The following is a 70,788-nucleotide window of genomic DNA, read 5'->3' as shown; positions in this document are numbered from 1 at the left end:
AAAAAACGGGGATGGTTCGTTTGAAAATCTTCGATCCTGCTATTGTGGCATTAATGAGCAAAAGTGATTGGAAAAATCTATTTTATACTACTTCTTAAATTTGAATTTAGGAACAACAACTGTAGATACATGGAGAGATGCGATGGAAATATGGGAATAGGAATGTCAGTGGGGGAAGGGGGTGAGAGGGAGAGGTTGTCCTGGTCCACAGGGGTTTGAGAGACACAAAGAGCTGCGACTCCCAGAGGACCCAACTCCATCAGCACACCCTGTTTTTATTACTGGCCTGATTAAACTCCCCGCCAGCCTGTAATGTGGCTATAATATATGATCTCTCTCTCTCTCTCTCGATCTCTCTCGATCTTTCTCCTCCCCACTGACACACACACAAGCTTCTCACAGGTATTCTTAGATGCATATATGGACACACCCTTGTGGTTTGTCACATGACTGGCTCCCATGGTAACAAAGACAAAGACTAATTAGCATACTTGATAGAGTGCTGTTTATTTGTCTCATATATACATGAAATGAAAAAAAGAATGTATTTGAGTTTGGTGTACTTGTCACTATTTAAGCTGAAAACGAGGAATTTGTTTCACCATATTTATGTACAAGCTGCAATATTCGTGACATTGTGGTGCTACTACCTTAATGGATATTGATAATAAAGTATAAGTGTTCCACTTTTTTAAAGACTTGTGTAGGTTTGTTGTTTAGTATATCTCAAAAAGGTAGTGTTTAGTTAGCTGATGTAAACATTATAGTTGTTTTTTTTCTCCCCGAACTGTGATATTTCATAAAACACACCCAGGATTGAGAGAGCGAGAGAGTTTTTCATACTCACACATACTCCCAGAGCGGCCTTTGATATAAAAGGGTTTTCATGTTACTGTGCCAATAAATGCCTGGAGTGTTGACTGTGCTGTGTAAAAGGTTAGTGTAGACTTAAAGGTTAGAATACTGCCACATCTGTGGTATGTCTGTGGGAGTCTAGACGGGAGAACTCAATCCTCTCTCAGATGAGGTGATTTCTTGCCTTTCCTTCCCCGTGCTGTGTAATGGCTGTGCAGTGAATGTATGAAACAAACATTTAGGGATGGGTCCGATCCAGTATCGGTATCGGCTCCGATATGGCCGAAATCTGCGTATCGGATATCGGACAGACAGCTCCGATATTAAAAAAACTTTACTTTACTATGAAAGAGCGAACGAGCCGTGTGAGCATGTGCCGATGTTCGGTGGAGGGAGGGAGGACACCACTTTCTAATTAGACATACAGTACAGTTTGTTAGCCAGTGAGCTAACCAAAGCTAACCCAAGTCAAGGAAGTGGAGAGGCTTCTGCACTGTGACAAATTCTATTCTACTTTGTAAAATACAGCCAGAGAGAGGAAGAATGTTCAGACAAACACTCTCCACCACATATTCTAGTGGGGCAGAAGTAATTATTGAGAAGGATTATTTTTGTGTGACTCTATAATTTATATTTTCATTAAAATATTGCATAATCTGCCTTAAGATGAACCTATATTAATTTGTGCATAATTTTTGCTCCGTTAAATTAGAATTGCTTAAGCCTTCCAAGCCTTACACATAACATCACCACCGACAAAAAAAATCATAATAATTATGATATCGTATCGGTATCGGCCGATATCCAAAACCCATATATCAGAATCGGATCGGAATTAAAAATAGTGGATCGGTGCATCACTACAAACATTATAGTAAAAGATTGCACAGTATGTGTGATCAGTACTGCTCATCTTGGAAAATAACAGTTGCACGAACAGCAGCTCTGTAAATTCTGTCTTTTCTTGTTGTCTAGACTTGCAATATTGTTTTATTTGGCCATCTATCATGGACTGGTGCTTTCTTCAGTCAGTTGGTGTGTACTGCTCTTTTCCTCTGCTCAGTGAGATGTGCAGCCGGTCTAATCAGAGACCAGAGTATTGATTTCCAGGCACACAGAAAAAAAGCTTGCTTGCCATGCAATACAAAGGTACTGAAGACGCCTAATCAACACCTATTGATTATTTTATGCTGACCGCTTCCCTTTGTCATGCAGTTTTCTGTGCAGCATGCCTGGTATGAAATATGCTGTGTGTGTGTGTGTGTGTGTGTGTGTGCGTGTGTGTGTGCGTGTGTGTGTGTGCGTGCGTGTGGGTGTGTGGTCTGTCACTGTGGAGATAAAATGCTGTCCTGGAACATTTGTCTTAACACAGAAATAAATTGTGAATAAATGAGTAACAGTGAGGCTGCATTTGATCAGATAATCAACACAGACAAACTCAATCATGTTGCTATCATAGAGCCATATTCATACACAAGTGCACACACACACACACACACACACGAGCAAGAACACCTGCTCATTCGCATGCATGCACACAATCACACATTGATGTGAAAGCAATTGGCTGCAGCAGAGGAGTGGCCAACTCCCAGAGTTGGTTGCTAATGGCTACAGGATCCAGGGGAGTGGGGAGAGATGTCGATAATGACAATGTCACTCCCAGCCAACCAGCTCTCAGATATGGGACAGGACACACACACTTACTAAAACACATGCAAGTCTATTGGTGCATTTATAGTACACACAGGCTCACACACAAGTGCACACACACACCTAGATGCTGAAATGGAAGAGCAATTTTCTTCCAGCCAGGTGGCAGTGTGTTATTATAGCTGTCAAAAAGCGATTTTGCTCCAGAGGGCCATTTTGGCTCCAGGTCCAATGTTCAAAAAAAGGGTTGTCTTTCCTATTTACCCTGCAGGTACTATAATCAGCATATGCCTGAATATTCATCTACATTTCAAGGTCAAATTGCACTCTCTTTTCATGTTTTCTATTGAGTGAGCAAATGATATTTTCTTGTCTTTTATTTGGTTTTATTGTCTTAATGTGGAGAGTCTGCCCCTTGCATTAAGTCTGCCCTGGTCCTTCAGTGTGTTACGGGTGCTTAAGATGTGAGACATTTCATTTCCTTTTTACATCAATCAGCAGTATTCCATGTTTCTAAGGTGCACAACGAATCAGTTGGCAATAGCATCAGTCTGTTATTTCTTTGCTTTGTTTTCTAATCACAATTTAAATTTTCCACTTGAGATGCAAGCCCCTAATTATGTCGTACAGTTCATCTCGTATTATTGCGATTTATTATTTAAAAAAATGTAATCATTCAGTTTTGCCCAGAGAGCCCCTCTGTCTTACGACATGCTATATGTTTCCAGTGTAACGGCAGGCCAACGTAGCAGGCCAGGATTACAATGGAGCTGATGTAGATGATGTAAGGTCATGCAAAACCTACCGGACAGATACCAAATCAAAATGAGTGCTTGTGTTTACAAAGGCTTTAATAATAAATGCCAGTTGTCACCAAGTGAACTGCGCATGAATAGAGGAATGAAGTGAGACAACAAGTATTTATTATGAAATTGTAATACATATTGAAAGCCTCAACAGATAAAATAACTGTAGATGATGATTACCCACAATATAATATGTTCTTTTTGAAAATAACTGTATTCTTGCAACCCCTCCTTCTGACAGTACATTGCGGCTGCAAACAGGACCCTGGTGTCTTCCTCTGTGGCTTCTCACAGTACAGACTTGGCCCTGTTATTTTCCGAATGAATGCGGTGAGTCTAGAATGCTGGCCTTATTCCTTCCACTTGGTTGCATATGGATCAACTCTACAAGCTTGGTGAAGAGGAAAGATAGGGAGGGAGAGAGGAGAGAGTGGAGATTGACATATGTCCTGCCTCAAAAAAGAGCTGAGGAAAAAGAGTTGAAGAGACAACCAGAAGACAGTGCAACAGATTTGAGGGTCCAATCCTCCCTTCCCTCTCCAGCAGTGCAGTGAAATGAGACATCTGCAGTCAAGCATTTCTGAGGCGATATCTTTTCTCTACGGACGAGATGATGATTAATATCAATCATGTTTGCGCTGAGAGCAGAACATAAACCTTATTGTTATGTTAATGAGCCGTGACCATGTAAACCAGCCCTGACTAATGGGGTTAAGCTGTTAGTTGGCGATCCTGAGAAAAGAATGGGAAACGCTGCACTGTATCCTAAACCTATAGTCTAGTAGATTGTTGATAAATAAAACTGAAACTTTTTACAGAAATCAGAAGAAATGGTCTATTGTTATTTGTTTGAAATCAAGCAGGGATGAACCAAATGTAATGTGATCTTTTCAAAAAAACAGGGCAAATGATATGACCCACCAAACTGTGTTTCCAGTAATAGGATATTGAACATTTGCTTCCAATTTTTAGTTACAATATAAAACTCTATACTATACTGATTGGAGTCATCTCATCTCACAGGCTCCACTTTTGAAACACCTCCATGAAATCAGACCTTATCTTAGATTAGATTTGCTTCAATTAATGTTTCATGAGGGATCTGTGCAGTACGTGAGCGTGCATACGGAGACGGTGATACTTATCCACATCCTTTATTGGAATGTTGTCTCAAGATTAAAGCCTGCATTATCCCAGCCATGGCAGACTGTATAGAAACGTGATATTGGCAATATTAGAAAGTTAACATTCAAATGGCTTTTAATGAGGGATGCTACTCAAAACAAAATAAAAAATTCCAAAAGACTGTGAGGCTTGGACCTGAACATTTACAATACGCTTCATTTTAATAAATAATATCCCCTTAGCGGACCTTACTGACGGACACATTTTTCTTTGAATATTCTGGATCTCAAAGGGTTTAAGATGTCTGGCAAAGTTTTCAGAGACGTGACAGAAGTTAAAAGGTTTAGGCGAACATTTCAACCGATCAGATGGATTCCAGCAGCTTATAATTCACACTGTTATCGCTTTGCCTTTTCCCTACGCTCTCTATCTACCTGTAGAGAGACTATATCCTGATCTTCAAGGCCCTGTGTGGTGCTGGGGAGAGAGAGAGAGAGAGACGTCTGGGCCAAACTTTCCCTCGCTCTGACTGTCAGAGATAACACTTTATAGCAGCAGCTTTGTAAAATAAGAAGAGGCTGGGGAGAAAGTAGGGGGGGGGAGTATACTGCCCTCTGAAGAATAAAGAGCAGGAGTAATTAACTTTCCCATCAGCCCCCTGGTCAATAATACTGCTTCCTGTGGTGTTCTTGTTTGTCTGATTTAAAGGATCTGCGGCCTACTTCTTCTTCTCTCTGTCCAATTCCACTTCATATAACTTACTCCCTCTCGTCTCTTATTCCAATTGACCCCCCCCCCCCCCCATGTGCTTTCAACCGTGCCCATTTAGCCATCCAATGAACTCCAAATCACCACAATGCTTTTTGTATCTGTGGTGTGCTGCTCCAATTGTGTGTGTCTGTCGCTGTTCTGTGGAACTGTTGTGTATACATACTTGTGGGTTTATAAAGGATACGGGAACTATCGGGGCTTAATGCAGCATGCTAAGAAAAGGCACTGCTAACTGACAGAGACTCATTCATAAGCAGTTCTGTATATTACATAGGCCTACACACATCTGCAATCACTGTCTCTGTTTACTTTTTGTTCTGCCTTAAAGGAGATATGGTCAAAACAAAAAAGCCTGTGTTACAACAAACTTGACCCACTAAATGTGGTGCTCAGAAACTCTGAAACTTTGCTTATTAGTATACCAAACTATGTACCCTTCTGTCCGCCGTCCCAACGTCAATGTCTTGTTTGGGGACTCGCTTAGATAATTGATAGGACTACAGCGAAAGATTTTCTTTGTCTTTTCACCCACTTAGTAATGTAGTTACTTTAATTTACTGTAGACAAAAGCCATTTCTCCTCTGTATAGAAACAATTAAACCATCTCTTGATCCTGTTTTGTTAGAGGTTCCAATTCGATGACATTTGACACACACACACACACACACACACACACACACACACACACACACAGATGGTGGGCTCCAAAAGAGACCGCAAGATATTTCTATTTTGCATTTGTGCAGGTGTCCAACCCCAGAGTGAAACAGCCACCCATACTTAAATACAGTAAATACAGTAGGCCTACATAAGACTTTTTTTTAATCCAGAAATGACAAGTGTTTTTTTGTTGAAAAATGCCACAAATTTGCTTACATTTGACTGCAGACCAGAAAACAGTGTAGGTGAAAATTGATTGAGATTTTCAATGTGTTCTCAGAATTTTGGACCTTACTGTATTTCCATTTACTGCCTTATGATGTTATATGTTATGTTGTCCTAATAACACCACCATCATCTCAATAATTTACTTGTTCTTGTCATTAGGTTGCCAATCCAAAATGGCTTCTAACTGTATAGAATTTGCTCTTATTTTGAATTTAACTTAAAACAAATAGCTAATGTTAATGCCCACTTGTTTACATTCAAAAAACCAATATGTGTATTGTGCAGTAATTCAGTCTTTAAAATATTTAACTGATAAAACCTCCACAGAGAGAATATGTTTTTATTATTTTAAACACTTTTAGAATTGTCGTGCTACAGCTATGTTTCCTCCATTTCATTTATATTCTGAATTTTTGGGGGGAATTGTGTGTTTTTTTGTCTGGTCCCCAGGATCATCTCACACCCCATCTGTCCTCTTGCTTATGCTCTTTCTCTTTCATGAAGCATGGCTTGGCTGCTGGTAATATACCCATCACATGTACCTCACACTCTTTCCCTCTCTCTCTATCTCCCTCTCTCCCTCTCTCTCTCACACACACACACTCACACACACACACACACACACACACACACACACACACACACACACACACCAAACACACACACACACATACCACACACAGATACATACATACAAAAGACACGAGATATTAACACTTCTCACAATGTGTTACATATGTGATTCTCTCCAGCATATCCTTGTAATACATGTTTTTCAGAGCTGCTTAGCTTGCAGTCTGGCAGTATAAATAGTACAGTTAGTAGTTCCTTATCCTGCCTCTGGTCCTCCCTGGCTGACAGTCTAGCCCAGTGAGTGTGCATTCTTAATGTTCCCTTGGCCTCGATGAGAGAGATGATTGGTAGAATTAATTGTGGCTTGAGGGGCCGAATGGGAATAACTGGAGAAAGAAAAGGCGATGGAGGGCGAGAGGGGGGTATATCTGGCAGGTTTATTGTTGTGTTTCCTTCCTATACAGCCTGACACTAGAGGATGTTGAAGCTGTTTTTATGCACTCACCCTTTTTGTATCTCTAAATTAATATAAGCCCAGAGTTAGAGAGCCAACTCTATTTTCTTTTATAGCTCAGTTTGTCCTTTTCTTCTTTTGTGATTTACACCTGTGTGCTTGGAGGGAGGAGATAAGAGAGGCTAATACAGCGACAATCATAATGTAATGGTCTCCTCAGCTCGCCTGATACAAATGCTATCCTAACGTGGTTTATGTCCCGTAGTGAGGTGTCATTAAATGAGATAAATAGAGCTTAGGAAAGGGGACATACAATTTGTGCATGTCTCTCTGTGAGTGTGTGGCCTGTTTTCCACATGTGTGTGAGCCTGGTTGTTTTAGAGGATTGTGAAAAGATTAGGTGCTGATGTGTCCTCTCTTCAGGCTTCACTGTAGCCTAAAATGCCAGATGATATCTGAGGAAGATAAAGCCATTTCTCTTATTCTTCTCAGTTGCTTTTCTCCTAGCGTGTCCTTCCCAACTTAACATCAATACATTTTATAACAGGTGTTGGAACAGAACAGTAATAGAGTAAAAGTGGATGATAACGTAAAAAAAAAAAGGAATTCTCTGAATTTTTGGCTTATCATTCAAAAAAATCAAAAGCAGTTCTGAGTCTGGGCAAGGAAGGATGTAATTCAGAATGACATACGTGCATTTGTGTTGGCTGTTGTGCTCTTTCGCTGTAAGCAAATGCAAGGGTATCCATGAAGGATTATTGTGCAGGTTTTTATGGGGTCGCGTCATAGGATGCCTGCATGGGAATATAAGAAGTTGGGGGTGGGGTTTGGTGTGTGTGAGGGGTTTCAGGGTTTAGAGTGGTAGGGTCCTGGGGAAGCTGTCTCATCATTTATTTATACAATCTACAGAAGACGGGGTTAGCGGAGAGAGGGGGGCTGTCTTCTACAAGCTGCCATGGGAATTCTCTAGGTCAAGAGTTGTTTTTCTAGCTACCAGCACAATTCTTTGTCTGAGAAAGTAAAGCCATTGAATCAACAACACTCTACTGCACTGGCTCTACTCTTCTCATAGCATGTTGTCCACAAACATGTGTCATTATCTTGGATACATAGCTTCATTGTACCCTTGATACACACTGCTGTTGAGAAGACTGCAGACACTCCAGTGATTTAATAGCTGATTCTAAAACACATACTTAGGTTTAAAAAAATAAAAACTGATTTAAGGATGAGTTCACACAGAATTAAACATTTTCAAATGCCATTTCCAAACACTTCTTCTTTTTTTAAATCATAATTTTATATTATTGCAATATACATTGTTTTTCAATTATTTGTGCATTTTTTTTGGACAAATGATCAGATATAATGTACACTTTATTGTTACTAAATGTCCTCACAAATACTGTAAACAGAAGTTAATTTAGGTCTCAAAAGAAGGCAAAGGGAATAGTGTATATTGGTCATACTTCAAGTTTCAGTGCTGATATACTACCAGAATCAGACACACAAAGAGCATACTGTATATCACCACATACAGACAGAACCATAACTCCCTGCTGAGGAGCTCCCTTGTCTATTTGGCTTGGCCTAACCCCAAGGAAATTATTTAGAGTGGCGTCTGATATCTGTGTAGAAAGTCAGCAATATGAATGATTGTTATAAATCAAATGTGCACACCAAAGCTTGTCTCTTCTCTCACTCTGTTGAAGCTCTCATACTCCATGAAGTCCAAACTTTTGTCTACCTTCTTCAGATCCCTTTGGTGAACACTGTTGGACTCTGCAAAGTCATCTCTCTATTATCATCCACCCAGTCGTGTGATAATGAGAAGCCATACTGTGTAGCCGAAAGAGAACCTGTCAGATTTACATCACTGGCTCCACGCACTCAATTAAAGATACAGTAGATGCCATAATAGTTCTTTTTAATTAGGTTTCACTGCATTTACATGGTTTTGAAGATCATCTTAGAAGACATCTAAAGTGTAATTATGAGATGTTAATGATGCTCATTCGTGCTATTGCTGGTTGAAGGTGTAAAGTGTACGACAGGTTGACAGGAAATAGATGACAAAATTGTTTCGGCAGCTGCAGAGACACGAGCAGAGAGTCTGTTGGTGAATCCCCAGTAAAACACAGCTGTGAGAATGAACTGGCTCTCACTGTGGCCTTTGTTCTCACACATCACACACTTCACACATGCAGGAACCAAAATGGATGTACTGATGTGTGGAAATACACATACAGTACACATCTCCACTGAAGTGTTCAGTAGTGCATAAGGTCTGCAGGAAACAAAGGGACGGGGGTGCAAAGTCATTTCATAACCCCTACTTTACCTGCAAAGTGCCTCCACATCTATACTTTCATCCAACCATCTAAGTGTTAGTCGGTATCCAGGCGACAAAAAAGCTAATTTGACAACATATATACACATGTATTCTTCCTAAAGATATTTGTACTTCTAATTTACTGCCTGACAATATATACTGTAATTACCGTTTATAAAACAGAAATGTTACCTGAAATAACGTACATTTCTTTTTTTTACATCGTCCTGTTTTTCAACAGTTAAACTGCTACAAGGAACTTTTAAAATATTTCTGAAAAAGTCCAATTTTTCCTCTCATGATCATAACATGTAACAGCAAACAAGACCATCAGTGCAAAGAATGCTATTTTAATATAGTTTTTTTTAATGCTTTTGTCATGGGTACGCTCATCGAGGAACTACAGCTGGCGTAGTAAAACACTACCGCTTTTGTCCATATTAACAAAATCTGAAAGTTCCTCGGAGTACCTTTTAAATGAAACGCAAGTTTCTTTTGAAGCCACTGCACAATATAAACCAGACATATACTGTGTTTTTCCTAACTGCTGCTAGTCTTTGCTTTACTCATGCCGCGTATCTATCCTTCACTGCTCTTTCATACAAACTGTGTTCATTAGCCGCCTAGCCGCCTAACCTTTTACGTTGAATTACAGTACAGCTCAGATGGCTGTTTGCCTTCAGGTCTGACAGGAGGAAGCATGTCGAGTTGAGGCCATTAGTTATTCTGTCAAGGCACACTGACTGGCCATGTTCTCAGTCATTTAGCTAATCGCTAGCCAGCTCATCAGTCAGCAGTTCTTCGGCATGCATCCCTCTACCAAGACAGTCCTCCATCCATCCATCCATTCATCCATCTAACCATCTTTCTGCTGGTCACTCCGTAGGCCTGTCAGCTGGCGGGTGCTGAGGTGGCTGAGCTCTGCTTACTGTTGTAAGGCTGAAAGAGTTGTGACCGCAGCTAAACTGTGCAATTGGGTAGAAGTGTGTGGCAGATTGGAGACCATCTGCCCCCCCACCCTCTATCTCTCTCTCCTTTATTGTATATCTACATTTCTTTCACTTACTCAATCAAGAGCTTCATCATTTCCTCCTCCTTACGTCTCCCTTCTTAATTCTTGCAAGAGCAAGTGACCTAGTAACAATGTCTTACATCTTTCTGACATTTCAACTGTCCTCTACTCTGTACGTCTGTACTCACTAATGAATACGAGAGATACGTTTTCTGGTTCTGTATCTTGATCTTTTTAAAAAAGTCACTGTTGATACTAAGTGGAAGTTTGTTCTAGTTTGCAAACTATAATGCGGTCCCATTGTTCGTTCACCATTACCATAATGACCCTGTTATGGTAGTTTAATGAGCACTACTTTGATACACTCATAGAATTTGTCTAACAAATAGTGAAGGGTATTTTGCAGCAGTTCTGCTGTAAGAAATGTTTCTCTTTTATGCTCCTTAGTATTTGTCCTTCTAAACTATACTTTACCCTATACAGTTTTTGTCTGCAGAACTCAGTTTAATCAACTTGTGATTGATTATCCTGTGTGGAGGCAGTTTCTCATTTATTTCCCTTGTGAAGCTATTAGACTTTAAAGCTGCTGTCGAACATTTTCTTCACCTTTTCATCACAGGCTTATACAGTACATCCCTGCTGCAACTGTGTGTGTGTGTGTGTGTGTGTGTGTGTGTGTGTGTGTGTGTGTGTGTGTGTGTGTGTGTGTGTGTGAATAGAGCTGCTGCCTGGGGCAACTATTCCTTAATACTGTGTTGAATAGAAAGCCTGTCCATCCACCAGTTCCTGCCTAGGCTCACTTTATTTATCTCAAATGTTATCCAGCTAAATCTCAATTTATTCTGAACATCTTCATTTGACATTTAGGTAGTTGTGACACAGCAGGTCTGAGTGATGAGAAGGTCAACTGTTCCCGGAAAGAAAATGTTTTGCAAACTGCAGATGCACATTGTTTGACAAAATAGGAATGATCTAGTTGGAAACAACCAGAAGGTTGACGTGTTTTCTCATTGCTTTGGCATCATTTTAGTTAAAGATCCAAACCAGTAAAAGAGCCACTGTCACAAACTGTGTAGTGTATACTGTATGTGATTAGTACACAGAGATTCATCGTGTGTGTGTGTGTGTGTGTGTGTGTGTGTGTGTGTGTGTGTGTGTGTGTGTGTGTGTGTGTGTGTGTGTGTGTGTGTGTGTGTGTGTGTGTGTGTGTGTGTGTGTGTGTGTGTTAGCGCGTAGTATGGGTAGTATGGGCTTGGTAACTGGCCCATGGCCACAAACTCTGCCAGGTGTCAGGTAGCCTGCTGTGAATGAGGCTGAGGATTATTTGAGACAGAGCATCAATGCTGATTGGATTGTCTGGTCCTGAAAAAGATGTGCTGGGTTTTGGGAGGCTGGTGAGAGGCAGAAGAAGCCGGTGATCGAATTGTAAAACTGAATGAAAATCTGTTTGCCTTTGAGCAGACAAACCTACGTTTTTGTCTCCTCCTACTTCACTCACACACCATGACTCTTTTATCTAACCGCTTTGGTCCTCCAGTATGTGTATTTTTCACCACATTGTTTCCAACCTTTAGATAAAGTTTTAACATGGCCTCACCTTTCTCTGCTTCTCACAGGAATATAAACTGGGTTTTGACATTGTTTATCAGTTATAAGGCGTGAGTGCGTGCAACTGTATAAATGCGAATCGGGCAAAAAGTCAAGATTATAAAAGTGCAGCAGCGCTTCATATATTGTCATCTTTGTGTCCACCAGCTAGCAGCTGATAACCTTTTTTTTCTCCTCTTCCTCTTTTTCTTTTTCCAGTCACAGATGAAGACACAGTGAAGAGATACTACGCCAAGTTTGAAGAAAGGTTTTTCCAGACCTGCGAAAAGGAGCTCCTGAAAATCAACACATTCTATTCAGGTATTAATTTACTTAAGTTAAAATAAGATGGCTGATGCTGAGTATATCAATTTCAAACAGCGTTTGAATATCATGATATTAACACTGTCATCAGCTATCGTCTCCTCTCCTCATTTTAAATGTTAAAGTTGTTTACTCTGTATAAGCTGCCTATTTCAGTGCCAAACAACACTGCATCTAATCTTGATCATTGGATTGAAGTTGCTAGTGCTTGTCATGTTAAGGGCGAGCAGGCCAGCCTGTGTGTATTTCAGGGAGCATGGGGAAATGTGTGCCATGTAACATGAGATGAGAGCCATAATATATTCTGGTACGAGAGAGTTGCCTTCTGGTTTTGAACTCCGGCTCAGGGGGAAGTGGGTGGTAACCTAAAGACAGACAGTGCCTCCTCTAGAGGTTGTTTGTGAAAATATGGGTCAGCTGAGAGCCAAGGTTGACTGGCAAGATTGTTCCAGCTCATCATAATGATGGGAAACAATAACAGATGGATAAAATAAATCATTGCACATCTTGTTAACAGGAGATTCATTTTGATAAAATTTGTGTTATTTTTACTCTGACAACAGTATGTGTTATTATTACTGACATATGCGGTTACTGTACTGCTGTAGATGTCATATTATCCCGTTTTTGGGCTACTATTTACTGAATATCCCCCTATTTAGCATGAATAAGCAGCATAGAAAAAACTGAATATTTGAGTTATATCTAGTTCAAAATGGGTATATTGCCTTTTTTTGTGTTCTCTAATGTACAGTATTTGTCAGCAATAACACATTCTTATATTTTCTATTATGACAAGTCAGCTGTCTTTTCTATATTGCCTTTCTTTATCTTTTAAATTGTTAATAAATGTGTTTCTGCCTGAAACTAGATGGTTTGCTAATAGGGTCTAAAAGCATATAATGTGTTAATGTCTTTATGACTAACAATAGAATGAGAAAAAGAACAAAATAGACTGTGACATGTTGATATCAGAGTCACATCAGTATTACAGTGAGTGAGCCACGGTCTCCTCAGCAGGCCTGAGGTGTGAGGTTGATTACATGTTGTCTATGAAAACATCAACTTCTCCTTCCTGCACCCAGGAGGGAGAAGTGGATAGATGAAGATAAATCATGTGCTGACTTTACATAAGACACTTGCCCCCACATAGCTCTTTCTTCCTGTATCTCTGAAAGGGGTCCTTGACCTCTCAAAGCCGTTCTGCTGCATTGCACTGAAACCCAGCCAGTTGGACCACTCTTTCATCCTGATAGGTTAAAAACAGACCAGAAAAGGGATTGTTTTCAATATCATTTTACCCGACTTGTCCCTAAAAAGTTGAGGAACAACAACAGGTTTGTATATTTCTCCACCAAAAAATAAAAAAATAAACTTCCCTGTGGAAACATGAACCACCAACACCTGTCTTTTTAAGCTTCATTAGCCCCAAACAGAGGAACTGTCCAGCCATGTCCTCTGTTGTGAGGTGCCACTGCAATCGCAGCCCTCAAACCTAATTTAAACCTACTTGTGGCTGGCTGTCAGGGCGGTGACTTTCTCACGCCTCTTGCTGTTGTCATGTGTTCATCCAAGCATTGTTATGACACAAGTCGGATTACTGTGAGTTTAGATGTCAAAGGAGAGCTGTGCCATTCCCGTGTGTGTGTGTGTGTGTGTGTGTGTGTGTGTGTGTGTGTGTGTGTGTGTGTGTGTGTGTGTGTGTGTGTGTGTGTGTGTGTGTGTGTGTGTGTGTGTGTGTGTGTGTGTGTGTGTGTGTGTGTGTGTGTGTGTGTGCGTGTGCGTGGGGTGTGTGTTCAGGCGTCAGCGTAAAGGACACCAGTGAGTCCTCCACCTTTCTCAGTTTAAGCTTCAAACCAAATCAGATTTGTTATTTTATCAGACTGTTATCACATACAGTTCTCTTCTTATTGTAAATTGAGGTATGTTCATTTAATTCTTTCCACACCAGCTGGAAGAAAACATTTCTTAAAGTTTCTTTAAGTTTCTTAAAAAAAGGAATAAAACACTAAACTAGTATTACCCTGAACAAATCTAGGCATCGATGACCAGTCAAAAGCCACTGTGCATCAGTGGGATGAGAGAGGGTGTGCATTAAATCATCTGGCCATGTTACAAATTTGATTTCAGTAGAATACACGTACTAATTGTCATTGTCCGTATGACTGTGAGGTTGGTGGCTGGTGGTAAGTCCATTGACAAATTAAATCAATTGAAATTTAAATGACCGGCAAGTCTTTTTTTTTCTATGTTTAGCTGATCCTTCATAAGAATAGAATGAAGGGGAGAATGGGTGAAGGAAAAATGTAAGGGACAAGATAAGACATGGGCTTCATTGTTTAGTGTCTGAACTTGGTATGATTTCTGAAAGGATAAATATAAAAAAAGAAAAAAAAGAAAGGCTGGAGGATATAGGGGAAAATCTGTGTAAGAAATATAGGTAAAAGTGCAGGAGAAGTTAATGAAATGCATGATAATGCCCAGGCCCTATGTGATTTCCTCCCCCCCCCTCTCTCTCTGTCTCTTCCTCTCTGAGTATATTAACCTATCTCTGACCCAGATAATGGTTCCTCCCTCTGCATCATTCACATTTCAGCTCAGCCTAATAGTCTCCACGCTCCTGCTTCCGGGAACAGACAGCAGGAGAGCAGAGGACACAGGGTGTAGAAAACGATATAAACAGTATACTGTGTGTATATATATATATATATATATATATATATATATATATATATATATATATATATATATATATATATATATATATATATATCACTGGTGTCAAGCTGACAGTACTATTTAATTAAATCGAATTTATTATTTTATTTAGTCACAATAAATAGTGGAACAGGACTAAACATGAAATCACGTGTGGATGCGTGCATTACAAAATGCATAAATGCTGTGCAGTATAAGCAGTAAGCCGTACAAACACCGAATATCCCTTTTTTAAATAATTGTCTTGTCTTCCCACCTGTAGAAAAGCTTGCGGAGGCCCAGAGGCGTTCTGCCACTCTGCAGAATGAGCTGCAGTCTTCACTGGATGCTCAGCGTGAGAGCAACGCTCCGCCCGGCCTGCGCAAACGCAAGACCGTGTTCCACCTGTCGCAGGAGGAGCGCTGCAAACACCACAACATCAAGGACCTGAAGCTAGCCTTCAGCGAGTTCTACCTCAGCATCATCCTGCTCCAGAACTACCAGGTCTCAGCAACATGGGTCTTTTTGCTTAGTTTCCAGACATTTAGTTATTTCAATCTGTTTGTCTCTTATGGAAATGTAACAGTTGTTCCCTTGTTGCTATCCACAGAACCTGAACTTCACTGGTTTCCGTAAAATCCTGAAGAAACATGACAAGATCCTGGATACTCCTCGCGGGGCCGACTGGCGTGTGGCTCACGTGGAGGTGGCACCTTTCTACACCTGCAAGAAGATCACACAGCTTATCACTGAGACAGAGGTGCCTGCTCCCATATACACAAACACACACATTATAATGATAATAATAATAATATTAATAATTGATAGGATTTATATAGTGCTTTTTTGGTGGTCACTCAAAGACGCACAAATGACATACAAGACATGACAAGACATACATACCCATGAATCAAAAAAGATACATCTAATCATGGTTGTTGTTTGTTTGTTTGTTGTTTGTTTGCCTGTATAGACCCTGGTCATCTCAGAGCTGGAGGGAGGAGATCGTCAGAAGGCCATGAAGAGGTTGAGAGTTCCTCCACTGGGGGCAGCTCAGGTCTGAAGAACAGCTGCTTACTCTGGAAATCACTTAGTGAAAATGAACCCAATGTGTGCCTCTCAAACCGTTGGACTTATAACCTTTCGAACCTCCTATTCAGTTTGTGTCATTTGAATTATTTAAATGTAGGCAGTAAGGCTGCAAACTTAACAAAATAACAAAACAAAATAACAATAGGTGTACACAAATATTTTTTGTCGTCAAACCCTCCCCCCCCAAAAAAAAAATAATAAAAAACATTCTGAGAATATCCCATGAAAGAGTAATCTCTGCAGTTCTGTACTGTAGGGGGTTAAGTTGGTGGTGAACAAAGATTCAAATAAAAAGATGAGAGGTTTGTTATGAGAGAAGTAGGGAGATGGAAGAAGATGGGAAGAGACAAAGAATGAGAAACCATGAGAGCCTCCATTATTGATTTCATAAGTGCCTTTCCTTTGTTGAACAGACAGGATATCTTTCAGAAACAATCCAGGCTAGTGGCACTTTAGCCCCCATATGTTATACCTACTGTTTTGACTGCATTAATTACTGTCATGTCGGACTTGAATTGTGCTATGTGACTATTGATCTCTCCATTTCCCTTGCAGGCCTGTGTATGATAAACATATACACGCATACACAAAAAGGAATCACAGTGCTGTTATATACATACAAACATTTAGTTGTGGTCCCATAAATCTTTGTTTCATTTAGAATTTTGAAAATGATTGGAATCTATTTGCATATTCAGTGTCTGTGAACTTGTCGATATATACATGGGTTAGGTGTCTCATTACTTAATAGTACTGACATAATTATTGTGCTGCGACAGTTGTTTGCTAATGTTTTCTGTGTTTTGTTTTTTTCAGCCTGCTTTGGCCTGGACTACTTTTCGAGTTGGCCTCTTCTGCGGCTTCTTTATCATTCTCGCCATCTGTTTCATTATCACTGGTAAGTCACACTCAAAAAAAAAATTCATATCCTGTTGAGCCGCGCACAATTTGTAATGTGTCACTGCAGGACAAGCCGTAGTTCCAGTAGATTGTTTGAGATACAAAGCTAGGGGACAGGATTTTAATTTTTATTTTTTATATTGTCGCCTTCCCTTTTTAGATTTGTTATCAGGCATACAGTCAAAGGTGTTTTTATTTTACAGGTTCTGTGTTCTTCCGCCTGGAGAACGTGTGGCCGCTGGTGCGAATCTATCGGGGCGGCTTCCTACTGATCCAGTTCCTATTCCTGTTGGGCATCAACACTTACGGATGGAGACAGGCCGGAGTCAACCATGTCCTCATCTTCGAGATCAATCCCCGAAACAACCTCTCACACCAACACCTGTTTGAGGTCCGAATGGGGGAAACAAGGAGCAAACATTTAGTTCTGTTCCGTTACTGAATGACTGTGTGTGTGTGTGTGTGTGTGTGTGTGTGTGTGTGTGTGTGTGTGTGTGTGTGTGTGTGTGTGTGTGTGTGTGTGTGTGTGTGTGTGTGTGTGTGTGTGTGTGTGTGTGTGTGTGTGTGTGTGTGTGTGTGTGTGTGTGTGTGTCTATGTGTGTCTCTGTGTGTCTGTGTGTGTGTGTAATTATTCAGAAGACCTTTTTAATTAGGATGATTTGTACAAAATGTCTTTCTTTATAATGGCTGTCTCTCTCTCCTCTGTGTGTTTGCAGGTGGCCGGTTTCCTGGGTGCGTTGTGGTGCCTCAGCATCCTCTCCTGTTTCTACTCAGAGTACACCCACATCCCCATGCAGATCAACCCGCTCATCCTCTATGGCTTCATGCTTCTCTTCCTCATCAACCCCTTCAAGACCTGCTACTACAAATCACGTTTCTGGCTCCTCAAGCTGCTGGTCAGTCCATTTATTAGCTGCTGCTACTGTAGTTTGAAAGAATTACAGCGATGCCATCTGAACTTTGGTGCCACTCATCATACTCACTCTAAATATGTGTCTGACCGCGGGTGTGCTTTAAAAGAATAAAGTAGATAAATGAGCTCAAAGTCGGGGTTCATGGATAGACAAAGACAAATGTTGGCAGCTGTGAGCCAGCAGTATGTAATTATGTTAGGGGACTGCCCTAACAATTTGAGGTACCTGCTCAGAATGTAGGTTCATTTAATATACTATGATCAGACAACGTGTTTTCTCAGAAACCTTAACCAAAATCATATTTGCAAACTCCTTGTGGTTTTAACAGCATCTCATAAAAAATGTGTACTGAGAAATCACTGAAACAAGGTCTATGAAATAAACAAAAAACAGTTAAAAACTGATTTAACAGCTGTTGATTTTAGTAATGTGCTCCAGTCTGGACACAATTTAAATATTGTGTGTGTGTGTGCGTGCGTGTGTGCGTGTGCGTGTGTGCGTGCGTTTATCAGACACAATGAATGCGTGTTCAATTCAGATATCTATCTCAAGTCCCATGTTTACAAAATCCTCCTATGTAACTCAGTTCTTTGTCTAAGCCGAGCTGCAGAGGGAGAGGGGGTGTGTGTGTGTGTGTGTAGATGGGGGTGTATTGAGACAGGGAGCAGTGGGTTGAGGGATAATAGAATGCAGCCTCGTCCCAGGGGAGGTGGAGGGGTTGTGACTGTGCAATCATTACAGGCATATATCTATCAGTATGCTGATGCCCTGAGCTCCTCTGTCCCTCCTCCTCTTCTTCCTCTTCCTCCTCCTCCTCCTCCTCCTCCTCCTCCTCCTCCATCCATCCTGGCTTCGTAATCAGCCTAGGTCTGGATTGGTCCTGAGCAATCATAGCCAAAGATAACACAAAACAAAAGAATTAGAGCCGTTGTTAGACATGCAGCCTCTTGGAAAAAGAAATTAGTGATTAAGGGTGTTTCAGGAGAAACTGTAGTTTTATTACAACAACCTGTTACAGTTTTTTTCTATCAGTGCTATAACATGTACTCATACCAGGTGTGCTAATTTAATCTGACAACAAACACCAGACAAAGAACAAAGATTTCATCATTGGACAAACTGCAGTGGTAGCACCTGGATAACAAGTGTTTGCTCAAGAAATGAAAATCTAACAACATCCCTGCATTAGGCTTAGCCTTAGCCTCCTCACAGATAGAGCGATGTGGGCAAGATGGCCACTCGATCAATACAGACCTTGATTGACAGGTTTAAGAGATATATGTAATGAGCTGATATGTGTAAAAAAGAAGAATCAATATTCCTTGACATTTGCTTAAGAGAGAGAGGTAGTGTGTATGTGTAAGGTTTGCATCTGAAAGAGAGGCATACATACAGTTGCTGTTGAATGTCAGATGTGGCCTGGGGGGGAGCTAAATGGAAAGAGTCGAGGAGGGTTGTATCATTTTACAAAGCGTGGTCAATAACCGAGCTGCTGCCAAAAGTCATATCCCAAATAACATGCCCATAAAGGCCAAAGCACGCCACAAAACACTGCTAGGTTGTGTCACGTGTTTGTATTACACCTGGGAGTAGTCGTACACATATAAATAAATGCACACAGACACAAAACGCGACTTGTTAGAGTGTCCTGTGGCATTCTGATAAGGTAGTGTGAAAGCTCTATCCCTTTGTGGCTTACGGATTATTAATAGAGGTTGTTTGCACCCTGCTTTGCACTTTTCTTCTGTGGTACCGTGACAATTGCACGCTGATTTATTGTTGGACTAATTCAGTCCCAGTGTAGAAAACCGTACACACAATTAGAATTCAGTGGAACATCTGAGCTTGTTAGTTGTAGCAGCGAGGTTAGCCAAGGTGTTCAAACACAAAATATTTTTATAAATGCGTAACGCATATGTTTTTTCATACAAGCTTTCATACAGTCTTAAAATAAGAGCTTCATTTTAAATAATTAATTTTTTTTTTTCAACTCACTATCCTCCCCTGTCTGTTTGGCAGTTCCGCGTGTTCACAGCCCCATTTCACCGGGTGGAGTTTGCAGACTTCTGGCTGGCTGATCAGCTCAACTCTCTGGTGTTTGTTCTGATGGATCTGGAGTATCTCATCTGCTTCTATGTCTTTGAGCTGCAGTGGAGCAACAGAGAGGGCCTCCTGCCCAATGCTAAGGGTGAGACAAGATGCATTTTCAGAATGTCTTTATCTTAAATCTAAAAAAATGTATCGGATGCCAAACAAATACAGGAGCAATCGTTGGCAATTAAATGTCTCCGTTCAACAATGCAACATACAAATAAGAAGATAGAACACACAAGAGAATCTAAGACACCAGACAGACTCATAGGGAATGATACATAAATCTAATTATTCTGAATGATCACAGTGTCAACCATCATATCATAATATCGAGATAAAGAGAAAACATTTTTACTTGTAAATGAAGTTATAAATGTGAATGTTGACATTGTGCCAGACAGTTTAGCTGATGTGAATTAGGTTTTAATTGCTGTCCTTCCCAACTAGCAATGACACTATGGCCTCCGCCAATTAACATGGGTAATGGAACGGAAATGTTTGGCTGCACAGAGGTTGACGTGTGACTCTCATAATGATGAGAGCTTCTTTTGTTGGCTGGTGAAAAGGAAGAGAACAAGAGATTATAGCCTAATCATGCACCATTTTTCTACTCTTTCAGACCCTGGTGACTTTGTATGCCACAGCTACTCATACGGCCTGCGTGCCATCATCCAGTGTCTGCCCGCCTGGTTTCGATTCATCCAATGCCTGAGGCGTTACCGTGACACCAAGAGGGCCTTCCCTCACCTGGTGAATGCTGGGAAATATTCTACCACCTTCTTTGTTGTCACCTTCGCTGCACTCTACGCCACACACAGAGGTAGGACACACAGCACAGACAAATATCTTCACCCAGATATCTATTTTATATGTTGAGTACCCCAGGTAATGATTTGATCTAAGTGGAGTAAACTGGTATGGTAATACATTGTAAAGATTGTGTCAATTGCGATGCTAAAATCATGTCAACAACACACATCCTTTGTATTGAGTCGTGTGTGTGTGCGCTCAGAAAACAGAGGTGACCTTGAGTGCAAATGCTAGAAGTTGGCCTTGGTTTCCTCGTTAGTGCCTAGAGCTTTATAATGGAAATGTGAAAGGTTGGTCAAACACAACCACCGATAAACAAGGTCACACTCACAATATGGCATTCAATCTGTGAACAGGAGAGACAGAGTGGAGAAATGAGAAGTAGCAAAAGAGGGAAATCTGTAAAGAGAAACTCCTATTTGAGATCCTTGAGAAACAGGATTGGAAGGAAGAAAAGAAGAGAGAATGGTGATCATTAAAAGTCAAGTCACGTCACTCTCCATCAGACAGCTTCACAATCAGCCAGCAATTATTCAGATTCAGAAGCCATATCACAAAGACGTTTCATGTTCAAAGACAAGAAAAAGCATCACTCTGGCGTGCATACTTTGAATTTTCAGTTCTCACACATTTGTCCACATGGTTCATTTCAGAACAGCCTCTCATACATTTAAGCTCTCCTCAAATGTCAGTTTATATATGTATTTGCCTGCTAAAGGCCAGGTATGAAACGTCATCCTCAACCTTTTCAAACCACTCTGAATGTTATTTCATAGCTCGACTCTTTAATCTTCAACTGATATAAATTCAAATCAATATGCTCACTTCCTAAGCTGACCGCCGGTGATCTGATAATAAACGAACCAGGAAAAGAGAGAGACAGACAAATAGACGGACGGAAATCTCTTTTTTTTCTTCCATTGCTCGGTAGGAGAGGCGTCCATTAAAGCATATCCTCCTTCCTCCTCTGGTCTGAAGCCTGTGGACTAATGGGCTCTCTTCATGTGTTATTCTCTATGAAGCTGTCTTTCATCCCGCTTGATAATGGAGGCAGAGACCAATCGCTGGTTAAGCGAAGGAGCAGGGTGGGAAGACACACACACACACACACACACACACACACACACACACACACACACACACACTCTGTCAGTGAATGGATGGTTGAGGAAATTGCCTTTTGGTGGATATATTTGATGTATCCAGGAAATTATACCGGTAGTTCTTTTAAATTTCCCAGTATTTGATGATCACATATAAGTAAACAGCCTCTAGAGCAATACAAGTAGGAAAGAACCGGTATGTAAAAAGCCTTAACCACTGGTACTTCCTGTAGTCTTAGTGTAGCCAGGACAGATGATGATGCCCAGTTTTGCCTGCATTACCCAGCAGCATCATGCCAGAGAGAAATACAGCAGGGTGGTGTCGTGTTTGCACCACTGGCTCCAGCTGCAGAAGGTGGCTGGAGTGTGAATCAGTATCTGGCAGAGCTCCCGGTGTCTTTTTTCTGTGGATGTGTCACCTTCATTGATAACCTGATCACGGGCCCCTACAGGTTTCTGTGTGTGACTTCACCTCTTCTCCCATTTCCTGGCCCTGACCACATTTAGTTCCGGGAAAGGAAAAAATACTTAAAACCGTAAATGCAACAAATGAATCACGTGCCTGTCTCTGTCTCTGGAGAGGACTAGAGAGTAGTAGTATTCAGTGTCCCGTTCTTCCATTTAAAAAAAATCCACAAATCCATAATATTATTTTGGTACACTGGCCTCTCTGGCGTCATGCAGTTTAAACAAAAAAAAAAAAAAAAAGTTTTGAACCTTTTTTAGGCTGGGTCCTTCCCAATATAGGATCTAAGGGTGGAACTGATTGGACACATGTCTTGAAACCATAATCTCAGAGCATCTGCTGAGCCTGTAACCAGAGAGATGATGGAGGATTTCCTGGTTTAGGCAGAATTCCCAAACCCAGTAAGACACAGTGAGAGCAGATAATTTACTCAGGATCAATACAGGCTCAGCTTTATGTACAGTGGCTTGAGATTAGCTGCTGTTTTAGATGCAGCGGAGTAACAGGCCTAATCCTTATTTAAACCCTTGTGTTTTATCTCTTGGACAGGCAGAGGCAGGGGAACAGGATGTTGCATGGTGGGAAGGAATGGAGCAAGGGGTGGAAATAAAATGTATTTAGGGCTCCAGAGAGAGGTGAAAAAGATTGACGGAGAGGAGAGGAGAGGAGAGGAGAGGAGGAGGTTTTATTTCCCGCCCAGGGCTGAACACATGTCTGCTGTACTCTGCTGGAATAGAGATGAGCCCAGAGCTGACAGCTTCTATAACTTCATTTCATGTACTGACCCCTCATTCGTTATCTGGAGAGGAATAGCAGCGCACACACAAACACACCCTCACAGTCGGACACACGTTAACCAATGAAGATAAAACACACGTCTCTCTCGCTCTCTCACTCTCCGCTTGAACTGTAATTCACCCCTGCTCCTCCTCCTGCTACAGTTAATATATTCACATCTTGAGCCAGACAAAGAGTTGGCCATCTGATAATGGTTTGATCCACGGTGTTTGGTAAACAATGGGCCTTACGACCTGCTTGTGTTACAAGTCAGATTCGCCAAACTGTCTTGACCACACACACTTGTAGTAAGTTCCTCGTTGCAGTGTTAGATAGTGTCGGAATGAATGTATTAGTTTGAATGAGGTCCGTTGTTAGGGGGTCTCCAGGTGATGGATTCTTAACAACCTCGTTGACTGATTGGGTTGCTACGATAGCAGGGAATGATGGTCGTATTGTGAACTGGTTCCCATCTGTGTGTGTGTGTGTGTGTGTGTGTGTGTGTGTGTGTGTGTGTGTGTGTGTGTGTGTGTGTGTGTGTGTGTGTGTGTGTGTGTGTGTGTGTGTGTGTGTGTGTGTGTGTGTGTGTGTGTGTGTGTGTGTGTGTGTGTGTGTGTGTGTGTGTGTGTGTGTGTGTGTGTGCGCGCATTAGTGTGCGTGCATGTGACATTTGACCATGTTAGTCCCCACTGACTATCCAATCAATGGCTATCTCGCCATGCTTAACCTTTTAACGGTCCAGTGGCTAACCAGCCTGGTGGTGGAGGTATAAACAAAATTCAGCCTTAACAGAAACTGAAGGGGTTAAATACCTCAACACTTTACAGGCTAAGGAAATCCCATCAGTGGATATTCTCCAGTGAACAAAGGGAGTCTATTCTCCAGGACTAAGTGTAATCTACGGCTGGGAAATGGCAGTGTGGCCGTAGGGGACTATACACGTCCACGCTATCGCTCAAGCTGAAGAGGCAAACGGCACAATGGACCCAGCAGTTAACAGAGCAGCAGCACAGTCGTAATTCTCTGTTAGAAATGTCCTCGCTCTGCTCCCCCGGCGTCTCGTTGGCTGCTGGCAGGGAGAAGGAAGTGACTATGACAAATTGAAACCAGCTCGTGTCTGTGTCTGGTGGCTGCTGTGTGTGTCCGTGGGAGACACTGTGTTAGGCCACTAGGTGCTGATTTATACTATCAGCGCCCACTGAGGAACAAGCTAATCACATCCTGCAAAGCAAAAGCTAATCAAACAACTGTAAACTCACTTAGAGGCTTGTTAAATACTCGTCAGCTGTGTGGGCATCTCAACAAATCGTAATTATTATTATTATTATCATATACTGAACAGCCAATCTATGTAGCCACATATTATGCACAGATGTGTACTTCCCTGACATTTACTGTAGCCAAAGTCTTTGTTTGTTCATGATACGCTGTTTGGGTCTGAAGGAGGGCACTGATAATTGGGCTTCTTCACATGCTTTCACAGCACTAGGAGCATACTGTTACAAGCCTCTAGTTGCCACGCCCTCAAAAAAATTATAAAAAAAAGATACAAGCTACTTAAAAAAACTGAACAACTTAATATTATATCATTGTAATATCTTTTTTAGGCAAAATACATCAGAGTCAGTCTGGGATAGAATAGAATCAAATTAAACTCACAATAGTTTTCCAAAGGAGAGAATCATTGCTTGTGTATTGATGACTGGGGGGCTCCCTCTAGTGGTTGTGGAAAATGTTGCACTGTCTCCCTTGAGTAAGGTTGGATTTCTTTAAAGCTTCATTTAAAGAAATTGTTTCTTTTGAAGTTTCTTACATGCATCATTTGAAAAGACCTTTGGGTTTTATTTAAAAAAAAAGGATGTTCCTGTATCTGGGTTATCCTTAATCAGTTGTGTTTGTGTGTTTCACTCCAGAGCAAGGACACATGGACGCCGACATGTTCTTCTACCTGCTGATCGTGTTCTCCACTATCAGCTCCCTGTACACACTGATCTGGGATCTGCGCATGGACTGGGGACTGTTTGACCGCGGAGCCGGAGAAAACCTCTTCCTCAGAGAAGAAATTGTTTACCCACACAAGGTAGAGTCTGATAGAGATCCCGTGCATGTGACACACACACACACTCTCTCTTGTTTGGCCCAGACGTCTCTCTCTCTCTCTCTCTCTCTCACCCTTTTACTGTCTCCTCTGTGTCTAGGCCTACTACTACTGTGCCATTATAGAAGATGTGATCCTGCGTTTTGCCTGGACCATCCAGATCTCTCTGACCACAATGACTAAGGTTCACTCTATGGGGGATATCGTAGCCACCGTGCTGGCTCCCCTCGAGGTCTTCAGGTGGGCTTCAAATACATGCTAACTTTTTTTTCTACACAGTCAAACATTTTGAAGGAGGATATTTGCAGTGCTTTGACAAATTAAATTGTTGTTTAAAATGATACGAGCTGACATTTTGCCTTCTTCCCAGCAGTCAATGTGTACATTTCTAATACAGTTTTCATTGCTTCCATCAGGGTTCTTTCAACTCACACAACCTCTCTCTCTCTCCCTGCAGGCGTTTTGTGTGGAACTTCTTCCGTCTGGAGAACGAGCACCTGAATAACTGTGGTGAGTTCCGTGCTGTGAGGGACATCTCTGTGGCGCCGCTCAATGCTGATGACCAGACACTGCTGGAGCAGATGATGGACCAGGATGATGGAGTCAGGAACCGCACAGGCAAAAAGAGCCGGAAAAGGTCGTACAGCCTTCAGCTCCGACGCCCCCTGCTGTCCACCTCACAGTAAGACATTACACAGACTCTTGACATCAGGCCCATGCAACTCATGCATATTTAGTTTTATTTATTAACACCGAGAAGGTGAAAAAAAAAGTAGCTATAACTATTGAAAATAAATTTGTTATTGCCATGCCCTCCAAAAAAAAACAAGATACAAGCCACATAAATTTAACAAAATTATATCACACACAATTATAATGTATTGTATATATAAAATACAACATATCAGACTTTGGTCGGGCATAGTGTTGGACTTATTTCCATTGTTGTCCCTGCTGTTTTCTCAATGTCAATCAACATGGAGAATCAATTGAATTATATGAGATTTTTTTTTATTTTCCCCTTATGTTAGTGTTGTGGCTACAGAGATAAGATAAAGAAAGTATCACCATGACATTCGCATCACAAAAGACAATGGTTGTACAAATATCAATGAAAACATGAAACATTATTTGTGACAGTGATCATATAAAACAGAATGCCTAATATTGTTGTTTTTTAAATGTTTTCGAACTTCTTTTCTAGATCCAAAAAGGACACAAAGGTGCTAATTGAAGACACGGATGATGAGGCCTTCAGCTGAGTCAACAACGTCAGCACGCACACAAACACACAGACACACAGACACACACACACACACTTGCATACTATACTTAGGACCTAATTCACAATCGGTCAACCCCAATCCTTCTAGTTAAAAGTGTAGTTACCTTGTAACCTTTACCCTCAGTCTTCAGAGCAGTGAGGACCTCTGTCTGACCTCACTTTGGACACTTTACCTCATCCTTACAAGCTTTTGAGTTTATTTGGTCCTCATAAGTATAGAAAAAACTCACACACAAAATCACAGCCTGCTGAAGCACAAGCCTATTGTTAAATTGCTACAGTTGAGTAGAGAGCTAGTGCCACACACACAGATAGTGACAAACAGACATCAGGGGAAATCTTCTAACAGCAAACACAGACCACACTGCCCTTGAATTATCCTCTTCTTTTATAAAAGGGGCTTTTTTCAGTATGTGTAGTTTACTTAGAGATGTGTTTTTTTTTTTACTTTTCCTGGATTTATTTTGGAGAAGCTGGATAATATAGGCTACAGACGACTGTTTACACGCCTTTTATAACTTCCTCTAGGATCAACAGGGAGAAGACAAGCCAATAAAAAGACTTAATATTCAATTCAATATCTATAGAGACCCAAGGAAGGTCTCGACACACATCACAGCATATCAATAGGTCAACTGGTTTCAACGTGTTGATTGTTTTTATACTCAAATAATTTTTTTTGGTTTTGTTTTTGTTTTGGTTGAGTTGTAATAACGTCAATCACAACCGTGGAGGCACTTGCAGGAAAAGTGCATTTAATACACAACACATGAAGAAAAAGAACCTACATGTACACAAACAGAGATGTTTTGATTCAAACATATCTAGTCTGTGAAGTTGCTTTGTAAAATATTTAATATATTTTGATGTGCATTGTTATTACTCTATTGTATTTGTTGAGTACTTCTACATGTGTTGTTTATACTAGTGAGGCTAGTTTGAGCATCCACACAATGATTGTTAATGTATTTTATAATGTATTGAATGTTTTTCTTGGTTGTGCCATCTTTTTAATACGCTCATAGTTAGACATTGACCAACCCCCCCACCCCAACCTCTAATTAGGGAAAAACTGTCTGCAGTTTATGTATGTGCATAGCTATTCTTTGCATTAACTACCAAAGCTTATTTTTTATGAATGTGTCTGTGGCTACAGTAGCCACGCCCATCCAACCTGATCAAAGCTTATTTTCCGAAGTTGATGTTTTAGTAGGCAGGTTTTGTCACGTTGGAAATCCAAGTAATATGATCAATAGTATGTCCAGAACAGTGATGTGATGCACCACTTCAGATGTTCAGTTCAACTTTCAATGAGTCAACGCAGCATACAGTCAAGTGCGAAAGTTTGTGAACCCCTTGAACATTTTGGAATTTTATTTATTTTTACCATTATTAATTCATTTTTATCAATACCAGTATTTTTTATATGAAATAACAGATGTTTGTTTATCAATTCAACATTTTTCTTTTCCAGAAATCAATTGTTAAAACAGATAAAACAAATTATTTGACGAATGTTGTATGTGCAAAAGTTTGTGAACCCTGAGCTGCATTGCTTAAATCGAGCAGGTTGACACAATCAGGTGGGCCAAATTGGTTGATGAAATAGACCAATGTAATGAGAGATCTTTAGGAAAGAAATTGGGCGGCACTAGATAAAACAGAGATAAAACCAGGTCAGTTTAGGCTCACCAAAGTGAACCCATACAGGTCAGACATGCTAAAAGGGAAACAAATCTCAGAGGATCTCAGGAATAGAGTTTTGATGTTGCACATTTGTCTGGGGACAGTTATAAATTCATAAAAAAAAAAATTGAGCTCAATCGGTCCACCGTGAGGCAAATCATCTACAAATGGAGAGCTTTAAGAGTGACTTAACATCTGCCTAGAAGTGGACTTCCTTCAAAAATATCCTCAAGCGCCACAAGAAAAGTGATTTTTCAGGTAAAAGCCAACCCAAACATTACATCTGGAGATTTGCAGACAATTTGAAACCACCATTATTCACTTGGGAGAAGGTTCTCTTGGTGGTAGGCAGAATTGCATTTTTTCCCAAACATGGCAGTTTTGGTTATGACCAAACAGTTCAATTTTGGACTAATCTGTCCACAGAATAAGACTTCAGGTATCTCAAAGTGCTCTCAGGCAAAGTTGTGACAAGCAGTTTTGTTCTTTTTTGAGAGCAGAGGCTTCTTTAGCAACCCTCCCATGAAAGCCATTTTGACTGAGTTTTCTTCTTATTGTGGAACCATGCACATCTGTCCCAGATGCTGCAAGAGAGGTCTGCAAATCACTAGATGTAATGTTTGGGTTGGCTTTTAACTGAAAAATCACTTATCTTGTGACGCTTGTGGATATTTTTGAAGGAAGTCCACTTCTAGGCAGATGTTCAGTCACTCTTAAAGCTCTCCATTTGCAGATGATTTGCCTCACGGTGGACCGATGGAGCTCAAACTTTTTTAAAAATAATTTATAGCTGTCCCCAGACAAATGTGCAGCATCACAACTCTATTCCTGAGATCCTCAGAGATTTGTTTCCCTTTTAGCATGTCTGACCAGTATGGGTTCACTTTGGTGAGCCTAAACTGACCTGGTTTTATCTCTGTTGTATCTAGTGCCGCCCAATTTCTTCCCTAAAGATCTCTCACTACATTGGTCCATTTCATGACTCAATTTGGCCCATCTGATTGTGTTTACCTGCTCCATTTAAGCAATGCAGTTTAGGGTTCACAAACTTTTGATCATACAACAGTTGTCAAATAATTTGTTTTATCTGTTTTAACAATTTATTTCTGGGAAAGAAAAATGTTGAATTGATAAACAAACATCTGTTATTTCATATAAAAAATACTGGTATTGATAAAAATGAATTAATAATGGTAAAAATAAATAAAATTCCAAAATGTTCAAGGGGTTCACAAACTTTCGCACTTGACTGTATATGCCAGTGGTTCTCAGACTGGGAGCAGGGGGGAACATGTGGAGCGCTTTTAGATTTCAATGGATCAGATTTCTGAAGGTTACAATGACCAAACAAGAGTGCTCTGTGCTGACAAGGCTTTCAAGATTCAGGTCAGCAGGGTTTATTTATACAGCAAAACTACTAACTACTAATACAAGATGGACAAAAAATAATATATCTTTCTCTCATGTTTCTCATCTCTCATGTCAATACAGTGAGAAAGCATTGTGTCTTGGGCTGAAGAAAATGCAATTAAATCTTCGGATGGTTTTTCCCGAAATTAGCTGAATTTCTTTCACCTTTCAAACTGGCTCATGACAGAAGAAGTTTGAGACCCACTGGTGTATTGCGACACATTTCAGTTTCAATGCTGCTAGATATCTGAGCCCACTGATGAATGTTCAGTGTTGTCACATTGTTTAGCTTTTTTATTATTTAGACGTGCAAATTCAAGGGTTTTGTGCGGTTTGTGACAATTTTGGCGACTTTTTGTACAATTTGGGTTCTTTCCTCCAACATGACGTGCAGGTATAACTGAATGAATCAGCCTCTGATGATTTGGCTTCACCTAATTGTTCCCATAAAAATGAATGCACACGGACGAAACAAACCTTGTACAATGCCCCGAATGGGCCTCTATTATTACGATTGGGCGAGTTCTGACAGTAAATATCTCTAACAGAAAAATCACCACATTCAGCGTTCCAGTCACCAGATATATCTTGGTTGTTTGTCAATGTTGCCTTGTTCATTTTAGCACTTTTTAAAGATTTTAGGTGGTGTGGTTTGTTAGATAAAATGTAATCTGCTAAACATGGATACGGGAAGTTAGTAACTGTTAGGAAACTGTACTTCTGACATTCACTATTTTCCTCATTGGCTTATTTTTCAAAACCAGCAGCGCACACTAAAACTTTAAAATGTGTTAATGCTGCTGCTGTTAGAGGCCCCCACTGGCTTTCGGAGAGACAATGCTAACTTTATAGCTGGTATTTGTGTTTCACTTTCTCTTCCTGTTTTGCCCAGCCCCTCTGCTCTGCTCTTCCTCCCTGAGGCTTCACACATGCGCACGCACACACATAAACACACACACAAACACAACCAGCCAGTCATGAGACAAGGCCCATAGAGCTGCAAGATCAAATGTGTTGCAGAAAGTTCTGTTACTGCTTCTTCGGTCCACCCCCATGTAGTGGCTAAAAGACTGAAAAGCTTCTGGTGTGTAGTAAGAATAAGTAATAGTAGTGTAAGTAAGAATAAAAAAACTGTTAATATGTAGAAGATGGGTAGCTTCATTGGACTGATGCTACATACTTACACACACATACAGTATCTCACAAAAGTGAGTACACCCCTAACATTTCTTCAAATATTTCATTATATCTTTCCATGCGACAACACTGAATAAATGACACTTTGATACAATGTCAAGTAGTCAGTGTACAGCTTGTATAACAGTGTAAATTTACTGTCCCCTCAAAATAACTCGACACACAGCCATTAATGTCTAAACTGTTGGCAACAAAAGTGAGTACACCCCTAAGAAAAAATGTCCAAATTGGGCCCAAAGTGTCAATATTTTGTTTTGCCATCATTATTTTCTAGCACTGCCTTAACCCTCTTGGGCATGTAGTTCACTAGAGCTTCACAGGTTGCAACTGGAACCCTCTTCTACCCATTCATGACGACATCAAGGAGCTGGTGGATATTAGAATCCTTGCGCTCCTCCATCTCCCGTTTGAGGATGCCCCAAAGATGCTCAATAGGGTTTAAGACTGGAGATATGCTTGGCCAGTCCATAACCTTTACCCTCAGCTTCTTTAGCAAGCCAGTGGTCGTTCGGAGGGGTGTTTGGGGTCGTTATCATGTTGCAGTACTGCCCTGCGGCCCAGTTTATGAAGGGAGGGGATCATGCTCTGCTTCAGTATGTCACAGTACATGTTAGAATTCAATTAACTGTAGATCCCCAGTGCTGGCAGCACTCATGCAGCCCCAGACCATGACACTCCAACCACCATGCTTGACTCTAGGCAAGACACACTTGTCTTTGTACTCCTCACCTGGTTGCCGCTCCACACTCTTAACATCATCTGAACCAAATAAATGTATTTTGGTCTCATCAGACCACAGGACATGGTTGCAGTAATCCATGTCCGTAGTCTGTTTGTCTTCAGCAAACTTTTTGTGGGGTTTCTTGTGCATCATCTTTAGAATAGGCTTCCTTCTGGGATGACAGCCATGCAGACCAGTATGATGCAGAGTGTGGCGTATGGTCTGAGCACTGACATGTTGACCCCCCACCCCTTCAAGCCCTTCAGCAATGCTGGCAGCACTCATACGTCTATTTTCCAAAGCCAACCTCTGTGTATGACGCTGACCACGTGCACTCAACCTTCGTAAACTGGGCCGCAGGGTGGTATTGCAACATGATAACGACCCCAAACACACCTCCAAGACGACCAGTGGCTTGCTAAAAAAGCTGAGGGTAAAGGTTATGGCCTGGCCAAGCATGTCTTCAGACCTAAACCCTATTGAGCATCTTTGGGGCATCCTCAAACAGAAGGTGGAGGAGCGCAAGGTCTTTAATATCCACCAGCTCTGTGATGCTGTCATAAATGGGTGGAAGAGGGTTCCAGTTGCAACCTGTGAAGCTCTAGTGAACTACATGCCCAAGAGGGTTAAGGCAGTGCTGGAAAATAATGGTGGCCAGTGGCCACACAAAATATTTACACTTTGGGCCCAATTTGTAAATTTTTTCTAAGGGGTGTACTCACTTTTGTTGCCAGCAGTTTAGACATTAATGGCTGTGTGTCGAGTTATTTTAAGGGGACAGTAAATTTACACTGTTATACAAGCTGTACACTGACTACTTTACATTGTATCAAAGTGTCATTTATTCAGTGTTGTCCCATGGAAAGATATAAAGAAAAATGTGAAGAAATGTGAGGGGTGTACTCACTTTTGTGAGATACTGTACATGCAGCCCACATTGCCTCTGTAGTGTCGGAGAGCACAACACACCGCAGATAGTTTTGTAGAAAGGCACGGTTGTCTTGCCTGCATGCTGCTTTTGTTTTACACTGTGCATAGACCTTAATTTATTTGACTTGATGTACCTGTATATATATTGGGAATCATTGAAGCCACTGTGACAATGGTTGATTTCAGATGTTGCCATTTTTGCTCCAAGACAAGCAGTATTTTCTAGGTGATGAGTTTATATTTTAGTTTTTTTGATTGCACTCTTTTCCATGTGTAAACTGTAAAGTTGTTAAAAATGTTTGTAATTTAAAAGAAAGGTGGGGGACGGGGGATCCATTGATGGGTTTCTCGTTGGTATCCTTATTTCAAGGCTCCTTTATAGCCAGGGAGGCAGGGGAAGGTTTGCATCCGGGGCTCATAGAAGGTAGGGGACAAAAAGGGGAATATTACTGTGTCCTGAAGCTGTAAAACCATGTGTACATTTGTGAATGTGCATGAAACTTATTGTGAACGTGACATCCATCGTTGTGACAGAAGCACTTTGACGTATTGTAGGGAGCAGACCCCAGTCCAGAGAGGACCCACACACCACAATAAGATACTGTTGAACTGATCCCAGATCTGCCCGAGCATCTCTCTGAATATCGCACAAACCAATCTAGGGCCATTATTTGCTCACTGGAAGCATTTTGGATGATCCTCTATGGAGAAAAGGTAATGTTTTGATGTCCAGTATGTGTAAACGCACCGACAAAAACTGGGTTCTTTTGTACAGTTTGTGTTTGAGATAACGATAAGCGGCAACATCCAATTTTTTTCATGCGTTGGAAATTCGCAGATCTTATTTTCACTGCTTGCTGAAACCCCCATGGTGTTAAAGTGCTTGATATGTGTGCAACCCTCTCTCTCGCTCGATGTTCTTTGTACCCTTACTCTAATCTAGCTGAATGTGATAGTACCTGTAGTTTGATAGATGGATGTTCTACTTTGATAAGATACAAAAAAAAAAGATTAGAATAAATATGTTGTGGCTAAATGTGATTTTAAGAGACATAAAGAAAGGAATATGTCTTACATTCTGAACCATCCTCCCCGAGTCCCTTTTACAGAGTAGTTTGTACATGTCCATTGTATAACACTGTTCTATGATGGTTTTCCTGATGGTATTTGTATTTCTGTATCCACTTTGGTGATCCTGTCATATCTGGGTTTTATAAACCACGATTATTTTTAAAACTCGCTCTGCCTCTCGACTCTTTTTTTTCTTCTCAGATTTTAGTTTTAGGTCTTGAAGTGGTCGTGACCGTCACGGTGGACAAGATGCTCTGCTCAGTGAGTATTTTCTGTGGGGATAAGTACATGCACAATAACATGTATACATTGCTGTTACTTCAGTTTAGTCATTAGACATTCTCCCCCCTTACCATTAAACAGATGTGCAGCATGGTGGTAAATACAGTGTTGTTAAAAAGGTACAGACAAATCTGTCCTAAACTGCTTGAGGAAAACACAGGTAGCGAATGAGTGATTTGTTTTTTCTTTGTACCCAGTAGATGACTGAGTCTGAGGCAGTTATGTTCAGTGTGCCAGTAAAGATGAATGAATCATACTGAAAGAAAGACTGAAAATATTGCTTCTTGGAAGACAAGAAGCCTCCATGAAATCAAAGTACAGTTAATTTGGGGACAAATTACCATCAAACACACCTTCGTAATCCAACATCACACTACAACCTTTTCCCTTTTGAAACAAAACAAAAAAGTCTGCTGAGATTAAAAAGGACCAATCCTTGACTTTGGAAACAATAGTTAAGAAAACAAGCGTCCCTTAAAGTCAATTAATCTTATCGATCTTTCCATCATATGCCACAATCTCCCTCCGAAGATAGAGTTTGCCTCAATAAATCTTAAGTGCTCTGAAAAAAAATGGAACGACCACTGGATAACTCAAACTCCACATATTTAGTTTAAAGGTGGCAAATAAGCAATGCATTATTCTCATGGTGTTGTCTCAGTCCAAAACACCAAGATATTGGGTTTTAACTGATTTTAAAAAGGAAACGGCAGATAAAACCAACAAATCCTCAGTCAGGGAGCTGGACATTAAATGAAAATTAAGACTTCACCGACTGCAAAACCAGCAAGTTGTATCCAATGAGTCTTATGTCTCAAGCAAACAAACAAACAACCTGCCAGTCAAAGTCTAAGAAGTTCACAACTAGGTTGTTTATTTTGTGATAACTGATACAGGATAAATGTTATACATTCTATTTTAACACTGATATTTTGCTTTTATTTTCAATGTCAGTATGCAAAGAAAAGACAATACAAAGTAAACATTTAGTATCATGTATATGATACATAATTTGACTGCTTCATCCATATTAAACCAATTAATTTTAAGGACTCGTTGTTGCCCTGGTGATATCTTGTTTAGCTACAACACAAAAAAGGGGAAAAAAATACAAAAAAAATAAAATGCAAACATCAAGAGTTGGCTGACAGCAAACACTTTAAAGAACCACGTGATCTTAAGATGTATCAACTTGTGTAGATGCATATATAAAAATACAGGATCACTGTTGTATATATGCACGTACAGTAATAATGCAATTACTAGAGTTGTAGAGCCTGTACTGGGCATACAAACAGACAAAATGAAGAGAGCAGGATACACATACATACACACGTTTACCATTATCTCTCCATATAAACACGCATAAACCAACCAACCAACAAACAAAAGGCTCTCTGGCTTTAGAAGCTAAAAACTACACTTGACTTAAAAAAAGAGAGAAAGAAACAGACATTCACATTTATGAATTTTCATGATCTCATAACTTCTCACCTGATCAACCGTTTCTGTCCATCAAACTCTTGAGTTCCACCAGAGAAGCTAGAATGATGCTGCTGCTGCTGAGGATGATGAGCTCCGTTTGTGCCGTCATGTCCGACTCGTCCCACCAATCAGGGCTGAGTTCACTCTCATTGATTACTTTGCTGTCTATGTTGCTCCTCTTTCTCCACACGGTCCCTCCTCTCGCTGTGTGCTCACTCACTGATTCACTGTTCACTGGTGGAAACAGTCCGCACTGTGTTTCCACCAGTTCCTTCATCCATGAGCGAAAGTGAATGAGCGAACGTGTTGCGGAGGATGGTGGAGAAGTGGGACTGCAGCTGCTTATGTCTGTGTTTAGTGTATGAATGTCCTGTATGTCCATGCATTTACCTTTGTGTATGTGTGTGTACTGTATGTCCATCTCTATGCGTGCTTCTATGGTGAGGCTGGGGCTTTGCTACCGCTGTAATGAACTTGGTATCTGTTAACCGTTTGCCCTTTGACCTCAGTGGACAGGCAGCTGGTCTTGCAGGGTATCATGTCCTCTTCCTCCTCTCCCATTAGCCAGTTTTGCACCGAGCGCTCTGCCGAGGCCGCCACGTGATTGGCCAGCCAGCCCTGGTGCCATTTGTCAAAGCGATCGTGCTGGTTCGCTGCCACTCTGTTCTGCGACTGCGGAGGAATAGGGAAAACAGTCAAGCGCTCAGTCTATAACATTATTTAAAAAGGTGCTCTGAGGAACTTTCAGTTTTTGTAAATGTTTGCACCCCCTTTGGACAAAAGCGGTAGTGTTTTTACTACGCCAGCTGTAGTTCCTGGGTGAGCGTACCCATGACAAAGGCATTAAGAAAAACTATATCAAAATAGTAATCTTTGCACCGATGGTCTCGTTTGCTGTAACATTATTTATGATCATCAGAGGAAAAAATGTGACTGTTTCAAAGTTCCTCGTAGCACCTTTAAAAAACAGAAAATGACACGTTGATGCATCACATTTCAAACTCATACAACAGGAAGCTAAAGACCTACCTTCCTGGCCTTGACCAGCGCCCCTCTGCGGTACATATAATCCTCGGAGTTCATGACAAACACCATCTTGTGAGTGTTGAGTTTAAATCGACAGTCCAGACTCCCAGCGTTCTCCACGCCCAGCTGGCGGTGCCACTCCCTCCTGCAGCGCATCGCCTCCACCTGACGCACCTGCCAGCGCCGGAAGCGACGAAGGTTCCTACAGGAAAAGGACACGTTTATCATTAGACCTTAAAATGCAGATTGGATTACAATATTTTCCTCTCAGATATTTTGAGATCAATTAGAACCTTTTCCTTTTTTTTTTTTATCTGTGATGACTGAGTGCATTTGAAACATTTCCAGGCTCAATAAAGATACAAATAAATTACAAATATAGACAAAAGATACATATTATTCAATAAAATGCAGATGTTTTTTTTTAATCCCTTCGGTTGGAATGTTCACTGAAATTCTGGAAAATGAGAGTCTGATATAAATAATAACAGATTGTGACATTTTACTGTGAAAATTATTATTAGATGAGAAATGTGTTAAATCAAGTTAATGGTGTTTGTGGTGGCAGTGGTTGTGGTGTTTGACTTAATCAGTTCATCAAGTATCATCTATGAACACCTGGTGGACAGGTATATAGCAAAATAAAATTATTCTTGAAAGCTCAACATTTTAGGCACATGAAAAGTTTTTACCTTAACAAATTCAATCTTTTTGGTCTTAACGGTTTGGATGTAGCCTACAGCACTCAAAAAACTGTACTTCTCCACTGTAGAATTTTCTTTTCTTTTTTAAACAAATGAGGAAGCAGTAAGAGGCTCCAAAACAATCTGTCGCAAGTGCATGAATATAGTGATCACAAGATGATCTGGCTAAGATAATGATTTGTGTATGCACAGCGTAATATGTGAAGTGGCCTGGTCTTGTCTAAAAGCTCTAGAAACATGATGTTTAGAAGAAGTCATACCTGGACAGAAATACAGGTTTGAAAAAGTAGCCGTCTGCTTGAGAACACAGACTGGACTCTGTTCCCACAAATTGCTCCATGTAGCTCGACAAGCACTGAGGGAGAAGACAGCAAAGACATTAATAAGTCACCCATCAAAATGAATAAATGTTTAACTATAAAGGAAAGCATATACAGTATATAGGTCTGTGCAGAGTGTGTGTTTACTTGTACGTCTAATGGGTCGTCAGCCTGGGCCTCCTCAGTGTCCAGTAACTCAACGGTCATCGTCACATGACCCTTGTTTTGGAGAAACATCACCTGATGACAGAGAATGCAAAAAGTAGAAATAAGTAAAAAATCAACTCATTACAGATAAATAAAATAAGTGCCACACCACAGAGAATAAAGTTGTTCAAATCTGTTAAGAAAAGGTTCGAGAGAGAACGTTTGTCTACATTAAAGCAAAGCTGTAACCAACTACTGTACATCCGCAGCATTCAACTTCCTCTGACAAATAAAAGAAAAATTATTAACTTTTGTCGAAGCGGGAAGCAGCTCTCTGCCATCATAAAAACCCTCCCATTATAAAACTCTCAGTGATGTGCTTTCCCCGGGAGACGTTTTACTATCCTCTAAAACCAAGTCTAAATTGGATTTTTCTTGACAAAATGATTATACAAAAATTCCTTTTAGCAACAGCAAGACGGGGGGGGGGGGGGGGGGGCAAATATGTTATCCAGTGCTACCCATCCGGCTGGACTTTGAGCTCACCTTGAAGCAGTTCTCCTCAGCCATGACCCTCTCAGCCTTCCACTGGAAGCTGGTCTCCCACGCTGATCTCACACACTGCGAGGAGAGGTTTCCCCCCGCCGCTCCTCTCTTCCTCTCGGCCAAGTAGAGATCCACCACCTGCAGACACACCTCGTCGCTCACAAGGTGCTGCAGCTGAAGGCACAGAGGAGAGCTAGTTAGTTACTGGTTAGTCACTGCTAAATGCTAGACAGCTTTTCAACGCTCAATGTGACGCTGCTGCTGCTGCTTACCTGCCGGATGATGTTGTGGATGACCTTGTCGATGGTGAAGCCGATGTAGGCGTGGATGGTGAACATCTCTCTCAGTGTGTCCTCGTACTGTGTGGAGTCCAGGTTGCCGTCCAGCAGGCTGCGCACCATATCCAGGAAGGCTGGGTAGTACTCCTCTAACTCCACTTCACCTGTGAGAAGAGAGAGGGGCGTCACAATGTAATGAAGACGAGCATCAGTGACAAATCATTCAAGTCTCTTCACAGGACATTTTATGACTTTAGGTTTTCAATGTGAGTGTGGCTGCTTTTCCGAGGTCTTACAGTTAAGTACATTTATAGACCATGCCATTTAATTGGCACATTATCAATTATGAAAATTAGAAGTTGCAACCCTACTGTTCTGTGTTTTTTTATGTGTATTCTTGCTTGGATGGCTTTTCAATAGCAATAGAGTTAAGTGTTGAAAATGTAATTAAAAAGAAGGTGAAGCTGGTTTACCTGTAGCTCAATCGGCTAAGATAAACAATTGATCCAAAAAAGATCAGGGGTTTTACAGTATTAAAAGAAAATCGATTGAATAGCCTTGATACCATCTTGTAAATCACCTCAGGGCACCAAAAACAGATGTTACATCACGTAAAATTCCAGTTCAAATAAGACATATCTCACACTAAACTTATAGCCACAGCCAGTCAAATTAAACTGAACAGCATATCTATAGCTTTTTATTGTTTACGTTTTCAAAATCGGAAACAGCATTCCGTTTAGAAAACCCAGCATGACAGAAAAAAAGAAAAGCATCTAGAATAATTTCAAAAGATGTTTTTCCTTTATCATGTCGTATGAATATGAGTCAACACAGGGAATCTCCTGGCATCATTAAGGTGAACTGACATTAGAAACAGTTTGATTCAAATGATCTTTCAGACTCATTAATTAAAACTAATGAGCTCATCTTCCTAATGAGGTAATCTGTATATTCCAACTCTTGATCATAGTTCAAGCATTTAAAAAAAACAAGAACACAACCTCGTACACTGAGCTCTTTTGTCCCTGTCGACTCACATACGATAGCTGGTTCAAATACTTCAACAGGGAGTGTTCTAGGTTTATTAGAGACCAACAAGTAAGCTGAACTTACTGGGCTGTTTTAGGCGGAGCTCCATGGCCAGGTCGCAAGCCTTTTCCCTCCTGCCCTCGGCCATCAGCAGCCTCTCCCGGCTCTGCTCGGCGCGGTGCTCCAGCAGCTGCCGCTCCGCCTGCCGGTAGACCCGCAGCAGCCGCGAGCACAGGGTCTGGTGCAGCCGCAGGAAGAAGTACCAGTTGTTGTTGACAAAGAAGAGGTTGTAGACGCCGTCCAGCTCCTTCTGGTGCTCCGCTTCAGGGTCACGCAGGTCCACCTTCTCCCCGCCTCCGCCTCCGCCTGAACCCCCCGACTCCATGGGGGTGGATCCCGGGGTGGAGCCTCCGGTCCCTGCCTGCTGGCTGGTGCTACTGGAGGTGGTGGAAGCCTCTGTGTCTGCTGCGGGTTGGGATGGGCTGCAGCGCCTACGCCTAGACTCCCCGTTGAGCTGCTGCTGCTGCTGCTGGGGTTGGGACTGTGATAGGGCAGGCTGTGGTTGAGACTGACTACCTGGGGCCGCTGCTGCTGCTGCTCCCGATACATTATTAGAATTACCGTTTCCTCCTCGTTCTCCTCCTACTCCTGCTGCTGCTGATGTTCCTCCTCCTACTCCTCCTACTAGCCCTCCTCTCTCTCCCCCGTCCTCCGGCTCAGCCTCCTCATCCGTCCATTCTTCGGTGTCGCTGAGCTCTCCGCGGCGAGAGAAGAACAGGTCTGGGACAAAGTGCTGGATGATGCGCTTGATGTGGTCCTTGTCGTCCTTGTGGATGGTGGGCTGACGTTTGACGTGGTAGATGATGAGCGAGGCGGCGTCCTCCAGGATCTGTTTGTCTTCGTACGTGAACACCATGTGAGGCTCGCTGGCCGTGGCCGCACCGGAGCCGTTGCGACTCTGCTGGCCGACTCCGCCCTCTTCCGTGCTCTGCTCTTGACGCTGGGAAACACAAGGGAAAGCGCAGATTGAAAGCAGGAAACTTTAGATAGACACACTGTTAGACTGTTGGGTTTTAATCGGTTTCATTGATCTTAGGAGGAAATAACTTCCAGTATAAAATTTAGGAGACCAATATTAGTTCCAAATTCCATCTCAGCTACAAAGAGTTGCTCATTAACACTCTTTATAAAATATTAAATTAACAATTTCATCGGGTCTCATTGTGTCCAACACTATGACTCTACAACCAAGCCCCCAAAAGTATACAGAAATGTCATTTGAGACTTATATTTTCATATCATAGTGTTTTGACGGGAGACATGAGGAAAGTTTGTACCTCATCGTAGACACTTTCAATCTCATTGAGTAGACTCTTCGAGCGCAGGGCCTTCATATCATTCTGCTTGAAGTTGACTCCTTGGTGGTCGAGAGACTTCAGGTACGCCTTCTCGTACTGCTCCCTCCATATCTTATTGAAACCCTGCTGGGCATCTCTCCACTCCTCCTCCTTGGCTTTCAATCTGTAGAGATCATATATATTAAGAGGTAACCCTAACATGTCTGTCAGTCAACTAATTTTTTAAACTTGGAGCTTGATTCTTAGGCTATATGAAACTATGAAAGGGGGCATGTCAGGTTTTTCAGGATGCATGCAAAATGTCTGAATGCCTACATACAGTCTACTCTACAGATGGTATGGTTCAAATGACAAGATGCACAAAAGCCTGGTTTTTACTGAATAATGCGGTTTGGTGTGGCTCTGCACATGTTTCCCACTGGCAAAAGTCAGGATAGGTAACAAAATAAGTGACACATCTATTTTGATCACCCTTTCGTTGTGGTACCAAGCCATCCCAAAGGGTCCCAAAAGGGTGGAGCTACACACTGCAGTCCATTGATTGGTCGGCAGAATAATCATTAAAATCGCTGAGTGTAATCACCTCAGCAAGAGTGAAGAGTGTTGCGTTTGAATAAAAATGTCAGTGGCAGCTCTTTGTTTACCGTGTGGTGTTTTTCCCCCTCATTATATTAATCAGCGGGCTATACTGTGTCCCGCTGCTAGGATGTCACTATTGTTTCGTAGCTGTATACTCTGAACGGGCCCCGCCTACCAAGTACGGTTACTGTTGGCAGTGGAAATGCAAGCCAGATCTAGGGTCACTGTGCCCTGCAGAACTATACCGTGCAGCGCGGTGGAAACGAGGAAAAAGATCCATGCCTGTTCATACAAGAATCTCTCTCGTTTTCATTGTACTGTCACTTAGCAAACATTCCCTGCTGGTAAATAACACGCTGTCAAGCAACCTAACCCTAAATAATGAACCAATTCAAAGTTACGCCAAAAAACAGGAAGGGCAGTCCTGACCTCTTCAGCACCACAGGCACAGCGGTAGCGGGACTCCTCTTCAGTCCCTCAATAATCTCGGGGGATTTGTCGCCATAGATACGATACACAGCCCGGCGCTGGATGACATCAGAGGTGCCGCCCAGACAGTCGTCTAATCTGAAGCGGTCCTGGTCCTCAGGTGAAAGACGGGAGAGCTTCTTCTGGACACTCTCTAGCACCCTGATGGTGGCCAAGTTCGTTTCCAGAACCACATCCAACTAGAATTTGAGAGAGACAGACAAAACAACCTTTAGAAGCAGTTAGGGTTGGGCAGTAATAAGTAATACCGGGGTCTATCAAAATAACAAGTGAAGTCCTTTAATTACCATCATGAAAAAAAAGTGTTGTGTAATGTGCGCATGTTTATAATAAATGCCTTAAGAGTGTGTGTCCGTGTCCAGCAGCAGCAGCATCAATTCCTGTGTTTGAAGATGCTATAAAATGATGACAGAACTCCTGTAAATGATGTAGACCTAATTTTTTCCAATAAAAAGGACCCTGGCTATATAGAGGCATTCATACTCGGGCATTATGTGACAGCCTCTTCTAAGAAGGGACCATTAGAAAGAAAAGACTGAGAATCCAAACAAGTTGGTCCACCAAAGAAATTGTCATTGTGTGTAGCGTCTCTTCAATATACAAATTAGGCTTAAAATATATATATAAATAAGTAAACAACATGCAGTGATTTAGTTATTTTCCTTTGTTTGGAACATAGATTGTATTGAGTCACATTTGATTTGTTTAAGCGCTGTAGGGGAGAACGGGGGAATGTGAGGTGGGGTAAAGTGAGACAATGCTGTGGAAAGACAAAAGACATTGTGGGCCGGAGGTGGGGGTTGAATGGTTGAGGGGGTGTCAGTAAGGGCATGGTTTGGCACATATGTATGTGGGGGACAAGAGAGTGACATTTAACATCAATAGACTCTAAGTACTGTGTCTTTATTCAATGAATGATCCCAATAAAACAAATGCAGAAGAACATTAATCAAAGACTTAAAAGATGGAAAATGACAGGTGGGTCTAGTGTTGTGTTCTGAGTCCCAGGCTGTTCTAGCCAATTCTGATTGTCCTTTGCTCTGACCCCCAGACACTAACTGGCTCTAAGGATCCTGTGTTCAGATCCCCAGACTGTGCTTTAATCTAACTGGTTCTATCTGTCATTTGGATGTTAATCATTGAAAATTAATTACATGTTGTATTTGATCAGAGTTACTTTCAAGTGTTTCGAAAAATGTTTTGCTTAATTGACCAAACCCCATGATTATGTTACTAGTCCGAAATTAGTTTTGGGATATTTGGTTTTCAAGCTAGCAGTCAGGATTATAACTGTTACAACATGTGTTATTATGGTAGTTTCAGAGTGGAAAAAGTAAGTGGATCAGTTTACCCTCTTGATTTCTCTGGTCTGTCTCAGTTTACCCCAAAGACAACTTTTTTTAAAACAATCATATTTTCTCTGCCATTCGTCCTGAATAAATTCTGATAATGTTAATTGCTAGGAAACATCCTGAATTAATGTGAAATGTCTACATTTTACTGATAAATCATTTTAGCTCACAGAGGGGAGCAAATGTAAAAGGTGTCTCACATTACCCCGTTCTCCACTATAGTAAAAATGGGTACTTAGCAGAGGTAACTTCATCCTAGGTTTAATGTTATCTTGTAAATATGTAGTTAAAATGTAGTTTTAAGCGACAAACTAAAAATAAATAGGCTACAGTTGAGGTAGAAATAGGAGTAAAAATAAGGATTACCTGATGGTAATACTCTTTACAGTGTTATAATTTGGAAGAAGTGCAAACAGAATGGTTGGATATACAGACCTCAAATCTTTCATCCTCACAGCGATGCAGCTGTTCCTCATACGGAGTCTTCTTCGAGCTGACGAAGGTGGAGTCCTCCGACCAAGAGGGAAATGACACCCAGGTGTCATTCAACACCTATACACATACGGACACAATCGGCAAAAAAAGAAAAAAAAAGTTAATCATCAATTGGGAAACACTTTATTACTATTCTATCATTTACTATAGTTTTGCTGAAAAACAGCATCATATGCCAGCAAAGGCAGAGTTCTGGAATGTAAACATAAATGTGAACAAGGCAGGTTTTAAACCTTTAATAAAAATCTGCAAATTTTTTATGAGGAAGTTAATGCATTCAACAGGCCTCGAGGATATACACAACACATCTTGGTAAATAACACAGAGTGTAGACAAAAAAACTGTCTACAGGATACAAAACTACACAGGGCACCTTTAAGCAATGAACCGATCTGGGGGAAATGGGTATACCTCCTTGCACAGGGCAGTGCGTCCGCTGCATTTGGGCTGCTGGTAGGTCTTGGGCAGTGCTCTGTAGCTGGAGCCCAGGCGCTTGCAGGAGGCATAATCCACCTCCCTGCCCCCTCCCCCCTCCATGTAGCGATCCGACAGCCCAGACACAACATGAGAGAGCTCTTTGTCCCCCAGAAATGACTTGAACTGCGTGTACAGTTCGGGAAACTTCCTGAAAGGAGATGGATGAAATCATGAATGACAGATAATTCAGGAGGAAGAACAGCTGAGACAAAGCCCCTCAGAATAATCAAAGTCAGTTTTATTTCTTTTAGCACGGTTATGTTACAATTGATAAAATCATTTAGCCAAATCGTCATATCAGGTCCATTTGCATAAACCTTTTAGAAATGACTCAATGATCCTAAGAGCCTTTTAAAAATGTCAACATTTTAACAATTGTTGCCCTTTCCTAGAGTAAAACCAGAATGCCTCTCCTACAACACATCCCATCAGCTCCCTGCAGCTACTCTATACATTTATCTGTGTGTGACTTTTTCAAATTTCATATGGCAATTTCACACATCTGTACACTTGAAATCATCTCTCCATACACTTACCCCAGGAAAGGAGTGACTAGCTGCAGGAGCTCCGCTCCCGAAACTACTTCCTGGTTAAACAAGGCGATGCAGCGCAGGAAGTTCTCGTACACTTCCTGGCTTTTAAAAAGGCGGCGAACCTGAATGATGAGTAGGAAAATTGACAGGGAAATCAGACCAATTACATTATCAAAAAGAGATTAAACTAAAAAACAGAATAAAGACAGCAATAGAGACAAGAGGGGAAAACAAAGTGGCAGTGAGTCAAAATAACAGACATGAATCAAAACAATCCAACATTACTGTCGCCGAAAAATTACGCCTCACCTTATCAAAGAAGGAGAACTCCCTTAAGACTCCATGTTTGCCGACTGAAGCAAACGACTGATCTTTGGTACAGGAATACTTCATTTTTTTCTAAAGAAAAAAAGAAAATCGATACTTAATGATCTTTACACTTAAAATATTAATCATTAAAGTTACTGTAGATGGAGCTTTTGAATGGTTGCAAGAGTTGACATGTGTAGGCAAACTGGCGCATTGTCTGAGGCAGTTAATCTAAACGGAGAATTTACCTTGAGAAGTGGGGACATGTGCTGCAGTAGGATGGGCCTGGGCCTCTTTTTGTTCTGTTTGGTTATCATGTCATCTTCCTCCGGCCTTTTGAGCTGCTCTTTCCCCCCTGTCAGTGAGCTGCCCGTGAACTGCATTAGAGGAAGCACACAGGAGAAGTGCAGAAAGTATCAGCACATAGTGAAGAAATGCCCATCATGATTTCCCAAAGCACAATTAGACATATTAAAATAACTTGTGTTGTGCAACAACAAGTCCAAGAGCCAGACAACTTTAATTTATTTTCATATAGACTAAAAAAATAAATGTTCAAATTTGAGAATGAAAGAACTGGGATTTTTTTCGTATATTGGGTCCAAACATGACTTAGACTCACCGGCCACTTTATTAGGTACAGCGGTTCATTTTCTTGTTAACACATATAACTAATCAGCCAATCACATGTCAGCAACTCAATGCATTTAGGCATGTAGACCTGGATGGGACAACTTATTGAGGTTGAAACCGAGCAACATAATGGGGAAGAAAGGGGTTTTAAGTGACTTTGAACATAGCAATGTTGAGGGTGCCAGGAGGGCTGGTATGAGTATCTCAGAAACTGTTGATCTACTGGGATCCGTCCAAACCATGTCTAGGGTTTACAGAGAATGGTCCGAAAAAGAAAATATATCCAGTGAGCGGCATTTGTGCGGATGTAAAATGCCTTGTTGAAGTCAGAGGTCAGTGGAGGATGGGCATACTGGTTCGAGATGATAGAAAAGCAACAGTAACTCAAGTAACCACTCGTTACAACCAGGGTATGCAGAACACCATCTCTGAACGCAAAACACGACCAACCTCAAAGCAGATGGGCTATAGCAACAGAAGACCCCACCGGGTACCACTACTGTCAGCTAAAAACAGGAAAATTAGGCTACAATTCTCACAGGATCACCAATATTGGACAATAGAAGATTGAAAAATCCTGCCTGGTCTGATGAGTCTCGATTTCAGTTGCGACATTCAGATGGCAGGTTCAGAATTTGGCGTAAACAACATGAAAGTATGGATCCATCCTGCCGTGCACCATCAACCATGCCATGTTCAAAGTCACCTAAACCCCCTTTCTTCCCCATTCTGATGCTCGGTTTGACTTCAGTACATTGTCTTGACCACGTCAAAATGCATAAATGCATTACATTGCTGCCATGTGATTGGCTGATTAGCTTTTTGTTTTTATAAGCCATTGAACAGGTGTACCTAATAAAGTGGCCGGTGAGTGTATATATACAGTGGAGGAAATAAGTATTTGATCCCTCACCGATTTTGTAAGTTTGCCCACTTACAATGAAATTAAATGTATAAATTGCACATTAAGGTCATGGAGTGGCCTAGCCAGTCTCCAGACCTTAATCAAATAGATCTGTGGAGGGAACTGAAGCTCAAGCGACAGCCTCAAAACCTTAAAGATAAGGAGAGGATCTGCAAAGAGGAGTGGTCCAAATATCCTCCTGAGATGTGTGCAAACCTGGTCATCAACTACAAGACACGTCTGACCTCTGTACTTGCCAACAAGGGTTTCTCAACCAATTACTAAGCAATGTTTTGATAGGGGATCAAATACTTATTTCACTCAATGAAATGCAAAATAATTTATATCTCTTTTTTAAGTGATTTTCTGGATTTTCTTTTTGATATTCTGTCTATCACTGTTAAAATAAACCTAGAATTAAAATTATAGACCGTTCATTTCATTGCAAGTGGGCAAACTTACAAAATCAGTGAGGGATGAAATACTCATTTCCTCCACTGTACATATATACATATACATGTTTTTTGAAATTCCAACACGTGTTTTGTTGCTGCTATACTGACCAGTGATCTCTTGGCATCAGGCAAAAATTGTCCAAACTCAGCCAGCAGGTCTTCTTGGCCCTTGAAAAGGCTGGCAACTTTAGAAAACACCTCATCTTCTGTCATCCCACTGCTGCCCCGGCTGCTGCCTCGACTCTCCTTCACCTCCAGCTGCTCCTTCTGTGGGGTGGAAGAGATGGAAATGGTGATCAGAGGTGGAAAAAAAGAAAAGTCAAGTTGAAATTCTTTGGCATGGCTACACATGGTCAATAGTTTGGGTGCAGGAGACACCAACACCGCCGTTAATTTAGAAAGGAATTAAATTCTCACTAAAATAACAGAGCTGAGACCTTTGCTTATACCCACAACAAGCACAGTAAAAATATTTAAAAGCGGAAAAGGAGGAAGGTAGTACAACTTATTTATCCCATTTACTTCATTAAAGTGGCTACGAGGAACTTTGGCGGCTGGCGGCCCCTTTGGACAAAACCGGTAGTATTTTTACGACGCCAGGTGTCGTAAAGCTGTTTTGTAGCATGTGCCGGCCGGTGTCAGTGTCAAATGATTAGAACGCAATATAGTGCATGTCCGTGTGAGGGCACGGAATCTTTTCGGCTCGTTGAAAGTGGTTGTGACACTGCATCAACTAATGCCAGTCAGTGCCACACACACCTGATTGCAATGAGTTGATGCAGTGTCACTCACCACTCTCACGGAACTGAAAGATTCCGTGCCCTCACAGAAAGCGAATGAACGAGAGATGGCAGTTAGTATGGATCACGATGAGCTAATGTGTTTATGTTGTTGTAAATAATGACGTTAATAAGTTGTTTACACGTTGCTTGGTAACGCCCTCCTCTCGCCCGTCTATCTCTCTCCCTTTTAGCTTTTAGTTGTTCTTCATTGAATTTTCTTTTATTATTTGATGGTCCTGCCCCATTATCAGCCATTATGACAACAAATAACTGTCCCAAACAAGGCTCCCCTTCCCTTAACTGGAGGGATAGACTACCGTAATTTTCGGACTATAAGCCACGCCTTTTTCCCCATTTTTCGACCTTGTTATTACACAGCACAGTATATGTTCTGTAGCTAGTCTACTATTGCACTAAATGGTAACACTTGAATAAGTTATGCAAATATGCAACTTGTTTGTTGAAATGTTAATAAATGGGAGCTTCCTCAAGCAGCCATCTCTTTCCCGACAATCCCCTCTGTGCACGTACTCTTACATATGGTAATTAAACATTAAAACACCTGCGGCTTATAGTCTAGTGCGGCTTATAGTGCGGAAAATACGGTATTCAAATCGCGTTGCTGCGCTACACTGAAATCTGCGACCAATACAAATATGTGACCATAGAGCCTGTATGCGCAAGCCGAAAATCGGACTGGGTGTACGACCAGACCAGAGGCATTGATAAAAACTATATAAAAACAGCTTTCTTTGCACTGATGGTGTCGTTTGCTGTTAAAGATAATTTATAATCAGAGGAAAACTTATACTGTTTTAAAGATATTTAAAAGTTACTCGTAGCCGCTTTAAACTGAATCATAAAAAAAACAACTGAAAAAACCTGAACTGCCAATTTGTAACATTACATACAACTAAAACCCCAATCAATTTAAAATCATCTACATTTTATCCCTCCAGTACCTGATATGTGTGCAGAATCTCCAAGAATGCTCTATAGATCTCTGGGTGGTCCAGGAAACGGTTCTTGATCTTGTTTACGTAGCTGATGGCACTGTCGAACTCTACGGGGCTGGTCTCTGAGGCAGGCGGGGACCCAGACGAAGTGGTTGCCTGGTTCTGGCCCTCTCTGCTGGGCAGGGGAAGAGAGAGCCTGCTGGGGGGCTCTGGAGCTCTTGAAGGGGTTGAGGAGGATAGGGACTCGGATGAGGCTGCCTTGACTTCGGTGGTCTGGGCCGGTCCCGCTTCAGCTTGGGCGGTGGCACCAGCTGACGTCGCTGTGGTCACTGCAGAGGATGTGACACTCTTCCCCTGCTGGCCTGGGGAAACCTGGACAAGAAGACAGTGGATGATAAAAAGATGCTTTTATGAAAGCAAACTGTAGGTTCACCTCATTTAAAAGTAGCTACAAGTGGCTTCCGGTTTTTGTTGATTCAAGCAGCGCCTTTTGGGCAAAATTCTATTTTATAAGGCATCAGCATCTAAGTGTGCCCCGGGAGGAGCTTGCATTTGTTTAGAAAGCGAGTGAAAGAGAGACAGCAGGATGCACTGCGATGAGGTAATGTGTTTATATGTGACCAATAAAGAGTATTAATGGTTATATTAAGATGGTGAAGCAAAGTCAAATTTTGATTTAGTACCATTTGGGAAACACAGGAAGTTCTGGTCTGCGTGCCGTAAATCCTTTTGCCTGAGTTCTCTGGAGAAAGTACTCGTGCAAAGGCAATAATAATAATTACTGTTTATAAAAATAGCGTTGTTATCGCTGATGGTCCCGGTTGCTGTTACAGGTAATTTATGATCATCAGAAGAAAATTAAACTGTTTCATAAACATTAAAAAAGTTCCTCGTAGGGGGTGTAAGATTTGAGGGGTAATATTTTAAAAATAATATTTTTTGTAATTCACCAAGATTTTGCCTTATTTGTTTGTTATGTTTAAGATGTCAAAAAAAATTATATTCATATACATTTTGAAAATATTTTTTGTGGCCTCTGTCAGTCTTGGTGAATACTTGTGATCACTATATCACATCTCATGGGTCTAGCATAAACTGAGGTAAGATTTATTTGTGTTTTTTGGTGTCTGATGGTGTTGACACAAAATAAGGAATGGCAAGGTAAAAAGCCCATTTTGATAAAAAGGACAAAAGCTGGGAGGTTTTGTCAAAGCTTAGCTGAGTAGCTTAGTATATGTTGGATACATATATGTAATTTAATTTGGCTTAACATAGGGTTTGTATTTTTTCAACATTGCACCCTGTTTTGTCCCACTTCTCAAGAATCACTGATATAGTGTTGCACATTGCATTTTGGGATTGTTAGCAGGAAGTAGCATGCATACCATGGCACTAAATATATATTAATATATTGCAGAAATGTCAAACTTCAGGCCATTAAAATAAAATTCCGGAAAAATAAGCAATCCAACAGTCAATGCGAAAAAAGTGAAAGAATCACCTCTACCCCTAATTATCTCTATGAATTGTATTCAAATTAATAAACTGACAAAATAGCGAGTGTCAATCCTTCATTCAGGATACAGCGGTTAATGTTCAGTGCAGAAACGTGCAGTAACTCTCAGAACGATGGACTTACCAAAAAGATGATTAGATTTGAAGATAAATAAAGCGATAGTTTTGAGAGTTCATCAATTGCGGCCTTTGGGGGAGGAAGTGTCTCACCTGTGTGGAGAATGGAGATTGGAGGAAAGCCACCCCGTTCTTGGGGACCTCTATCCGATACCCCGGTGGTAGGAAGGCATTGAAGCCCAAGACTAGGTCTGGGTGTCCATGGAAGAGCTGGGACACGCGGTTTATCACTCCAGGCGTGTCAATGCTATTCAGGGGAACAGGCACACAGGGACATGTTAGAGAAATAAAGACTAGTTTTATCCATCATATGCTGCATTAAGACATCCCTCTACTAGCAAAAAAACAAGGCTTAAGTTTTAAAACAATTGAATAAATAGTTGTTTTCTGCCATACCACAATTACATTTCCAGAGATTATAAACTGCCACCATTCAGTATCACAGGTGTTTGTTGTTCAGAATCATCTCATTAAACATGTATTACTAAAACTAGGTAACAACTCCATCTATACCTTTGTGACTTGAACTCTTTCATGATGTCGAGAAACTTGTTGTATATGCCGGGATCATTGGCAAAGCGGATTTTGACCTGGTCCAGATATGAAAGGGCATCTTCAACCTGAGGCACAGATAGAGAAGCACACACACACACAAACATCATCAGTGCAGCACAAACACCAAACAGTCTCACCTAGACCTGAGGAAGAAAATAAAATAGCTTGTTGGCAAACATCCTGTTAAGATTCTGATCAAGAAGGGTCTTGCAGAGACAGCTCTGGGAAAGCTTGAACATGTGAAACAGGGCAATGGCTTGTCTGAACAGCAATGTTGCACTATGTCTTAGTATTATTAACTGTATGTACTACCATCAAATGCCACTGACAAAAACACAAATATTTGTATTGCTGCATTTCCTCAAAACCACATGTGGCCATTTTTTTGGACGTAAAGTTAAATGTTTATTGCATAGTATGTTTGCCTGTCTTTCGTCGTTGTCAACTGAAGTGTATCAACAAATGGACTAGTAAGCTGTAGGAGTAACGGCTAAATAAATAACTGGTTGAACACAAGAAACACTGAGTAGCTTTTGTTCACTGGATCCTGGAGCTTTCTTTATCCACGACACCCAAGCTCGGTTAAGGTTACGGTGAAATATGTGTCCACACAAAGAGACAAACAGACCACATCTAAAAAGGGGTTTTAGAAGCTAACGTTAGCCGACTCACGATAATAACTCCACTAACACTTCTAAACACCTACACATTTATACTATTTGTTCAGTCACGGCTCGTGCCCAGCAAACAAAACACAACAATCATCGGGATAATATTCAAACACTGAGCGACGACAAAGAAATGTGTAATGAAGCTGCTAATGAGCTGATATAGCCGCTGTTGTTGGCTAGCCTGGCTGACGTCCTCCACTTTGTTCAGGGTGGCTGAGAGAGAGAGAGAGAGAGAGAGAGAGAGAGAGAGAGGGAGAGAGAGAAAAAAACCAACAAGGAGGAACAACTTCCCACAGCCGAGGGTTGAGTTAACGTTTACTCACTCTGCTACGCTTATTGACACCGTGAAAAAGAAACTACCACTAACTGAGCCCACTCCACTGTCACCCACGACATTCATTATTGAAATACAGCGTCCACATATAACCTTAGAAACGCCAATGCTCGGCTGTCTAGCGATGAATTACTTTTAATAGGCCAGACGTCAGCCCAGCCGATCCTTTCACTACTCTCGACGTGAGAAAAAACCCTCAAATGCAACGATCCCACCGACAAAATGGTTGTGACTGAGGGACTTTTCCCGTTGTCTTACCTTCAGCTTCTGGAAGTGCTGCTGCTGCACTTGCTTTTGTGTTATAACGTAAGGCTTGTCTTGGATTTGGTTTATTTGCTTCGCGGTGCTGTGCTGCGCCTGAATCTTCGCCATTATCCCGGCGGCAGGAGGCTCGAAAGCCGCCACCACCACCACCAGTACAACTTGGAGAGGGAAAGCTTCGGTGCTACCTCCAGTTGTTGGCTAGCCGACAAACCTTCCTCTCGGTCGGGAAGCCAGCCTGCCAGCGAGCGAGCAAACCCTACTTTGCCTCACTGGACAGTCTCGGCACAGCGCAAAAAGGACGGGAGATCCAGCAGAGTGGAGTGGGATGACTGACAAGCTGCTACTCACTGCGACTTTGATTTAACGTCGCCATCGAAATAAACAAGCCGAGGCGAGAAACGTTGGGAAATAAGCTAAGAGGACAATGGTTGCCGTTTATCGTATTTAAAATAACTATCGCCTGTCTCTTTAAATTCGGCGGCAGCGGTCTGTCTTGGCGTCCGGAAGCCAGAGTAGGAGTGAAAAATTGAAAAAAAGAGTGAAAAATCGAAGTGCGCAGCCGCAACGATGGGAGGAGCTGAGTTCACAGGAATCAGATTGCTCCACTCCCCCTTCACTGCTACAAAGGACCAATGTTACCCCATGCTAAACGATAGCTACATACTTTACGCTATGACTTTACGCTGTACCTACAACACCAACGATAGACTGGACCCTGATCAATACCGGGATATGATCGATATCTGCAGCTCATCTAGTGGACATTTTAGCACGGATTCAGCTAGCTCACTTCAAAAGCAAGACACAGTTTAACAACTTTATTTTACAACGCATTTAAACAAAGACATGAACAAAAAGTTGGATTAAAAATGATTTAATAGTGACAGACTGGCACATGGTAAAACAGACGATAATTTGAACGATAAAACAAAGAAACAATTGTTCGGTTAAAACCATAATTCATTTTCCAACCACTGTAGCATGATTATTTTGCCACTGAAAGGTGCTGAATAGGATCTCCTTTATACTTTTTTACTACAAGGAATCCCCTAAAAGGCTTCTGCAGCAAGTCTCCACCTTTGTAGCCACTGTTGAAAAGTCAGTCCTCCCTTATTGACATCAGGAAGAACATGCTGGGCCGGCATCTCCCACCTAAATTGACAAACACAAAACAGAGAAAGTTAACAAGCAATCTAGACCCTCACTTCCTTACTGACAGTAGAAATCCAACTTCTTTTACTCAGCATAGGGCTGGGATATGTTTTTATTATTGATATTCAATGCAATATACTGTGTTCCGCTTTTACCTACATTTTATAGTTTAATATATAGTTAATTTGCTACGAAATTATTTTAACTACAACATTTTCTTAAACGATAAAACTACACCCACTTATTTGCAAACAAAATCCTCCAAAGTAAATGCATCATCCATTGCTTAGTACAACTGCATGTGCACACAATTAAAGCAAGTATTATTTCTCCTGCCACCCTTCGGACGATAACACAAAGTAATATGTGTGAATATGCAAAGAGAAAATTGTGTATTGTGTGTAATTGTCCGGAATAATAAATAAATAAATAAATAAATAAAGTTGATCCAAGGAGAGGTTGGAAAATCACTTTCACTTGCAAATTGAGTTTAGGTGACGTTGTTGGACAGCAGACATGTTTCAAACCTTCATGACTAATTTTGTTCTGCTCTGCTTGTTGTACTAATGCACTCCTCTGTAAACCTGCCTAACTCAGGTGGGAGGTTGGTCATTGCCACATATCAGAATATGAAGCTGTCTGGTATAATGTTAACCAAGAGGAATGTGGTGAAAATGACAGACATTTTCTAAAAGGAATTGTTGTTATAACAGGTTATCTACTTCAGAAATGTGTCTCACCAGTGAGAGATGGCAGTTTTGACTTCGTCCCCATAGGAAAGACCTTGGGCGCAACGTTGGGTGAGGCCCCTGACTCTTGGTACCAGAGCCTTCAGGAGCTTTTGATCCTCCTCAACGACTCTGGACAGCAGGGCTAAGATGCATAGTGAAGACAAACAGTAGTTTGGTTTTTACTAAAATGCATTACAATTCTTCAATCATCATCATCATATACAGCATTTGCAGTACTTCTTACTATGTATTTGAGTTCCCCTGTTTACCTTTCTGATCAGATGCATGCAACAACTCTGCTTCCTTCTGTATTTTCTGCCGAGTAGCAGAGTGAAGCTGCAGCAACTGACGGAGAAAACGTAACTCAAGCTGCTGGGAGCGCGACTGGGAACACAAGTCCTCTGGAGCCTATAGTGCAAGAAGAACAAAAAAAAAATATTTTGTGGGAAAGTCAGAGAAAGGGTCAAAGGAGAAGAAAATTCCATGAAATCTATATAAGGCTAAAAGGTATTCCTACAAAATAATTTACAACCACCTAGAATATACAAGCATGTTGGTGTTTTCATGGATGTTATATTTATCAGCTCTGCTACTGGGAGGACTGGGGTCAAGCACAGACAGGGATTGTGGGCTCATTTAGTTACAACTCTTTTAGGAACAAAAAAGTGTCTGCATGAAAAGTTACACAATAAAATAACATTGGGAGTTAAGTACATACTGGATGGACAAGCTGCTTGACAGAGCGATGTGCTACCATAACAACACACTTTTTCAAAAGGGTGACGATACAAAACTTAGCTCTTGTGTGTTAAGGAATGGTGTAATGACTAAAGCAGACAATATAATTGCAGTCCAACCAGGCGTTTGGGTAGACTCAGTTTAGATATGTGTTCACATACATGTCAATGTACAATGCGTATTACTCATAGTTAATGGACCTACAGATGTGTAGTGTTCATTTTTGAGGATGTGCATAACCAATGCTTCAAACTGACGCAAGAAGACAAAGAAGGAGATATCACTGTCGTTACTACAGCCAGAAGCATTCCATGCCCTCACTCACCCTGTACAGCGGGAATGCCAGGCTCTGACACAAGCTGCTGAAGGTCAGAGACTGCAAGCGATTGATGGACAACCACGATGCAGGGATTCTCTGCATTCTAAAACAACAGAAAAATATTGACACTTCTCTATTTTTGCTCAGCAATCGTCACAATTTGATAAACATTTATTTTCTTATTATGCAACCTAGTCAAATGTTGTACTGCTTTTCACATCTCCCTCCCTCTGTCACTTTGTAGTTGATCATGAAATGCAACACAACTGTGTGGAAAAAATTGGCAGTGTGGGTCATCTTATCCTTTTGGATTTATTGCCAATTACATATTTTTACTGACAATTGAATACATGCTAAGATATGAAATGCTCAGTCTGGGTGTTCTGTGAGGGCCGCTTTTCCAAACTTGGTGTAACTAACCTGTTAACTGGGGTTTAACCCTTTAAGTATCAGGTAAATTATTCTTACCCTTCAACAGACCTACGGTCCAGAGTAGGAAGTGAAACTGTTCCCAACTGTCGGGCCTCCTTGGATATGGAGTTTCTTAGACTGTTGGCTGCAGTGGCGACATCTTCAAACTGTGGCACCAGCTTACCCTGGACAAATCTCTGTATCTGAAACACGACAGAGGGATAAAAGTCTTTAAGATGTTCGAATTGAGATTTTTTTTTGTGGAAAAACATTTATTTTAGCTTAAATGAGCAAAAGGTTTTGTTCACTGCGGAATTAAATTAACACGTCTTTTAATAATCTCTCTTATTCTCCGTCATAGATGGAGATGATCCACACCTCTGTGTGCAGACGGATCAGCTCTGTCTTGGAAGAAGAGTTCCCTTTAATCAGACCTCTGATCTGCTCCTGTCTGAGAACCTGCAGAGACACAGAAACAGAACATGTTTAATGATATATGTTGGAGAAATACTCACGCATCTTAGGATAATCAATATGTTTGGATAAAATGCATGTATATCCTCAAATCCTTGTCTCAGTACTGTAGGTTACCAGTCACCTATATGGAAACATTGGTAAAGTTGTCTTTTTTAACTTGTTTTTGTGTTGTATGTCATTTAAATGGACCTCTTCAAGTCTTCTTTTTTTCTATCTCTTTCTTTGGGGAATGACATGCAGAGAACTGACCACAAGTGGGATTCGAACCGGGTCTGCTGCGAGGCCTGAGCCTCATGGGGGGTGAGGGGGGACCAAGTTGAATCATTTTAATAAAGCTGATTGATTGATTATATCCAAATCCTCAAAATCTGAATAATCACCGATACTTTAAAACATAAGGCTTCTTAGTGACACTGGCAGAGGTTAGGAGGGGTCTATTACTATCAACTGAATCTCACCACTAGTTGTCTGAAGTCAAGGATGCTCTGCCACTGGCTGCGGAGGTTCCTAAGTGCCTCCTGTCGGCTTCTGGCATGCTGATCAAGTTGGATACATCGCTCTCTGATATGATCCCTGATGGCCACCTGCATCACACACTGGAGTTCCACCTCTAGAGCTGACCTGAAACCACCCAAAAAAAAAAAACTTTGATAATTATGAGCTCCTACCTAAAAAGAACCTTTTCCCGATTTTTGATTCCATTAATCAAAATATCAATGATAGGATTATACACTTTTTTTCATGACTTGCGGGAACCTCATCATTAAAGCTCTACAGTGAGTCGGCTTACAGTGCCATGGTGTCATTGTGGAGATCATCTGCAACACAAGACAGCTCCTGCGCTGCGTCCTTCTTGCGGGTCTGGAGCTGGTTTCGAAGCTGTCGGACTCTGGAGCGAGTGTGGGCCAGTTCCACCAAACTCTGCTCCACCTCTTCCCAAGAAGCCTGGAACAACAACAAACATGTGCAATTTCCACAAATATATATAAGTATATATTCTGTTATATAAAAATGACAGGAAAGATGTGAACATTTATTGCAATACATGTTGTATTACAGTGTGTAAGTGTGTTTGTGTTAAGCACCTCTAGGAGGGTCTTAACCGATGGCAACTCATTATCCTCTTCTGCTGACAAGTCCAGTAGATGATTGCGTTCATAGCGAAAACTGCAACAAAAAAAAAGATAAGTAAACTAACTTTGCGGTTTTATAGTCTTAACGAACGATGGAAGAGTATAATAATGTTGAAGTGTGCTATACCGTAGAGCTGTCACATCCCGGGTCACATCCAGAGAAGAGAGTTTCGCCTCTAGTTCCTTCTGCTCTCTGGAAGCTAAATACTCCAGTGCTGACAGGACGTGATTTGGAGGATAACTGCCCAGCGCGTTCTGATAACATGAAAAGCAACAACATGTTTATTCAAAGTGAAAAGTAACAGTACAAGTACCAAACCATTGAGTGAGATTTGATCAAAATATACCAACCTCCACCGCACTTAGCCAGTACTGAAACACAGCGGTCCTTTGCTCACGAGTCACACTGAGAGGTAAGAGAAGCAATTAATTCAAGGACGAAGAAGCTGTCAATTTGATCAAATACTTTTTAAATATAATTTCTTAAATACTGTATCCTTACTGTTTGGCTGAAGAGTGCACTGTTTTCATTTCACTCTCTTGAAGAGACTGATAGAAGTGGACTCTGTTGTCACAAAGCTCTCTCACTTCACGCTATTAGGAAAACATTTAATTAATTTAATGATTTTGTTCAGTCAGCAGTTGATGTATTTCAGCCATCTTGATCTACATTACTCAGATTTGTGTTCTGTTTGTGGCTGATCAACTGTTATAGTAATCCCAAATGTGCATTTTAACATATTTTTTAACTAGTGGTACTACATTTTTTTTTTTAAATACTCTCAAGATGCCAAAGCAAGATACATAATGGAAATGTTGGTTTGCACCTAAGGTGGAATTTTGTGTGTCCGTAATCCCTTGCTCATTCACTACTCTCTATAGTTTGCTGTATATACAGTACTCAGTAGTCAACTCTCAAATCGTTGACAGCTGTAGCATTGTGTATCTGGGGAGCATTGCACTGTGGGATTATTATGCTTTTTTCGTTCAACTGCGAAAAATATCAGTGGTAATTGCATAAAGCATAAATTATATACACATTTACAATGACAAAGAGTACAGATATCGCTCTATGCAGTAGGGGGTTTTTGTCCTTGAAGACATGTTCTAATGGATAACAGCATTCACCGAAGCTGCATTCACCAGATAAAATGCACTCTAAAATCCACTCTTTGGCAGCTCTTACCAGGACCTGTGCCTCTGCAGCTGCTTTGGAGTTGTCACCATCACTGCTGCCAGTGGGCTTATTGTCAAACAACACTTCAATCTCAGCTTTCCTGCAATACACATTACAGTTATTATGAACCCATTTCATTCATTATTGTTTCTTTTGAACTTTCATTGTTGTTCTGCCTAACCTTGCCATTTGTTCCAGTGCCTGGCAGTGCCCACTGATCTTTAGTGTGTCATCAGTGAGCACCTCGCGGCCCATGACACAGCGCTGTCTGAAGGCCTGCAGGAGCAGCTCTCTGCGCTGGCTGTCCTCCACCTGGGCCCAGGTACGGTTGATGGACTGCTCTGTAAAAAAAAGGAGAAAACACAGGCGTGGGAGATCTCTTTAGATATTGCTTGACTATGGAGGTAAAGCAAATAGTAGAAATGAGTTGGCTTTCTGCCTTCTGGCCACTGTCCCTGCTAAAGGACCAGTGTGGTCTGATCAGATACCCAGCCCATGCTGCATCTGATAGATAGACTAACCTTGTGGAGCCAACTGTTCCTCTGTTTCACTGATCTGAGAGTCCAGGTGACTGATCTCAGCTCTCATCTGCTCTATCTTCCTCTGAAGCTCTCTCTGCTTAGCAGCCTCGCTCTGTCCCTCAGTCTGCTTTACCTGAGCATGTAAAAAAACACAAGAAAATGTTTTGTGTGATCACTCAAGCGTAATCGAGTACTACATCCAGCAGGTAATTAAGAAATGGAAATAAAGCACATGAAATGAAAAAAAGTTCTATCTTACCTCTTTGTCTTCAATAACTTTGTACCTGGAAAATCATGAGGTCAAGGAAATGACTATATAAGATAGAACATTTAGTGCACACTGATGATACCAAATAGAGGACGGCGGCATATTAAAAATTAAAAATACTAATGTAGTGCCTGTAGGAAGCAGGTATTAGACGTTAGACAGTATTGTCCCCAAGGGGGAATTCTTTTTCACTTCACAGTATTAGTTTATGCATGCTTAAATGTAACCAGTCTATGATCTGACTCTAACTAACTAGTCAGAGAGATATGCAAGGCAACAGACAGACAGACAAACGGAAAGACGTTTCTTGCTTTATAGATAGATTTTAATTTCTGGAGGTATTTAGCACAGTAGACAACTGACAGGTAACAGAAATGAAGAGGGAACAGGATGCAGCCGAACAGTCCCTAGCAACGTTTGACTCAGGGACCAGGGCTCTACTGTATATTGAAAGGACATCACCATACAAACAGCAATGAACTCTATTCTGCCCAAATAACCTCTTATTTAAATATACAACAATAGCATCTAAATGACTACAATATACACATGAAGTTGCCGCGGTTATTAAAAAGGCAATGGCTTTACAATCCTCGATGAGGATCAGAAAGGATACCATTGGAGATTGCCACTCATGATCCTCACATTCCTGGGAAAACAGAGAGACAATCAGTAAGCTGTCATCTGCACAGTCAAAGAGAGCACAGAAGCAAATACTGCAGACTATCTTAGAAGCTAAACCATTTATCAGATAATATTCTTTACTATGATCTAATAAATAGGGACTGAGTTAGTTGTTGGAAGACATAGCCAAGAAATGGCATATATACAAATTGACCATAGGTAATAGACCACGAGTTTACAGAGTAGTGAGGCAGTGTTTGGACTAACCTCTGCTGATAAATGTGTTGGATGACATATTTCCATATGGACTTCCCAGTCCCAACACAGAGCCTAGAAAACAAATTACCAGCAAGTTACGTTTGTCCAACGGTACAAAGTCAGCATCAATTTTGTGAGGACTTTTACTTCAAATGATTAACAGTGGCAGTAGGGAAAGTAAATATATTATACACGCTGATACCTACGTTTTAAAATAGCTGTCATTTGGCAGGCTGTCCAGGGATAGATTGAACTCATCTGTCGCCCAACGTTTCAACTCCTGCACCAGATTTCTGTCCGCCATCCTGACAAACCAGACAGTAAACAACTTGTAGCAAGTCAGCTAGCGACACCAACAGGCTAATATTAGCTTTTTGATTTGAAACAACCAACCTTTCAACTTCCCGCCCGTTCACTGTTTCCGGTCTGATATCCGGTGAGGCAGCGCCGCCGCTGGCTGTTGTCATAGTTACAGTAAAGCGGAAGAGCCCACATAATACAAATAAATGGATTGACTCTACACTAAACTTTGGACAGTTTTGACAAATACAGCTTAAGTACGGCATCAATAAAATAGAATAAACCAATGTAGGATTTGATTCAAATGAATTATTTTATTTTGTAAATACTCTGGTTATAAATGGAGATAATAAAAAAATCTTGCCGACAATCCAAAATATGTTTTCAAAGGAAATATACTTCAAGTCAGACACCAGTTATTCAGTTCCATCATCTTTTATTTGTTTCTTTACTACAAAGAATCAATCATGTAGTTTACGTCTGAATGCACAGCATTAGACTCTCTGTCCACAGGTGCAAAACTGCATTATTTCTTCCAGCCACTCTCAACTTAAGTACTCTGGGGGATCACAGTAAACATGGTTCACATACTGTAAAGGCTTTAGCAGGTGATTATGTTTAGTTTTTATGTTTTAGTTGTAATGTATCATGGCATTTTCTCCATTGAAGCCAGCATTAAATAAATAAGACCTGAGTTAAACAAAAACTGAAAAAGGCTTTCTCAACCATTTCAGATTCCACAACAATATGAAAATAAGTGAAATCACAAATTTTTTTAAGTAAGGTGTATACTTTCTTCAATCCAAATATTCACTTTTTAAAAAGTAAAAAAAACAAAAAAAAAACATACATGCATGATGAGCACAAAATAATTTCCCAAACTATTTTTCGCATGAAAAAAAAAATTGCTTAGTTGCTCTTTCTGCCTCAGTGAAAAATGCCAGAAGACGCCATCCCTTGCACTGTATGTCCTTAGCACCATGTCGATGAGCTATCCAGGGGGATGACAAAATCCACTCAAACTATTGAGTTTTAGAGTTTTAATATTTGCTTAAAGTTACCGTATCCTGGTGAATAAGTTTAATACTGATACAGATTCCTGAAAGAAAAGATAAAGACACTTGGTTAATCGTTTAGCTGGTTTTAAGGGCTCCGTAACCACAGAATGCTATTCCCAAAAAGTGCCTCCTCACCTTTGTTGACCTTGTTTTACTGAATACGTTCCAGAAGCGTAGGGTCTCATCACCAGCTCCTGTCACTATTGCCTCACCATCCGGGGACATGGCCTGATATAAAGAAAAAAGTGAACCCTTAATTTATGAAAATATTGCAAGCTCTCCCATTAATGGGACCAAGAGCAAGATCAGATTCTCATCAGAAACAAAAACACACTAACCAGGTAGAGCACTCTGTAGGAGTGTCCTGTGAGTTTGGCAACCTGGGTGAGGGCTGGATATTTCCACACCAGGATCTGGTTCTGAGAGTAGCCATGAGTGCTCACCTGCAAAAAGAGGCAACCTTATAATTTGAAAACTTAAGAATTATATTAAATTCATTTAAGCACATTCATGTTTTTAATGCAAACAAGGCCATATTTTCAGAGGTGGTCTAAGGTCTTGACTGGTCTAGTCTGGTTTATTTTTAATTTCTTTAATTGTTGATTAATTGTTCATCACAGCTCCACATAAGCTGTCCTAATTTCAAGTTCAATCTAAATTTTATCCATCATATTCACAACAAATAAAGGCAAAGTTGTTGGCAATGGAGTTCATTAAAACTCCGGCTGCCTCCAACAATGCAACATACAAAACAAATTATAAAAAAGAACACAAAGTGGAAGAGAATCTAAGACAAAAAAAAACACAAATACTGCAAATAAACATAATAAATATAATATTGCTTAAAATTCCAAATACAGTCAAATAAAAAAAACGGTGGTGCTGCTACATAGAGGCTATGGAAATGGGCCAATGTCTCACATCTTACATGTATATACTGTTTATAATTTCAGTGTTAAGGTCCCCCTCAGAATTTTCCTTTTTTTGTCCTCTTTTTTTAAAAGATATTTATAGGCATGCTTTTATTAGACAGGAGCAGAGAGGGGAATGAAATGTAGAGAACGACCAAGGGCCAGATTCAAAACCGTAGTCTGCTGCTTGAGGACTGAGCCTATTTTGGGGGGCGCTTTTACCAATAAACCACTTGATGTTTTTTTACACTGTATTTCAGTGGATGTAGGTTTAGGATAGGCAGTGTCTGTGATAGGCTGATCGACAGACAGAACATATAAGAAATCTCTGCCAATTGATATAATTTATGTACAGTACAAATATAAAATTTAAATAATCAATTGCATATTTATGCAGCCCATTTACTACAAAATGCCTTCGATCATCACTGCCAACATGAAAATTGTTTCTTTATAACTTAATAATATAACCAGAAAATCAATTGTGCACTGTGTGTATGTGGAGTCACTTGCCAGCTCGTTAGCATGTTTGGACCAGGCCAGGTTGCAGACCTGAGAGCCAGTGTCCATGCACTGCAGCGGCTGTGAGGTCAGCGTGTTCCAAAACCGGATACAGCGGTCTGCAGTGCCGCCCCCAGAGGCCAGCAGGCCGTGCTGGTGGGGAGACCAGGCAATGGCTTTGACTGCAGCCAGGTGATCGGTGTATGTTTGCACGGGGTTCAATGAGGAGTGGTTCCAAACCAGCAGCTGAGATGACAAATAACGACAACAACAATGAATACCAGAGTCAACGCACAGACAGAGACAGAGACTCAGGCAGGGTCAATATCAATAACAACTGTACCTTGTTGTCGTTGCCACCAGACGCAAGCAGCTGATGGTCAGTGCTCCACTTAAGGCCACACACTTCCTGTCTGTGTCCCTGCAGCCGTCTCTCTGACTGGAGTGGTGGCGACCGCACATCTCTTTGAAGAATCATACGGTCACGGCTTCCCGACGAAAGCTGGTCTGCGTTCCATGCTAACGCTCCTGCAGAAAGAGCAAAGCTTAAATTATGCTTGGTGAATTTCTGAGACAATTTATTGAATGTCAAACATTAATTCAGCCTAATGCTGACTTTTTTGTAGTTTCTTTGCGTTTACTTAATTAGTTTTTATTGTGACCCCAGCGTTCCTGTTAAGAGACTTTGTGACACATGTTCACAGTTGTAAACACGGCAAATGTTCTCACCAACTCTGGCTGTGTGTCCTTCCAGGGTAAAGAGTTTCTTTCCAGCACCAGCATCCCAGATCTGAACGTAGCCTTTGTGAGTCCCCACTGCCACATGGTTACCCTAAAAAGAACGAAGATTCCTTTACAAAAACAATCTGTACCTTAAATCCACCACGACAGGTTTCTCAAGACAGTAAGCTTTGTGTACGTACTCTTTCTGACCACCCAACTGACGTAACCAAGTCTCCTTCCACTGATAAATCACACAACCTTGTCACCTGAGGACGAGTCAATAAGGTATAACAACACATTAGTAAATGCTGCCAAGAAACACAAATGTATTTTTACAACTATACATAAGCTTTAAACAATTCTAATTAATGTACCTGGCTTGTGCAGGCGCTCCACAGGTAAACACATGTGCCCAGCCCAACACTGAGCACATTGAGAGAAGACCAGTCCACTAAGTTGAGGTAGAAGTCGTCCTGCAGCTCTGGAGCGTCCAGGACTTTAAAAGGGATCTTTGAGATCTTGCGAGTTGGCTTCCTTGGTGAACGGAGCAATTTCTGACTGCAACAGGCAGAAGTGGCCCATTATTAAAGGTGGAGTCAGTAATTCTGGAGCTTGTTGCCAAAATCACTTTGTCAAAATCAATGAACACACAGAGAAAGTGTTGTGCAGGTAAGAACTGCAAATATACTGACTGACTTCATACAGTCAATTATGTTCAGTTTTGAAAGAAATGTTGGTCCAGAAGCGCCTGCAATTAAATTTGTGGCCACTAGAAACTACACCATGACTCAAATCCTGGGTGTTTGATGTTTTGTGCCTTGAAGGCTCCGTTGGGGGCACAACAGTTAGGGTTAGGCCTTCCAGGCACAGCTGCCTTGAAGGCTCCGTAGGGGGCACAAAACACCATCGAGCCAAATCCGGCATATTACAGCTTGACATCCCTCATTCTAAATTGTGGAATTTATTTTCTTACATTGTGATCAACAAAAAGTACTAATCTACCTTTTGTTGCTGACAGGCGACAGAGAGTAGGAGGATATGTTGGTGCCATCATCTGGTGATGGCCTTTTGGTGTTGAGTGAGTACTGCAAAGAAAGCATGGGCATGAACCATTGTATCATCTAACGGCTTCATCAAAACATGAGACACTAAAGAATAACTACAGAGACTGTTCTATTGACTGTGGGATCCATGGGCTACAATACAACATATATATAATGAATATGAGATGGAAGGTTCATACATTGAAGAGACTTCTCGTTTCTGGGGTTGATGGCTGTAGACGTCTGTCCTCTGTCTGGGGGTCCTGGATCTTGTCTATTCCTGCTCCCAGCAGCTCATTCTTCAGCAAAGCAGAATAGGCCAGCCCATCTGCTACATGCACACATATATTATTATACAGTCATGCCCTAAATTATTCATACCCCTGGCAAATTTTGACTTAAAGGTACTTTTATTCAACCAGCAAGTTTTTTCTTGATTGTAAATGGCACAGGCTTCTCCCAGAAGATAATAAGATAATGTAAAAAAGTCATCATTGTGGAAAAAAATAAATTTCAGCTTTTATTTGCATTGTTTTGAACAAAAAGTGGCATGTCCAAAATTATTCATACCCTTCTCAATAATCAATAGAAAAGCCTGTATTGGCTATTACAGCTATCAAATGCTTTCTATAATTGCTGACCAGCTTTTTGCATTTCTCCAGTGGTATTTTTTGCCCATTCATCTTTAGCGATGAGCTCCAACTCAAAACACACAGCAAAAGTGGTGAAGAAATGGTTAGGGGACAAACACATTAACGTTTTACAGTGGCCCAGCCAGAAATCAGGGTGATGGCAGTGAGACCCTCCAAACTGAAAGAGTTTGAGTTTATTCCTAAAGATGAATGTGCAAAAATACTAGTGGAGACATAAAAAAAGCTGGGAAGCAATTATAGGAAGCGTTTGATTGCTGTAATAGCCAATACAGGCTTTTCTATTGATTATTGAGAAGGGTATGAATAATTTTGGACGAGCAACTTTTTCTTCAAATGTAAATAAAAGCTGGGGGCGCCCTTAGCTCAGTTGGTAGGGCGTCCCCCCCCCCCCAGGCCGGGCCCAGCAGCACAATGATGCCTCTTGTACATCGTCTTATTATCTTCTGGGAGAAGCCTGTGTCATTTACAATCATTAATAATAATAATAATAAAAATAATAATAATAATAATAATAATAATAATAATAATAATAATAATAATAATAATAATAATAATTTTGGGAATGACTGTATATATACACACAGGTGCAAACTACAATCCCAGGTACACATAAGTAACTATTAACATCTTCAAAATAACATTTACAAACAAATTTACCTTTAATATTATCAGAAGAAGCATCCTTTGTTTTTCGGTTCTGACTTGGTGACTTCTCATTTTCCTGAAATACAAGATGATGTTATTGATTTGAGGCACACTCTTCTCAGACAGAACATTTGTGTGTAATGCCTGAAAGCACAGACACTCCCCTGAACAAACTTTTGCACGAAATGTTCATACATTGATCCGGTGGAAGTTGATATTCCAGTTGGCCCCCGCTCTGGTGGGGATGAATCTGTCTCCAAGTTTACTGGGCGAGGATAACGGGGAACTGGATGGTGTCCGACCGCGCAGACCCAGCTTCTGGAAATTACAAAATATTGTCTTGTTTATGAAGATTTGGTCACTGTTTCGATCAGTTCATACATAGCCGAACACCATCAGAGTTACATTATTGAGGAACATAGCAAATAGCAAAAATAAATAATAATAAATAACAGTGTTGGAGAAAAGTGGAAAACAACTCACAACTGGGCTCACAACGTTGTCATTTTGAATGTTGATTTGGCGAAGGAGGCGATGTTCATAATCTGGATCCATTCTGAACTGAAAGTCAGATCTCGCTGGCACAGGCTGGGAGGCTGGGGAGACCTGGCCAAAAAAAAGAAGGGTAGTCAATTTAAATGCTGCTGGGAGTGCTTTCTTGTTCATTTGTTTTTGTTCTTGTAGTCCTGATCGTCCGATAATGCAGTGCGAATTAAATTTCTGTCTCCTGTATCTCCTTACACATGATCTCTCAAATCACTTTTTTAAAGACAGTTCACTGACAATTCTTGCCACGCAAAATACCCCATAATCATTGACGTAATTAATTATATAATCATAATAAATTAATTTATTTAGTGTCATCTAACCTCGTTGATGCAAACCCAAGAGGAAACAACAGCTTTACTAATGACGTTACGGTAACTTTTAACCAGCTCAATGTAGATCCTTGTCTGTAGCTAAATGTCATCAATGGGCTTCTTTATATTCATGTTTTGTACCACACTCAACTAAAAATAAATGCTAACAAATGATAACTAGCATTAGCTAATTTTAGCTAGTAGCTAATCCAGTCACAATAACATACAACATACAAACAGCAGCAAGCAAGTCCGTGAATGTCAGCACACACCGCCAACAGGAGCAAGCAATTCGAGAAGATATCGGATGAATCTGATCGATATGTTGGAAGTTATTCACTCTCAGATGTAAGGTAGGTGGAGAATTCACTTGGGGAGCTGAGGGGAAAAGGACAGTGCATTGTGGGAGATGTGTCACCCCGGTGACGTATGCGTCTCAAATCAAAACACGGAAATGGTTATTTTGTTGCGCGAGGAAGTCATGATTTTTAGTGGTTAATTATTGACGCTACAGGATTAAATGTGTAGAGATGGGTGGGTCAGGGCTGAGGTCTTTATGTATTTCACAACAATAGTCTAATCTAATATCTAAAGTTTCCAGATAGATCTTGGGTGATGGTGGTGAGGTCTGATTAGAACTGTAGGTTATATAAGAGGGTCTGACAGTAACATTTCAATGCGGTTGGGCAACCTGGATCACTGCGTGAGTTGAATTCAAGTAGGCTACACTAACCTTTATTTAATCTTTTAACACACTTTGGCTTTGTCTCTGTATGAGTGAGCTTCTTGTCATGTCCCAGTACCAAACATAGAGGGCGTGCTAGCTCTATTTTCATACTCTGCATATTATTTACTATGTATGACTACAGGTCGGAGGGCGCTGCTGCAGCCAAGACTGTACAAGTAGGCCTAGTACTTACAGTGGTGGAAGAAATAGGCTATTTGTTAGCAATACTAGGCTACTATGTTAATAAAATAAATAAAAAACTCTTAACTGTGCTAAAAAACATACTCAAGTAAAGTAAAGTACCTTAAAATTGTAATGTGTCTACGTCTAATGTTCATGCTGCACATATTCATGTTAACCAATCCTAAGTAATAATTTACTACATATTGCATACATATTTTGTTATTTTTAACATTACTCTATTACATGTACCCTTTTAACTACAGTTATTATTATTATTTATTTATACAATATTACCAACATATACAATATTCTATTTCGTCTCCATTACTAAATTGACTTTATATTTATGCACCATCTCCACACTATTATCTGGACTGTTTCCTTGCACTAATTTATTTTTTTTTGTGTTTATTTGTATTTTTCTTTTTCTATTGCATTTTTGAGAGGAGCCTGAGGCATTGCCAATAACTGCGGCTGTAATTGTTTTACATATGACAAATAAACGTCTTGAAATCTTGAAAATCTTCAAGTAGTTTAGTTTAGTTTTATTTGTGCAGATAAACAAGATTAAAATGTCAAGAGATGCGCATAGGCACACATAAATGCACGGGTGGAACAAAAGAAACCCCGAAGGGCTTATAAAGGATGTCCACCTAACATTAAAATACAATAAGGTAAGGTAAAGAGATAAAGTAAAAGAAAAAAGACAAACAAAAAGAAAATTAAAAGATAAACGATAAAACAAAAACAACTACAAAATCATGTTACAAAAATGAAAATATATTTAAGTACATATAGTAAAAAGGAAAGTAAAGAAGTAACTAACAAGCAAAAAGACAATATAATATACATTCAGTTTATACATTATCGTATAAGCTTTTAAAATTAGGTAAATTCTAAGATGTTTTTTGAAAGTAACTAAAGATGAGTGTTTACGGAGAGTAACAGGAAAACTGTTCCCAATGACTGGGCCTCTATCCCTAATTGAAAACTGTCCAAGATTTGTTCTGTAAAATTGACGGTGAAGGAGAGCTACAGATCTGGTCTGATGACTATGGATCTGTGACCTGGTTATAAAAAAACTGATAAAAGAAGAGGGAAGTAAATTATTGAAAAACTGGAAAACAAAAGTGTATTCACATCATAAATGCTTAACAACTTCAGATTTCGAAATGATGGAGCACTATGAGCATCCCAACTGGAGTTGGTTACAGTTCTAACACATTTTTTCTGTAAAACAACAATCAAATCTACACTGGTTTTGTATATATGTGCTAAGGGATAAATAAGGCAGTAATATAAATCCATAAAAAAAATTCTTGACAGCACGGGTCTTACTCGTCGTATAACCCCAATGTTTCTCGCTAATTTATTGGACAACTGTGATATATGTTTTTTCCAACTGAGCTTATTGTCAATAAAAACCCCTAAGAACTTTACATTGGAAACATTTGCAAGTACTGTATGACTCCTTACATTCCACCACTTTTTAGCCTACTCATCCCAAGTCCTAAAGCCTGCTCTTTATCTAAATTAATTTATTTTAACAATTGCTTGTCTTGACTTGTTCCCCCATCCTTGCTTGCAGTCTGAGAATGCCTTCTGTCTGTGGGGTTAACAATCCACTCGACTGAACAGTTTTCCCTCATTATTTGTCCAAAATTCCAGTGAAACAGGACAGCAAAATCACAACTGATGCAGATGCAGGGTTGTGATGAAATATTTGACCATCTTATCACGTGTGTTGCCTGGTTTTGATGATGTTTTTAGATCTGACTGCCTGCATGCCTGTATTAAGATTATACTGCAAAAAGATCATAAGTTCATAATGTGTGTGGAATAGAGGTTTTGAGTTGGTTGACATGTTTTTTTTTTTGTACTCATTGAAAAACTGAATGTACTGTTCTGTCACCGCCCTGTTCTGTCCAATGATGTAGTCTCTGAAGTGCACTGCTAATGAGCATTAAGCTTTAACAAAAGGCGGAGCGCTGTGCCTTTAATGCTAGCAAGTGTAGTGATAATAATCACACACTGAGCGCACAGAGGGCCCCATGTGAACTTCCCTGTGTGCTCTCTGGTGAGCGAGCAAATAGAAATGTACCACATCGGACACACAACAAAGTTCCACAAGTGTGAAGGAAGCACCCCCTCACACACACACACACACACACACACACACACACACACACACACACACACACACACACACACACACACACACACACACACACACACACACACACACACACACACACACACACACACACACACACTACCACCATCTCTCTCTGTCAGTCTATCTCTCTCACACAGACACACCCTCATAACCCTGGCGCCAACAAGAAACCCCCCACCCCTCCAACTGACCTCTAATTATGTCATGCGAAAAAGCTGTGTCCCATTGAAAAGCTCCCATAATCAAACCCAATTAATTCCGCTATTTTCCCTTATTGTCCTTTGCGAGCGTCTTTCCATTAAGACTGTTAACTCCAGCCGGGGCCCTTTCAGATCTACTGGTGTGCAGGAGCGAAATAATAGACTGCACAATTCATCAATTACTCATTAGGGACTCAGTCGTCCTTAATGAACAAAGTAACTGTGTAGTAGAGGTGAGACAGGGCTTGTCTTCCACATTTAGTCGACTAACTTTGAGAGACTTATCTCAGATTAACAGCACAGACAAATACAACGATACAATAAAATCAACCTCAAGAGTTTGCATAATGGGAAGAACTCTATAGGAGAACGTTTTCATGTTGACCTGCTGCTGAGGAAGTCACTTTTTTACCATTATAATGACACAGCATTTGAATAAAGCCATGTCATGACTGTTTTTTCATAGCCGATTCCCAGTCGCTTCAATGCACTGTCCCTAATAAATAAAAAAAATTATCTGTGAGGCAATGCAAGGCATGTGATGCTGTGATATACATTGTATGCAGAAATTAGTTATTTTTTTGCTCAAAGTTTTTAATTCTCAAGTTGTGTCATATCTATTGACAGTCAATTATGTCAGGCCATGGGATCTAGTCAATACAGCAGGAAAAGCTGAGTTACTAGACCTTTCATTCACAATATTTACAGCGTACCACAAGGTTCTTCAATGTATTTGTTTTGCTTCTACTTCTTGCAGGTGAATTCCTCTA

The 70,788-nt window shown here is 40.8% G+C and overlaps 4 protein-coding genes across 7 annotated transcripts in view; 1 reads left to right on the top strand and 3 right to left on the bottom strand.

The window, feature by feature from the left end:
• The window catches only part of xpr1a (xenotropic and polytropic retrovirus receptor 1a), a gene marked incomplete at both ends in the record, with an annotated part of 64,313 nt that extends 37,720 nt beyond the window's left edge, over positions 1–26,593 (top strand). The window contains 13 exons of the mRNA XM_080032474.1: positions 12,276–12,377; positions 15,361–15,581; positions 15,688–15,837; positions 16,051–16,134; positions 16,986–17,067; positions 17,273–17,460; positions 17,786–17,965; positions 20,003–20,171; positions 20,697–20,897; positions 25,147–25,313; positions 25,432–25,571; positions 25,789–26,013; positions 26,536–26,593. Of these exons, the coding sequence (XP_079888600.1) occupies positions 12,276–12,377; positions 15,361–15,581; positions 15,688–15,837; positions 16,051–16,134; positions 16,986–17,067; positions 17,273–17,460; positions 17,786–17,965; positions 20,003–20,171; positions 20,697–20,897; positions 25,147–25,313; positions 25,432–25,571; positions 25,789–26,013; positions 26,536–26,593 (1,967 nt within the window). The remainder of the gene's footprint in view (positions 1–12,275; positions 12,378–15,360; positions 15,582–15,687; positions 15,838–16,050; positions 16,135–16,985; positions 17,068–17,272; positions 17,461–17,785; positions 17,966–20,002; positions 20,172–20,696; positions 20,898–25,146; positions 25,314–25,431; positions 25,572–25,788; positions 26,014–26,535) is intronic.
• An 8,208-nt stretch (positions 26,594–34,801) lies between these two features.
• Positions 34,802–52,697, bottom strand: sin3b (SIN3 transcription regulator family member B). Of its 2 annotated transcripts, none has more exons than XM_080032775.1 (19): positions 52,224–52,697; positions 50,919–51,025; positions 50,499–50,652; positions 48,780–49,145; positions 47,144–47,302; positions 45,292–45,420; positions 45,044–45,133; positions 44,738–44,856; positions 44,136–44,349; positions 43,665–43,781; positions 41,818–42,056; positions 40,789–40,972; positions 39,536–40,451; positions 38,414–38,583; positions 38,142–38,315; positions 37,596–37,688; positions 37,389–37,483; positions 36,428–36,626; positions 34,802–36,070 (listed from the first exon to the last, which is right to left on the bottom strand). In XM_080032775.1, the coding sequence occupies exons 1-19, from the start codon at positions 52,335–52,337 to the stop codon at positions 35,834–35,836; spliced, it is 3,876 nt and encodes a 1,291-aa protein (XP_079888901.1). In that variant the 5' UTR covers positions 52,338–52,697; the 3' UTR covers positions 34,802–35,833. The 2 variants fall into 2 exon arrangements, with proteins under 2 accessions (XP_079888901.1, XP_079888902.1); XM_080032776.1 differs by having other exon boundaries at positions 37,602–37,688.
• Positions 52,698–53,234: 537 nt separating this feature from the next.
• haus5 (HAUS augmin-like complex, subunit 5) lies at positions 53,235–60,349 on the bottom strand. The gene is made up of 19 exons (XM_080032555.1): positions 60,245–60,349; positions 60,048–60,110; positions 59,773–59,805; positions 59,148–59,172; positions 58,889–59,021; positions 58,549–58,708; positions 58,377–58,467; positions 57,693–57,784; positions 57,542–57,596; positions 57,318–57,445; positions 57,143–57,224; positions 56,848–57,002; positions 56,516–56,678; positions 55,959–56,039; positions 55,638–55,783; positions 55,176–55,272; positions 54,382–54,520; positions 54,122–54,254; positions 53,235–53,381 (listed from the first exon to the last, which is right to left on the bottom strand). The coding sequence occupies exons 1-19, from the start codon at positions 60,340–60,342 to the stop codon at positions 53,279–53,281; spliced, it is 1,977 nt and encodes a 658-aa protein (XP_079888681.1). The 5' UTR covers positions 60,343–60,349; the 3' UTR covers positions 53,235–53,278.
• A 438-nt stretch (positions 60,350–60,787) lies between these two features.
• Positions 60,788–67,116, bottom strand: LOC307254151 (fizzy-related protein homolog). 3 transcript variants are annotated; one of them, XM_080032411.1, is made up of 14 exons: positions 67,005–67,116; positions 66,356–66,478; positions 66,068–66,190; positions 65,885–65,948; positions 64,775–64,905; positions 64,534–64,616; positions 63,906–64,089; positions 63,732–63,797; positions 63,538–63,640; positions 63,152–63,336; positions 62,821–63,054; positions 61,735–61,839; positions 61,532–61,624; positions 60,788–61,437 (listed from the first exon to the last, which is right to left on the bottom strand). In XM_080032411.1, the coding sequence occupies exons 2-14, from the start codon at positions 66,425–66,427 to the stop codon at positions 61,396–61,398; spliced, it is 1,485 nt and encodes a 494-aa protein (XP_079888537.1). In that variant the 5' UTR covers positions 66,428–66,478; positions 67,005–67,116; the 3' UTR covers positions 60,788–61,395. The 3 variants fall into 3 exon arrangements, with proteins under 3 accessions (XP_079888537.1, XP_079888539.1, XP_079888538.1); XM_080032413.1 differs by having other exon boundaries at positions 64,775–64,902; XM_080032412.1 differs by having other exon boundaries at positions 66,967–67,096.
• Between the last annotated feature and the right edge of the window lie 3,672 nt (positions 67,117–70,788).

Source organism: Ammodytes marinus (assembly GCF_949987685.1).
Source record: "Ammodytes marinus genome assembly, chromosome: 8".
Taxonomy (NCBI): Eukaryota; Metazoa; Chordata; class Actinopteri; order Uranoscopiformes; family Ammodytidae; genus Ammodytes; species Ammodytes marinus.
This window is presented reverse-complemented; position numbering and strand designations above follow the sequence as displayed.

What these genes read in the sequence shown, in the direction of transcription:
- sin3b (XM_080032775.1), bottom strand. Translation starts at nt 52,337, where the DNA reads ATGGCGAAGATTCAGGCGCAGCACAGCACCGCGAAGCAAATAAACCAA. An exon ending in AAAGAGTTCAAGTCACAAAG is followed by an intron (nt 50,653 to 50,918) that starts GTATAGATGGAG and finishes TCCCCTGAATAG; the next exon opens with CATTGACACGCCTGGAGTGA. An exon ending in TTGAAAGTGTCTACGATGAG is followed by an intron (nt 40,452 to 40,788) that starts GTACAAACTTTC and finishes TGTGTTTCCCAG; the next exon opens with CGTCAAGAGCAGAGCACGGA.
- haus5 (XM_080032555.1), bottom strand. Translation starts at nt 60,342, where the DNA reads ATGGCGGACAGAAATCTGGTGCAGGAGTTGAAACGTTGGGCGACAGAT. An exon ending in CGGTTAAGACCCTCCTAGAG is followed by an intron (nt 57,003 to 57,142) that starts GTGCTTAACACA and finishes TTGTTGTTCCAG; the next exon opens with GCTTCTTGGGAAGAGGTGGA. An exon ending in AAAACTGCCATCTCTCACTG is followed by an intron (nt 53,382 to 54,121) that starts GTGAGACACATT and finishes TTGTCAATTTAG; the next exon opens with GTGGGAGATGCCGGCCCAGC.
- LOC307254151 (XM_080032411.1), bottom strand. Translation starts at nt 66,427, where the DNA reads ATGGATCCAGATTATGAACATCGCCTCCTTCGCCAAATCAACATTCAA. An exon ending in CTGGTGGCAACGACAACAAG is followed by an intron (nt 63,055 to 63,151) that starts GTACAGTTGTTA and finishes TTGTCATCTCAG; the next exon opens with CTGCTGGTTTGGAACCACTC. An exon ending in CCAAACATGCTAACGAGCTG is followed by an intron (nt 61,840 to 62,820) that starts GCAAGTGACTCC and finishes CTCTTTTTGCAG; the next exon opens with GTGAGCACTCATGGCTACTC.